The sequence below is a fragment of the Prunus avium genome, chromosome 4 (genome assembly GCF_965620075.1).
Source record: "Prunus avium chromosome 4, drPruAviu1.hap1.1, whole genome shotgun sequence".
NCBI lineage: Eukaryota > Viridiplantae > Streptophyta > Magnoliopsida > Rosales > Rosaceae > Prunus > Prunus avium.
This window is the reverse complement of record NC_142287.1, coordinates 22478849-22536833: the sequence shown is the minus strand read 5'-3', so window position 1 is coordinate 22536833 and position 57985 is coordinate 22478849. Positions and strand designations below refer to the sequence as shown.

At 37.3% G+C, this 57985-nt stretch overlaps 4 protein-coding genes and 1 non-coding gene across 8 annotated transcripts; 2 read left to right on the top strand and 3 right to left on the bottom strand.

Annotated features, from left to right (window-relative positions):
• Positions 1-3478: 3478 nt before the first annotated feature.
• Positions 3479-13361, top strand: LOC110754379 (amino-terminal region of chorein). The gene is made up of 20 exons (XM_021955436.2): positions 3479-3966; positions 4052-4140; positions 4443-4549; positions 4651-4705; positions 4968-5056; positions 5529-5595; positions 5685-5747; positions 6017-6187; positions 6323-6416; positions 6505-6584; positions 6700-6775; positions 6899-6942; positions 8164-8231; positions 8486-8571; positions 8695-8852; positions 8982-10311; positions 10459-10742; positions 12013-12219; positions 12295-12451; positions 12768-13361. Exons 1-20 carry the CDS (start codon positions 3855-3857, stop codon positions 13070-13072), a joined length of 3642 nt encoding a protein of 1213 aa, XP_021811128.1. The 5' UTR covers positions 3479-3854; the 3' UTR covers positions 13073-13361.
• Positions 13362-14122: 761 nt separating this feature from the next.
• Positions 14123-18498, bottom strand: FIE (Transducin/WD40 repeat-like superfamily protein). Its single transcript, XM_021955452.2, has 13 exons — positions 18250-18498; positions 17562-17627; positions 17293-17415; positions 16989-17069; positions 16814-16906; positions 16587-16662; positions 16091-16170; positions 15942-16013; positions 15451-15510; positions 14878-14974; positions 14696-14759; positions 14542-14601; positions 14123-14418 (listed from the first exon to the last, which is right to left on the bottom strand). Exons 1-13 carry the CDS (start codon positions 18427-18429, stop codon positions 14355-14357), a joined length of 1116 nt encoding a protein of 371 aa, XP_021811144.1. The 5' UTR covers positions 18430-18498; the 3' UTR covers positions 14123-14354.
• Positions 18499-25137: 6639 nt separating this feature from the next.
• Positions 25138-25244, bottom strand: LOC148295044 (small nucleolar RNA R71). Its single transcript, XR_015835540.1, has one exon. It is a non-coding gene; the product is annotated as a small nucleolar RNA R71 (small nucleolar RNA).
• Positions 25245-43391: 18147 nt separating this feature from the next.
• LOC110774104 (pentatricopeptide repeat-containing protein At4g04790, mitochondrial-like) lies at positions 43392-53948 on the top strand. Of its 4 annotated transcripts, none has more exons than XM_088251981.1 (16): positions 43392-43716; positions 44020-44064; positions 44787-45413; positions 46028-46207; positions 46411-46475; positions 48245-48352; positions 48517-48630; positions 49972-50067; positions 50239-50337; positions 50611-50730; positions 51196-51300; positions 52158-52322; positions 52395-52522; positions 52701-52779; positions 53039-53256; positions 53602-53948. In XM_088251981.1, exons 1-16 carry the CDS (start codon positions 43401-43403, stop codon positions 53723-53725), a joined length of 2589 nt encoding a protein of 862 aa, XP_088108107.1. In that variant the 5' UTR covers positions 43392-43400; the 3' UTR covers positions 53726-53948. The 4 variants fall into 4 exon arrangements, with proteins under 4 accessions (XP_088108107.1, XP_088108105.1, XP_088108106.1 ...); XM_088251979.1 differs by having other exon boundaries at positions 44763-45413; XM_088251980.1 differs by having other exon boundaries at positions 44017-44064.
• Positions 53949-54305: 357 nt separating this feature from the next.
• CRR41 (potassium/sodium hyperpolarization-activated cyclic nucleotide-gated channel protein) lies at positions 54306-55274 on the bottom strand. Its single transcript, XM_021948185.2, has one exon. It carries the CDS (start codon positions 55190-55192, stop codon positions 54539-54541), a length of 654 nt encoding a protein of 217 aa, XP_021803877.2. The 5' UTR covers positions 55193-55274; the 3' UTR covers positions 54306-54538.
• Between the last annotated feature and the right edge of the window lie 2711 nt (positions 55275-57985).

Genomic DNA, 57985 nt, shown 5'->3' with positions numbered 1-57985 from the left:
TTCATCATCTCTATGTGTAGAGTAAGTGTATTGTGAAGAGTAGTCATCAAATGATAAATCCCCAAAATAGTTTTGCATGTAATTATTAACATGCCACCTATATGGATCCGAGATTGGTTGACGTTGTCCATAAGGAAAATCATTTGAAGATTGGGTCTCAGATTCTTTCCATAAGCCGCTCGATTCTATCCCAAAAGGAAAAGTCAAAGACTCACATTCTCATGTGAAAATCTAATTCTTTTTTTGGTTGCAAGGAAACAAAACAATATAAATATACATATTTTAGCATATTATCACAAAAATATAAGCAACATAGTGGTTAAGGCGTTGGAGGAGTGAAATGGTAGGAGTTTGAATCCCCTTTGCGTGTGTGCTTTGTGTTTTTTTTTTCTTCATTTTTTCCATTACATCGATATTTTCGATATTATAGTGATATTTTGACAAAATATTGCTAAAGTGTGAGCGAAATTATCGACATTGATATTTTCCGATATTATCGATATTTATATGATATGTGTATGGATACATTTCAAAATACCCGTGACTCAAAAAAAATGATAATATCCTTGATATTTCGTCGATATTATCGATATTTTAGATTATGCCCCTTACCCAATATGTGGTGTTCACAAGTTGGGCTTGAATGTTTACCCTTACCCCTTACCTAATACATGGTGTTCACATATTGGGCTTGAATTTTTGACTCCGTTGTGGACTTGGCTTCATTTGTGGCTCACCATGTGGTGGTCTCACATAAGGGGCATGTTGAAGAATATAAATGTCACATAGGAAACTTGACTAAATTAGATACAATATATAATGAATGACACCACTCCTAATAACATCATGACCTTTTGTGATAAAACCCCACACCTACTGAGGTTTGTAGGTGGTTAAGTTGAAGACAATATTGGTGTTATAATGACCCATCTACCGTTCCAAACTGATCCATGCCAAGGCCTAGTAGCACTGTAAAATCGATCTATGCTCAGGCCTAATAGCTTCATCAAATAATATGAGGGGGAAGGTTTATAATGACTAATACGACATAGAAAACACATTTTTTTTTATAAAAAAAAAAAAAAACACTTTCTATGTCTTTAGCTTTTTTCGTCAACATGGAAAATAAGGAATAGTTTATTGAATATGTCATTAGATATTAACATCCAATAATTTTGTACGTAACGACCAAGCAAAGGCCTATAATTTTCATATAAAAATGATTGTATAAAATTGTCATTTGGGTAACTTTTTGCTTGTTATATTATATTATATTATATATTTATTAAGTAAAAATATATAATATATCATTTATTGGGCTGAGTTTGGGGATGAGGATAACAATACCATCCCTGGTCCGTTCTCAATCGGGGATTTTTAAAATTCGGGGATCCCATACCCGCCCTTGATTTTCTCCCAACATCTTCCCCCGTTAGGGCGAGTAATCGACAGGGACCCGACCAGGCGGGTATTTTTGCCATCCATCCCACTCACCTTATAAATTTGAAAAAAAATACAATCCTATCTTTCCACCCATCATTATTCCTAAAATACCCTTTAATTATTAATTCAAGCAAATTATCTTTGCTAATCATTACTAGTTTAGATATAAAGAGGATTATGTTGTGTTTGACGGACTGGATAAATGTTTTAGTATAATATTTTGATTTTCTAGATATTTTAGTTTTTTATTCTCTACCTTGTAGATTCTGAAAATATTTTTGATAAATGTTTTAAAGAGAGTTGAGGTTTTTTCCTTAAGGCTCATTTTACAAAGAGGTAAATTTGTCTTTAAAATTTTGAAGATAAGGTGGGTGAATAAAAAGGATAGGGGTTTAAAATAGCAACAATCTATCGGAAAAACTACTTCATTTTAAAGGAACAAATACGTAAACCAATTGTCTACTAAATTACAAATGACTATAAAAAAAAATGAAACAAGTTTCATGTTCAACAAAAAATTCTTTATAATAAGGATAAAAGTAATAGAAAAAAGAAGAAGCTTATTCACACTTACTTGAGGTTATAAAGAAAACTACAAGGAGATGGGGGGTTCGAACTTGAGACCCTTGATCTGCAAATCAATGTTCTTTTTCACCGAATTATACATCGTTGATGATATATTATATTATTAAATTGGAAATAAGCATCACCTGATTCTACTTAATCAATAGACAATAGTATATAGATTAACAATCTGTCTATATAGTATATATGTCAGACCAGCTCACAAGAATTATGAATTTATAGATGTTTATTTTTTTATCAAGCAAATGAGGTGTGTATAATGTTTGATTTAAGTTTGCCTCCAATACCAAAAAGATAATAAAGGAGAAAAATGAGAACCTATAAAGCAAGGGCACATAGAAAAAACATTATTTCTCTTCAATTCGTGGAGATCTGAACGTTTGTGTGTGCGGCTATTGCTTTGCAACCCATCCAAATCAAGCCCTACAATTAGGGCTTAATTATCTTGATCCAGCTAATCATATACCAGTCCACTTGCAAAGTATTATTAAATAATTACGTAAAGTAGTTTGCAAAGCAACGCAGGAAGCAAACAACCAACTCATCCTTCCTAGGCAAAGTCGAGGAAAGCAGCCAACCACAAGAATTTCCTCTCTCTCTCTCTCTCTCTCTCTCAAACAAAGCATATGGTATATTGTGGTGGGTCCAATTAATATATAAATTCTACTTTCTATATACCTATAGAATTAATCACAAGAAAGAGGTACTAACCATTACCAATTGGTATACTTCCATACTCCTTTTATTTTAGCTCTACTTCCATCTTCTTCTTTTACACGTTTTGAACTCAAAAATTCATATATATGCTAACTACATACTTAATCCTACCAAAGGGTGGAGCTATGAATGTTATAAAAGAGGTGCTATAGTTTCTTTACGGTTAAGGAGCTGCTTTGGTGGAGTGGACTAATTTCTACTAGATATGTTCAACTTCATAAAATTAGCACTAAATTCCTATTTTTGTAAATATTTACGCTCAGCTAAAGGTAAGTAGCATCGCATGCCTTCTCATTATTTTATATCTAGGGTTTTCCCTTAAAAAGAAAGTCTAGGTTTTTTTTCTTCCTTTCATCGAGTATTTCTTAGAAGTTGAGCTCATTATTTTTACATCTAAATCATCATATAATCATTGAAATATGACGTAAAATGCTTTACCAAAGATAAAATATGTCTTTTGTCGTAATATCTTTGTTTCTTTAATTTTTACTTATCCAAATTAGAAAGTAAGAAGAGAAAAAACTCACATACACGAAATTTTTATTTTTCTGATCCGAACACACACGGTACGGTACCTTAAACTAATCTAACACAAAAAAATACTGTAATAAATACAAACATATGCAACGCGTGACATGTAAATAGTTAGAAAAGGTAAATGAAAATCGCACCCAAACTCCCACTTGCCCCAAAGCTTGGAAATCGCTTTTTCCCAAGCACGAAAGCCACGCCGACAAATCCACTGTTCTCCATGCTCTTCTGAATTTCTGACACACCCAAACAACCCCCCCAGATCCAATGCACACCAATCCAACCCCTCACGTGCCACTCATACGGTCCCGTCCCCCTCGCACGTGCCGACCATCCCCGCCTTTTTCTCTCACCCCACTGTCCTCAGATTCCCACCTGCAACAAGACCACCCCAAAAGGGAAAGAAACCCCAAATGCATGCATGCTCACACCGCCAACCACAGCCCCCGATCCGAACCCGATTAGGGTTTTCTGCACTTCGCGTCGCGTAGATCCACAGAGCTCCGAAAGCTCCATTATCAACTGCTCCGAATTCTCGAGGAGGTTGTAGAAATTTCTGGAAGGTTTGCCTCTCAGCAATGGAGTCCATAATGGCTCTGGCTCTGGAGTACACTCTCAAGTACTGGTTGAAGTCCTTCTCCAGAGACCAGTTCAAGTTGCAGGGACGGACCGCGCAGCTTTCTAATTTGGGTAAATTCGGCGATTCGTTTGCTTGGTTTTGTGATCAATTCGATCTGATTAGGGTTCGTTTTGAGTTTGCTTCTGAATTTGACAGACATAAACGGCGATGCTGTGCATTCGAGCATGGGATTGCCTCCGGCACTGAATGTAGCCACGGCCAAAGTCGGAAAACTGGAGATAGTGGTTGGTGACTGTTAATTCTGCATTCATTTATCGTGTGTTCGATATACTTCAATTGGTTTTGATTGATGTAAAGTGTCCGGCTGAAAGTTTGAAGGAAAATGAATTAGAGGAAATGAGAAGTTACAAAAGTCCCAAAATTGGTTGAGTATATCATTACACAATATGTGATTCTCTAGTTAGAGCTTGGTAGATGTATATTCCAGATGGGTTCGTTTATATGCATTGAGTGGCTTTTGTTTTTTTCCCCAATTCATGTATGGATATATAATTAATTAAATGATTTTGCTTTGTGTGATTTATAGCTCCCATCTGTGAGTAATGTACAAATAGAGCCGATTGTTGTGCAAATTGATAGGCTTGATTTGGTTTTAGAAGAGAAATCAGATATGGATGCAAGCAGCCCAAGAAGGTAAAGCCTAATTACATATCTTTCTTGATCTAACATTTCCATATTGAAAAAAGTTTTGTACTGCAGTCATAGATTTATTGAGCACTAAGTTTCACATGCAGTTCACCGTCATCCTCTAGCTCTGCGAAGGGTAGCGGTTATGGATTTGCTGATAAGGTAAGGTTCAATCAACGCAGTGAATGTATGTGTTACAGTGCACATAATGATAATATTGTCATTCTTTCAAACTAATGGAACTGGGAATCTCAATAAGAATTAAAATATTAGGGAATGTCATGCTTCTTGTAATTCAGGCATGCAAAGTTTTATGCAAGCTTCCCTACTGACAACTGTTTTCTTAAATTTTTGTTTTGAAGCATGCACATAGATTTGAACATTTATTCTGAAAGTTGCATTATTGACCTTTGTAAATTCCCAGATTGCAGATGGTATGACTGTGGAGATTCTCACAGTTAATCTTCTACTTGAAACTCGTGGGGGTGGTCGATGCCAAGGAGGGGCGAGTTGGTAATTTCCAAAGGCCCAGTTTTGTAGTTATATATTTATTTATTTATTTATACAGATGTGCTCTTATCCTACATGAATTGACCTTTTAAGAATTTGTGAAGTCATATTTTACCTTAAGCAATAATGATTTTCTTATTTATGGATCCCTTTGTAGGAATGTAGATTGTGATTAAAAACTTTTGGGCTCCAAACAAGGAATTGATTTTTTATACCTCAGCTTGATCAACAAGAAGAAAATCTTTTACCCATGAAATTTTTGGGATGGCTCTATTTTAGGGGTTCAGGGCTGTTTGGATGATGGTTTTAGATAGAAAAAACTGTAGGATTGATGAGTTCAAGTTTTAGGGCAAAAACAGTATGGAGACGCACTGTAGGCTTTTTTTGACATTTGAAATATGAAGTTGTATGGGTTAGTGCTTATAAAGCTCATACTTCTCTCATTTTTTGTTTTATTTTTTTATGCTTAACCCAGGGCATCACCTCTGGCCTCTATCACTATACGCAACCTTTTGCTGTATACTACTAATGAAAATTGGCAGGTAATGTGTTGGTTAAGCTCATATGAAAATTTTCTTTGGACCACTTTCATCCGTTCACCGGCTTATTTGAATAACATGTCCTGTAACAGGTTGTAAATCTTAAGGAAGCACGAGAGTTCTCCAGTGACAAAAAGTTCATTTATTTGTTCAAAGTAATGTGCTAATCTTTGTGCATCAGATCCGTATTTCCTTCTATCTCTATTTTCCATTTGTGGGGGTGGGGTGAGGGGCTAAGCGGTGCCTACTTTCCTTTCTTGAACTGCTCTAAATTCTAATTATATTTTGCACATCTCTTGCTCTTACTTCAAGTGTGTATGCCGCCGTGTTTGCAAGTGTGTGTTCCAATATTCTCTGACTACAGGTGTTAGGCTTCCCAAGTTTAACTTAGTTATTAAACGATGATAAATTCTTTTCTTACCAGAAACTTGAGTGGGAGTCTTTGTCTATCGATCTCCTGCCTCACCCTGATATGTTCATGGATGCTAATATAGCACGTACTGAGGATGGAGGAAACCAGCGAGATGATGATGGTGCAAAGCGAGTTTTCTTTGGTGGGGAGCGTTTTATAGAAGGAATTTCAGGAGAAGCTTATGTAATGTTGATATACACTTTTTAGTTAATTCTTGATGGATTTGTTTTACTCCATATATCAGTGTGAATCTAGGGAGCTTCTAGAGTTTTATGGGCTGTGTTACTGCATCTTTCTTGACTTTGTGACTTTAACCAGATCACAGTGCAAAGGACTGAATTGAACAGTCCACTTGGGCTTGAGGTTCAGATCCATATCACAGAGGCCATTTGTCCTGCAATAAGTGAACCAGGTAACAAGTGAAATTATTTGTTTCACTGGTTTCTATAAATATATGGTATATGTATAGCTTGGTGCTAATATATAATCACATGGTGCAGGCCTACGTGCTCTTCTCCGCTTTATGACAGGATTGTATGTCTGCCTGAATAGGGGAGATGTAGATTCAAACACTCAGCAGGTTTGCTGTTACCTTTACTTCATTCTCATCCTATTTTCTAGCTAATCTATTATGATTCTCCTTTTCTTCTTCTGTCTCTCTCTCTCTCTCTACATCTCTCATGAAATTTTTGCAGCGATCCACAGAAGCAGCAGGACGTTCTATAGTCTCAATTGTTGTGGACCACATATTTCTCTGCATTAAAGATGCTGGTTTGTGATTTTCCTTTACAAGTGCTATAGGGATTCGATACTTTTGTACAGCAAGATAAAAAGATGTATGTTATTACAAATGTTAATTTTAAGCATTCTCAGAAGTCTTGGGTATACTTGCAGAGTTCCAGCTCGAACTTTTGATGCAATCACTCTTCTTCTCACGGGTACTGTTCTATGACTCTTACTTATTAAATTAAAATTTTCATTGCCATTGTCTTAGTATGCTATAACTCTTGGATTTACTATTTTTAAAAATAATATTCAGTCTATGGAATGCTTATACATCAAGGAGTGTCCTATGTATATTATACTTCACAATTTTGTAGAGAGCCTCAATTGAGTTATCCTCAAATAAAATTTGAGGGACACCTGATGTAGTACAGCCCATAGGTGTTAGATTAAGCACTTAAACAATAGAACACAGAAGAATATAAGAGACCGAGGAGACGAAAATATAGATTGAAAAGACGTAAGAAAGGGCAGAACAGTAGAACAAGAAGAATATCGGAGGTCGAGGAGACGAAAATATAGATCAAAGGGACGAAAGAAAGGAATGAAATCAGAGAACCGAGAAGGAAGGACAGAAATCACATAGTTTTAAGAGAAGGTTTACTCAATATCCAAATCTGAATTTTAAAGAACTACATGGGGTTATTTATAGCAAACTAAAACCTAGACATAATAGGATAAAAATCCCTTGCTTAAACAGAAATCCTAACCCAAATAAAATAGGAAACTTAAAATTAGAAATCTGGAAATCTGGAAACGTAGAAATCCTACTAGAATTTGAAAAACTAGAGAATCTAGGAAACTAACAAATATATTTAGGTCCTACGTGTCCTGCATCAATAGCCCTATAAGGCCCATTCCACTTTGTATTTCAATGATCTGAACAGTTTATTTTTCAAGTCATCATCCATAGATACTCTTTGCAAAAAATCGCTGAAATCGGAGAACATTTTACTGTAAATTTGAAGATAGTCAATGTAGTGTTTTCTTGGAAACACTGTTCATCATTTTTCATTTAGATGTCTTAAATGGTTTATGATTTGCCCAATATTTTTTATGGATGATCCATGGATGAAGACTTGAAAAATAGATAGTTTGGATCGTTGAAATAGAATGCGGAATGGGCCCCACAAGGTGTCCCTCAAATATCCATCAATAGGAGGGGACTCCACACATTTGTCCCACTTTATGATTAAAAATATTTGGCATTTGAAATCTGTGCAATATATTAACATAGAGCCATCAGACCCCTTCGATCTCATTGGTGAAAATACAAATTATAGGTTTTATGCATACACATGTACTGTTTTTGCAGTGCCATGTCTGTCTAACTCCTTTGGGAATCTAAGATCTTATATGGGGATCCACTTTTGCAGGCTAGTGTTTCAGATGGAGAAATTGACAACAACTTGTCAAGGGTTATGATTGGTGGACTGTTTTTAAGGTAAGCTTTGTTCATTTATAATGTTTCAAGAGTTTTAGTGCTAGTAAATATGTTTTGTCATCGACATTCTCCTGGAGCTCAGTTTGGAATTGAGTAAGGTCTAGTACATGTGACTGTAGTCCTAATGTGTTTCTATTTGTTGTTGAAGCCAATAAATTTTGGATGATATATGTGGCATATGACTTCACCTTTCAATTTGATATGTGCTCAGTCATATGACTAAATCATAATTTATGCTGGTGGCTGGAATGTAGGGATACCTATTCACGACCTCCATGCACCTTAGTTCAACCATCTATGCGAGCAGTTTCTGAAGAACCTTTGCATGTTCCTAATTTTGGTATGGGCTAAATTTATTATGTACAATGGAGAGAAGGGCATTTAATGCAGTGGCTGTGTTTAGGTTTTGGGTAGCTATAGTTTGAAGCTATTCTCTATCGTTTTTGTCTTTTTGTTTGGACAGGTAAAAACTTTTCCCCTCCCATATATCCTTTGGGAGATCAGGAGTGGCAGTTAATTAAGGGTGTTCCTTTTTTATGCCTCCATTCTCTTCAGATCAAGCCCTCCCCAGTCCCTCCATTTTTTGCTTCGCAAACTGTAATTAATTGTCAGCCCCTCATGGTATGTATTGGTTATTCCAAAGTATGAATGCTTATATCAATATTTTTTTTTTTTGTTTCCCTCTTCTTATTTTTTGTTCTTTTGTGAATCATCACGTATAATTTTTCATCTTTTTTGTTTTGATTCCAGATTGATCTCCAGGAAGGATCCTGTTTGAGGATCTGTTCCTTCCTGGCTGATGGAATTGTAGTCAATCCTGGTGCTGTTTTAGCAGATTTCTCCGTAAATTCCTTGATTTTCAACCTCAAGGAGTTAGATGTGGCTGTTCCTTTGGACATAGACAGTAACCCTGCTAACAAAAGGGGCAGTATCAACCAGAGTGCCTTTTCTGGGGCAAGGCTTCATATTGAGAACTTGTTCTTTTCGGAGTCACCGTCACTAAAACTAAGGTTATTGAATCTGGAGAAGGATCCTGCTTGCTTCTGTCTCTGGGAAGGTCAACCGTTTGATGCTAGCCAGAAGAAATGGACTACTAGAGCATCACACCTTAGTTTGTCACTAGAAACATGTACTAAGTCAGCTGGACTTCAGAGTTCTCTTGATCAGAATTCAGGCTTGTGGAGATGTGTTGAGCTGAAAGATGCTTGTGTTGAAGTAGCTATGGTAACTGCTGATGGGAGCCCTTTAACAAATGTTCCTCCCCCTGGTGGTATTGTCAGGGTTGGGGTAGTTTGTCAAAACTATCTCTCTAACACTTCTGTTGAACAGTTATTTTTTGTTTTGGATCTTTATGCTTACTTTGGCAGAGTTAGTGAAAAGATTGTCCTCGTTGGAAAAAATACTGGACAAAAGAAAAATAGGGATCATTCTAGTGACGGAAAGCTGATTGACAAGGTTCCCAATGATACAGCAGTAAGTTTAGCAGTGAAAGACCTTCAAATTAGATTTCTGGAATCATCTTCCATGAATAGCCAAGGAATGCCTCTAGTTCAGTTTATCGGGGATAATCTCTTCATAAAAGTTACTCACAGAACTCTTGGTGGTGCAATTGCTGTTTCATCCACTATACGTTGGGATAGTGTTGAGGTGGACTGTGTAGACACTGAGAGAAACTTGGTTGTTGAGAATGACACAGTTTTAACTTCTATTGAAAATGATCTTTCAACAAGTGGAAATGGGTACCCTGAACTAAGACCTGTATTTTGGATAGATAACCAAAGAAAACATCAATCAAATGGAAAAGTTTTTGTAGATCCGTTTCTGGACATAAGCATGGTACATGTAATTCCTTTAAATGAACGAGATGTAGAGTGTCATAGTTTGAATGTGTCAGCGTGTATCTCTGGTGTTCGCCTAGGTGGGGGAATGAACTATGCTGAATCCCTGCTGCATCGCTTTGGAATACTTGGCCCTGATGGTGGTCCTGGAAAGGGGCTTTCTAAAGAGTTAGAAAAATTACGAGCAGGACCACTGTCAAAACTTTTCAAACCATCGCCACTCATTGCTGATTTGAAAGAGGGTATGTGACAATATGATTTGGATAATCTTGTGTGTTTGATTACCTACAGTCTGTTGTGCTGTTTTTTCCCCTTTTTTTTAAATATATTTCTTACGTCTACTCATTTTATTGTTACTGTAATGGCTCTAATATTCCATTTTCTTCCAGATGGAAGTTCAGGAGATGGGAAAGAAAGTGGGGTTTTGCACTTGGGAAAACCAGATGATGTGGAAGTCTCCATAGAATTGAAAAATTGGTTATTTGCTCTTGAAGGTGAACAGGAGATGGCAGAAAGATGGTGGTTCAATCAGGAGGATGTGGGAAGAGAAGAGAGATGTTGGCACACAACATTTCATAATCTGCATGTGAAAGCGAAAAGCAGTCCCAAGCATATGTTGAATGGTAATGGAAAGTCATACAGGACAGAGAAATATCCTGTGGAATTGGTTACAGTAAGGATATCTCACCCTCATCATTGTCTCTCCCTCTCTTTTTAAGGTTTTAATGTGCTAGTTGAGCTTGAGCCTTTCAAAAGTATGTTTGACGAAACATGCATGCATATTGATTATTGATAGTGAACATTTGTTTTCAAAAGGATCAGCCACGAATAAGGCAGCACCATTGAAACATTTTGTCATTTTGTTTTTGGACATTTCTTGGACATAAAATAGTTTATGGTACCTGGGTGTTATGTTAGGGTATATTGTAAATTTGCAAGGTGCATGCTTTTCTGGGATTATGTCCCTATTATGAGGTTGGTTCACACTTCACACTATGTTACCTGGATCTGGGATCATAACAGAGTAACGCACGAAAGAAAATGAGCATGTGGTTTGCTACCACTTAAGCAATTTGCAGTTTACATTGGTTTAAGATTATCTACATTGCAGTCTACATTAATTTTAAATCTTTAAAACTGTCACCTGTTTTTATCGAGAGACTTCAGACTTCTATGTCACTGTGAGATTAGTATTGCAGTCTACATTGCTTTAAGAAGTCTAATAAGATAGAAAAGGGAGCCTTTGAATATACTTTCTGGAAAAGAAATGGACCATATTCTCTAATGTTTGTATTGTGTTGTTAGATTAGACTGTTTGGTCCACTGTTATTGTAATGTGGTAGTTATCCTAGTGGATTTCTCATCTGCGCAATGTATTAGTTTTTGGTTTAACAAATTTCTGTTTCCTTTTGGAAAAAAGATGTGTATCATATTCTTAAATCGCCTGTCATGATTTCTGTTTGGTAGAGTACTAATGAAGTATGATAGTTCTCGGCTTTACCTTAAGTGGGTCATTATATGAGGGTGAGAAGTTGTCTTGCTCATTCACTCAGAGTACTAAATGGTTGGGATGCAAATTGCAGATATGTAATATAGACCTAACATTTGGTTTTGGTTAGAGGATGATTGAGTCAGTTCTAGGTTGAGCAAGGATATTTTGAGATTTGGGCAAAATGTGCAAAGTACATTCATGTGAAAAGTTCTATGACCTGACAATACTAGAGCATATTCCTTGGTGGAACTTGGCTGGCTCGCGCTGCGCCTGTGCTGCCTTCAATATGTGTTCTGGCACCATAGATATAGTTTGCTTTGTTTATGAATATTATTCGATGAAAATATATGCAACTCATTATGATTCATTTCAATGTAGCGGTTCATGCTCCTTTATTTTAATCATAGAGATATCTAGTTCATGATCTCATACATCTTAATTATGGTTGCAGGTTGGTGTGGAAGGCTTGCAAACTTTAAAGCCCCATGCCCAGAATTGTATTGATGCTGCTGTCTTACCTGTGAATGGGATCAAGGAAACTGCTGACACATCTGCAGGTATAGATCTTGAAGTTCGCATGGTGATATCAGAGGACACGGTTGATCATGAAATGGTGGAATGGGCTGTGGAAAATGTGAAATTCTCTGTTAAGCAACCGGTAATGGGTTTTTTCAAGTTAATAACTGTATCTTCTAGAAAAATGTTCTGCATTATGACACTTTTGTCTCCATAGATTGAGGCGGTTGTGACAAAGGATGAGTTGCAACATCTTACTTTCCTGTGCAAGTCAGAAGTTGAATCAATGGGTCGAATCACTGCTGGAATTCTGCGGCTACTCAAGCTGGAGGGGTCCATTGGCCAGGCTGCAATGGAACAACTAAGCAACCTTGGTATGTTACTAAACTGTTTGTCAGTCGCTGAATACATCTCCTTTAATTCTGATCAGGGTTGTGCTCTTCTTGTTTTCTGAGTCCTGAGATTGCTATGTTAAAATCAAATGACATCTCTTGGCATTTGCACATTGCTTCTAAGCACTAAATGCCTCGAATTACCTGATTCATATGTGGAATTTAGCTGGATTTTCACAATTTTCTTTAGCCAACAAGTTTTATCTGGTATATGTGATTGGGATACTGCTGTAATAATTTTTTCTTCTCAGCCATTTGTGAATTTGGAAATATGGAAATTTATGAAAATGACTTGCAGGTGGAACTGAGGGCATTGACAGGATATTCTCCCCTGGAAAGCTAAGCAGGGGTAGCAGCTTTTGCAGTACTGGGCTCCCTCAATCAAATTTGATTGGTGAAACCCCATCTACAACCGCCACCTTGGAATCAACAGTGGCTTCACTTGAGGAGGCATTTACAGATTCACAGGCCAAGTGTGCCACTCTTCTTGCCGACCTAGGTAATTCAGAATCTTCCGTGCAGCATCTTGCAACTGTAAAACAGCTCACTCTGAAACTTCAGAGTATGCAGAGTTTATTGACGCAATTACGGTCTCACATATAGTTGGCCAATTTGTGCTATTCTTTCTCCCCTGTTATACTTTGGAATGAAAATAGTCCCAATCATATAGCTTACCCATTCTTTTTTGTATATACGGGAGACCAAATTGCTTGGTGAGTGTTTGTACTAATCAGGCAGAGAGAAAATCTATTCATTTGTCTGGTAAATCAATTTTGTATCTAAGGTCCTATGTATTGATCTAAATTTCTAAGGTATGCCGTGTCACATCTCCTGTTAGCTATGATGATGGCCAATTGGCAAATATGATGTGTACTTGATTTCACGTTTACAAGCTTATAGCAGATTAGCATGCAGTTGATAAAATAACTCATGCATATCCCCTAACTTATAAGCCAAGTTCGGCTATTATCTATAAGCTTCTTATAACCATCTGTAGGGGGGATAATTCAACATGACTCGAACTGAACACGAAATTATACTGGATTTGAGTTAATTATTACTTTGCCATTACCTATAATAGAATTGCAGCAAAGGGCTTGTAGCTTAAGTGTTAAGGGCGTTCACCCATGCATCTTTGGTCATCGGTTCGATTCTCCTCCCTAAATATTGCTTGTATTAAAAAATAAGTCTAAACATTGCTTGTATTAAAAAATAATAGACTTGCCCTGTTAGCTTAATTTTTATTTTATGAAGCATCTATAGATGAGAATGTTTGATTTACAAATAAGGCAAATTTGGTCCCAAGTTTCTAGTTCATAATGCGTGTTGCAATCTGGTCTTAATTTTGGTCTAGAAGTACATGTTTGTTGGCCGGGTGCCTGAATTTCTAAATAAGGAATGTAACTGGTTTGCTTTGTAGTTTGCATCATGTTCGTTTTTTCTGTTTTTTCTTTCCTTTTGTTTGAAATGTTACTTCGTAATTTTGTGTCAATACGCCCTTGGCACTAGCAGAATCTCCTCAATCAACGAAGGCTTCACTTCTTCCATAAGAGTACAAACCACGCGAGCCCTCAATGTGCACTGAGAGTTAAACATGACTGGGCTGATACTAAAGCCGAAGTGCGTCACATATTTTATAACATAAAAAGCCTGTAACCGAAAACGATAATATAAAAAGGCACGGCATAAAATGCAAGATTAAATAACATGGTCTAAAATTCTATTAAAGTAGACATGCGATCAACCTCACATAAGTTACACATAACAACTAGGCTGGAGTAAAAGGTTCACCAAAGTCTAGTCATCCGTCCTCTAAATTTCGATCATGAGCCAAGGCGATGAGCATTTTACAAAATTCATGCCAATGTACCCACTTGGATAGGCTTTAAGAATTTTCCATGGCATCCCAGCGCCAAATAGTCCCGTCCTCACAACAGCTGAGAATGGTGCTGCAATATATAATGATACAAAGAGGGTAAATTTTCACATTATCAAAGGTTATGGCATTTACAATGTCATATAAATATATATGTAACAAAAATAATGGCAAATAAACCATGTAGGAGAGTCACCTTCCATCAAAAGACGTGGCAGTTTGTCTAATTGGCGATTTTGATTGAGGATGTATCAACCTGAAAAAGGTGCAAGGCTATGATTACCGACCGGCATATAGACAAAATTTCTTCAGCATGAAGTTAGGGTAAAGAAAAATAAAACCAAACGGACTTTGCAATTAGAACAGGAGGGCTGGATTGTAGTTCCCAAACAAAAATCTTTCCTTCTCTATTCCCTGCTAGACAGAAAACAGTAGAGGCTAAGAAGTCGACATATAGTTGTGCAACAGTTGGAACATCTAAAGTTTACATTTGAAAGTATCAAGAATTATATCAACTGCAGTTTGCATTGACCTATAGCAGCTGCATTGTAGTGGAAATCACAGGAAAACTTGATGAACCAAATATCACACTCCGGAACTGGGTATTTTTGAAGGATGTCAACAGTACCCTAATCAGAAAGCATCCAATAACATTTTAGCCCACCAGAAAGTAGAATCACTGGACTTCTACACAGTCAACCAATATCAGCAGAAATTCATGGAATACACCGTAAAGGATAAGAAAATATAGGGCTTGCTGGTAACTGTTTCGTTTATAATTAGAAAGATAAAGGGAAAAAGAAAGGGACTAAGGACATTGAGTAGCCAGATAACAGAGGGTGAGGAAGAAAAGAGAGAAAATAAATAGAATAGTTTATAGAGTAAGATATAAACACTTTTTAGACTTGTCTTTAGTTTAAAGTATTAGTTTAATAATATTCCACTCATTTCTTCCTCACCTTTCTCACCTCCCTCTCTCTCTCTTACTCTTCTGCTATACATTCTCTCATCTCTTTAAATAAATTTTTTTTAAATGATAAAAACCAAAAAACAAAAAAGTTACCGGCCATTAACATCTAAAACAAGAGGAGCAAGGTATTCTAACCTCCCCAGGAGACTGTTCCTTCATTTTCGGTTCCCACAGCACAATTTCATTGTCAACACTCTGGAAATTCACAACATAATCCATTAATGTAATCATTAGAGAACATATGAAATCCAGCTACAACAGAAATCTAAAAGCAATTCAAGCTACCCATATTTGAAACTTATTTGTTATATGTGGAGAAATTTAGCACACCATGCAAAATAGCTATTAAACTTTATCTTGCTTTTAGATGATCTAATAAGCTATGCAGAGGTTGATACGACCACAAACAGATGAACCAACTTTTCAGGCATTGATATGTCATTCTCATGAACTCATTTGAACCAGCTGATTGTGCTGATTTAAGCTACATCAATTAGAAAAGGTGACATATGATTTGAGATATTAAGATTTTCCATCCTATACAATGTGGCTCTTTTCCATTCCCAAAGCACCTTTAGACTTTTACACTGACAAAAATGAAAATACAGGATGAAATTGTGATTCACCTTTGAGAGGAGAAAATCACCAAGCCACCTATTACAGTCAACGTAATTTGTATGAATGGAGGCTATGAATACCTGAAAGGTTAAAGTAATCTCAGATAAAATGAGAATGAAAACTCTAATCTGTAACACAGAGAACAACAGGTACTCACGGGAAATTGCACATATTTTGTTGGAAATTTTGATGGAAGATCTGTCCAAGTGAAAGATTTTTCTACATAGGTCCAGAACTCTGAAACAAAGCAATATATGAGAAAATAAAGTAAAAATAATATTTGATTACACCTAGTCAACACATGTACAAACTTTCAATCAAGCACTCTGACCCTGAGATGACATTACTTGAAAAGCGCAACATTAGAAGTCATGCATAACCCATTACTTTCTCAATACTAGTAAAACAATGAGGGCTTCTTCTATTTTCTATTATTAATATATATTCTACCTTTTTCAGAGGCATAAGTATACACATGATACTGATTGTCTCCACAACAACTCTGTGTAATCTCAAAGTCCAGTCTATCAGACAGGATATTGTGAATGGCTAAATTTGCGACTATTGTGATCCATGTCACATAGTTACATAACTATGGCGTACCAAACCAAATTATGTAAATTGTCATATGGAGCAGCACCATGAAGTCCTACCTTTCATTGACCAGATCTTAACAGTGTTGTCCATCCCACAACTTGCAATTCGATATATGTCAGAAGGATGAAAGTCCTATAATAATGAGAACAAGGTAAGTATAAACAGCCTATCAAATCATTTTCTTGCATCACAATCTTCACTACAAAACAACGAAACAGTAGATTTCTTTAAAAAAGATTAATTGAAGGGTGGCAGGACATAACTCCTCGTCTAATATGCTTACCACACTCAGGACTTCATTGCGGTGACCACCTGCGCCAGCAAATATCAAAATACATATTCCAGTATGAACATTCCATAGCCGAACTGACTCATCCTGGCAAGTTCTAAGATTACCAATAAAGCAAACAAAAAACAAGATCTTCAAAGAAAAAAAAGGAAAAGGTTATTGTGTTCACTTTGCTTGCTGACACTACAAGTGACGACTTCAATGGCTGAGTCCTGATTTCATTTATTGAATCCCCATGGCCAACAAAACTCTGCACATAGATTAGTATGTTAGGAGGGGAGGAAGAATGTAAAGAAGAAAAAAAAGTCCTCTAGTTTTGTTGCCACTCTGGCAATTTGAAAATTTTCAGAAATTTCAGCTGAAATAGATGTACACCTACATCCTTATTGTATGCTAAGTATAGTAAAAAGCACCCAAGCTACTACAACTGCACCACTATATAGAGTAGGAGCTCGGAACCAGTACTAAGATACCTTGTCTATCTTCTCACTACCACAATCAATGACCCGCATTATACCATTAATTCCTCCAGCCACAAGAAATGGGTTTCCATCAACATTGCATGCCCAGCTCGCAGTGTAAAAAGACTCATCCTTCTGATCTACAAAGCACATGTAAATCACATATCCGCAAAGAAAAGTTTTAAAAATCAGCAAATGAATGCTAAACCATATGATAAGTGACCGACAAGAGAACACTAATCCATTTGAAAAATGGCAGAATGATGGCTGTCTTTACTTACATCTTCATCAATGTAAGACTGCAACACAGCGATCACGCCCCCTTCTAGACATTGGTATACAGTCACCTGACAAAAGAATAAAATAAAAATAAGCAACAATTTACAACAAGTACAAGAAATAGAGGAAAGAGAACCAACCTTGTAATTTGTCTCTCTCAGATAAGATTTTTACGCAAATAATCACTTATGGGAACTAATTCATGTTGTTTATTTGCAAATGAAGCAGTGAACTATAACATTACCAGCTCAGAACAACTATAATTCACCCCTACCACAGCTGCATTGCAATCCAATATTGTAAATATCAAATGTGGTGCCTTTTGCGTTTTTTCCCCCAAACACTAACCTTAATAATCATTTCATTGTATTCCAAGGCCCTAATTTTCGTCTATGTAAACAAATTATTAGGCAAGGCCGAGACCAAAAACCCAGATAGAGCCGAAATCTCTAGTAATCCACTCTATCTAACAAAACCCATTAAAACAAAATATAATAAATAAATAAAAAATAATAACAATCAGCCAAAAAAGCATAAAATCTCTGTTTGGTTCCCGAGAAAAAGAAGGAAAGTCCAGCTTACAATCCCGGCATTGGAGTTCCATTGTAAATTTCTTTTACAAAAAAAGAGTTCTTTTTTGTTGCTTTTAGTTCCTTGTAGGATGAGTTATAGAGGGCAAGAGCAACAAACCCGATTGCCACCGACTGTGGCGAAGACGTTGAAGTAGCGAGAGTCGATGAAGTTGAAAACGATGGCGTATAAGGGCCTCTTGCCCTCTTGGAGCCTGTTAGTGACTCTGTACTCTCTCTTCTTTGAGGGTGCGAGTGAACCCGCCACTGGCTCCGACCCTAAAGCGAACTTCGCCGCCATCTCCACAGCGCAGGATGGCAACAGACCAACCCCTCTTCGCAAACAACGGAAATTAAAGTTTAAACAGGACAAAGACGACTTCTTGTAATAATTTTAGCTTAATTTACCAAAAAGATTTAGCTTAATATTAAGCAGTAAGTTTTATTATTGTGTAAAAAGACAAAAAAGGTCATCCAGCTTAATAATTAAGCTTGATACATCTATACACACACTCCACCACTCTTTATATTGAGTTTTAGAAAAATACAAACTCATCTACATCCTATTTAAATTGGATCATGACAGAGGTAAAGTATAAATTGGATCATATCAGGATAAACTTCTGTACTTGGAGAGAGGTAAAGTTATTCTCTTTCTCTATAAAGTATTAAATTTCGGGTTTGGGGTTCCATTTGTTTGTGTTTTTTTTTCTAGGAACAAAGAAAATTGTGGGGTTTAAATAGAAAATCTCTTTTATTTCTTATTTTTTCAGTTTGGGGTGTATTTAAGGGTAGTTTGGGAAGATAGTGAGGTTTTCTTAGAAATTGTGAAAATTTAAATTAAACGATGGGGTGAACTTAGAACATGGGGTGAACTAAAAGAAGTGTGGGGTTTAAATAGAAAATCTCTATTTTTTTTCTAACCCACCATTTTTATTAGAATGTAAGATTATTAGATGTGGGATATTATTAAGGGAGATTCACTATTATATCCAATATAGGAGTTCAAATTATTAACAAACCCTATATGAAATGGACTTTAAAAAAACACCAAAAGCCCATTTACAACAAAACAAAAAGGCTTTTAACTTCTTTTAAATAACAAAATTGCCATTGATTTCTTAAAACAAACCCAACCCCAAAATCTCATAAAAAAAATCCAAAACATTCAATAGGGTATTAAAGTAATTTAATAATTAAAATTAAATTCAATAGGGTAAGCTATCATTTTTTGGGTTTTTTTTTTAGTTTGTTTATAGAAATTAAATGGTGTAGAGTTTATTTATAGTTTTAGTGCTAAGAATGGGTATATGACTAAATATTTCTATTATTAATGTTGGAGTCTTTTTCCGTCGGAAGACTCGTTCGGGCTTGTTGATTCTAGGACCGCCATAGAGTGGTGGATCAAGCCTTCGTTTCCCCTTTTTCTGAGTTAGCGAGGACTAGGCCCAAAACATCCCGAGGGTGAAGCATGTCCCAGGGAGTACTCTGTTCTTCTTTCAGCGGCTGAGTGTTTGGTGCTGACATTTCTGGCAACTTGATGAAGAGTTGAAGATGACTTGTTGATGTTTCCGGCAGCTTGACGAAGAGTTAAAGATGACTTGCTGATGTTGATATGAAATTATATGCGCTTGGCATGAGAGCTTGGAGTATGGGAGCTAAAGATCCACAAGTTTAGCAAATGAGAATGCATGTGCTTGGCTTGGTGTTGGATATGCTTGAGTTTGGATGTTGATAATTTGTTGTTTGTGGCTATCGTGTTTATAGCTTAGAAGGAAGGGAAAGCTTGGAGTCATGCTTGGTGAGGCTTTATAGATTTAAGAGTTTCAAGAGAAGAATAATGGGAGGAAAAACTTGAGGCTTGAAGGCTATGGTATTTAAAGCTTGGAAGGGTATGAGGAGGAAGGAAAATCTCGGTTATGATGGTTGAAGAATGGTTGGGATGGCTAAGATGGCTAAGATGGCTGTGATGGCTGTGATGGCTGCTGGAATGCTTGCAGCAGCCAAAGGGAGGAAGGAAAGTGGTTCGACGGTTGCTGGGGTGCTTGAGCAACCAAGAGATGTTGATTGACAGCTACTGGGATGCTTGCAGCAGCCAAAAGATGGAGGTTGATGGCTAGGATGGCTGCTGGAATGCTTGCAGCAACCAAAAAGAGAAAAGAATATGAGTTCTCATGGTTGCTGGGAGGCTTGCAACAACTAAGAGATGGTTGGCAGCTGCTGGGATGCTTGCAGCAGCCAAAAAGAGGAAGGAAGATGAGTTCTCATGGTTGCTGGGAGGCTTGCAGCAACTAAGATATGGTTGACAGCTGTTGGGATGCTTGTAGCAGCCAAAAGATGGAGGTTGATGGCTGGGATGGTTGCTGGAATGCTTGCAGCAGCCAAAAAGAGGAAGGAAGATGAGTTCTTATGGTTGCTGGGAGGCTTGCAGCAACTAAGAGATGGTTGACAGTTGCTGGAATGCTTGCAGCAGCTAAATGATGGAGGTTGATGGCTGGGATGGTTGCTGGAATGCTTGCAACAGCCAAAAAGAGGAAGGAAGATGAGTTCTCATGGTTGCTGGGAGGCTTGCAACAACTAAGAGATGGTTGGTTTTGGCTGGGCAAAGGCCTCCCAATTTATAGAGGGTGAGGTTTTCCTTTATCTCCAATAGGTAAAAGGAAGTGTTGGAGCTAGTCTATTTCCTATGGGTAAAATGGAGCATTGGGACATTCTTATTTTCAACGAGTAAAGCTAAGCATTGGAAAATGACTATTTCCAACGGGTAAAGGGAAGTGTCGGAATTGGCTTGTTTCCAATGGGACAATGTTTGACACTATTCATGTGAATAGTGGCAGCCTCGCCTTTTTTGGTTCCACCCCAAAGGGCAAGGGCTAGGGCAAACACTATTCACTTTACTTTATTTTATATTTTTTTTATACTAAAACCATTAATTTTGATAAACTTTTCAAATAATATTTTCGGTTGTCACGTGTCACCATTTATTATAAAATTCCCACCTAAAATTTCAGATAACATTTTCGGATAAATTTTTCGAATTAAATTTTCGGATAAGATTTTTGGTTGCCACGTGTCCATCAAATTTCATATAAGAGTTTCGGAAGAGATTCTCGGTTGCCACGTGTCTTATTTCAGATCAGATTTTCGAATATTTATTAAAAAAAATTATAATCTCATATTTTAGATAAGATTTTCGGATATTAATTAAAAAAATTATAATCTCATATTTTAGATAAGATTTTCACCCTCTAAAATTGCGCCACGTGTCCCATGTCAAATAACATTTTCAGACATTTATTAAAAAATTATAATCTCATATTTAAGATAAGATTTTCACCCTCTAAAATTGCGCCACGTGTCATCTCTATCTTCTAAATCCCTCTATAAAACTACACCATCAACTCATACCTCTCACATCATATCTTCTCTATTATTTCAGTTCTCAGATTTTACAAAAAAAAATTTCTACTCTCAATGTCTAACCTAAGAGCGAGAAGAGGAAGAAATCAGGCGTAGACGTGCTGGAGAAGATCGTGAGGAGGATGAAAAGGAGGAAGAAATGGTTGTAGCGATGTGTATGCTCAATGAATCAAGGCAACACCACCGTTGTCGTAAACCGAACATGGACAAACATAGGCAGTCTCGGGGTAAGAATTTCTTGAAAGAGCCAAATGTGTAGAATTGCCCATTGTGTCTGAGTTCAACGATCAGACCCCAAGAATGCTTCGAAAGGGTAGCTGAGCCTTAGGAAGCACCTTGGTTACCTTCACCAGCAAAACTAACAGTTGCTTACAGATAAATTCTTGGCTTGGCTTGAGAAGTTTGTGGCATGGAAGTTAAGCATTCATGAGTTTAGTATGAGAGAGAGAGAGAGAGAGAGAGAGAGAGAGAGACTAGATTTTCTATGAGAAACAGAGGTTCAAAGCAAGGAATTTCGAGAGAATTTGTTAGGGAGAGACAGAGAGAGAGACAGAGATTAGGGTGAAAGAGTGGGTGGTTTGAGCAATTTCCGGCAACTAAATAAAAGCTTTGCCAAGCTCTGGAATAGCTTGCTATAAGAGAAAATGGGAAAGATGGGGAATGGAGCACGAAATTGCAAGGCTTCAGGGATGAGAGATAATGCTTGCTCTCTGGATGTGGGGTTGTAGCTAGTGGTGAAGTAGTGGGTGTGGTTGTGTTTAATTGGTAGGAGGTACCTTCTTTTATAGTCGCTGAAAGCTCCTCCTTCCCAAGAAACCCTAGTTGATTCTCTCCAATTTTGCTAAGTCTTCTGATCGGTTCATAATTGTATATCATTTTGTACCCTTCTAGCTTATGATTTGGTTATGTTTTTGAGTTAAACTTGTGCTTTTAATCCATTTTGTGTTTATCTTTCAGCTTTAGGTAACAATGATGGCTTTGGATATGAAATGATGTAATCCATGTGTGTTAAAGCCTGATTTGGATAAAGGGATGAAGAGCTTAAAAGACAAACTCATTTTGGCTACAGCCCCCTGCCAGTCCAGTTCCGTAGGTCATATTGCAAGCTTTGTTTCAGCAACCTACACAGCTCGGATGAGGCAGCATTCTTCATGAAAGTTGTTCCAATGGGTGTGTACTATTACATATCCAAAATTCAGCCCCATTGGATAAATATGGAGTCTGTTACCTAGCAAACACAGAGCCATGCTCAGGATGGATTTTATCAGCGCGCAAAATGAGTTAGCAATTTGTTTTGGCCTTAACTTCCTCCTCCGACCTTGGATTGGCCCAAATGATATATGGCTGGAAAGAAGACATTCTGAACTTCAAGTTTGAGTGCTTAAAGTCTTAATTTGCTTAAGGGAAGCCCAATTCGTAAGCCCTTGAAGTTGCTGGTCATGCTGACATCAGGATGAGCTATTGTTTCTGGTTGGAAGCTTGGTCATGGTGAGCTAGGCATGAGCTATTGAGCTGGTTGGAAGCTTGGTCATGGTGACATGAAGATGAGCTAGGGCTGCTGGTGGGATTTATTGGTGAAGTGCATCAACCAATTCAGATTTTATAATGCAAGTGTTGTATGCATTAGTGAAGTGCATCAACCAATTCATCTTTTATAATGCAAGTGTTGTATGCATTAGCCATATTGAATTCAGATTTATCACTCCCCTCTCCCTATAAATACCACATCCATTCCACATTCAAGACACAACAAATCCTGGGATTCACAACCCCACAATTCACTCCAACCATCCTCAAACACTCTCAAAATCCCAAACACTCCAACAATCACCAAAACAACTCCAGCAAACCTCTCTTCCATTTCCCTACGAATTTCATCTTCCTTAGCCATCACCACTCACTCAAACTCATCCCAAATCACCTCCATATCCTTCATACATCTTTCTAGAAGTGGGGAAGCTCTTGGAGAAGCATTAGAAGTGGAGAAGCACTTGGAAAAGCCTTGGACACCACAAGAACTTCAGAAAAAGGGTTTTTCTACTCTTATTGCATTCATTATGTTTTCTCATTTCTGTTCAAGTCTCTTTTCCATTATGAGTAGCTAAATCCATAACTAGGGCTTCGATGTAACCTAACATGAATATTCTGGGTTTATAAGTTTGGAGTTTCAAGTTTGATTCATGATTCATGTTCTTATTCATTATGCTTATAAGTTAACATGCTTGTTTGAATGATTGATCACCATTAGAACTTGTTTGTTAACTATCTTGGTTTGAATTAAGAGTATACACCATGCTTTAATTCGAATTGAACTATGAATAGGAAGAGTATGTATGGACATTCGACAACAGGGATTAGATACATACTTGGTTGTTTAAAATGTTCTTCTATGCTTAATGGGTTCCTAATGCTTAATTTTAGGTTAGACAACAAATGATCAAATTAGGGAATTAGGAACACAAGGTTAGGACCAAACACCATGGCCTAATCATACTTTAGCTAGAATCAATCCTTGAATCTGAATTAGACTTGTTACTTGAATCTTTATAACCCAGAATTGAATTTTTATGGTGATTCGAATGCCCTAGTCTCAAAATCTGTTTTCCAACTCTTAAAACCACTCTTTGTTACATTTGTTTACTTGTTTTTGTTTGCAATTTCATTTTGCTTCTTTTGTTCAACAATCACAACCACTCTTGTTTTAAATTCTGTTTTAGACATAACCTCCTACTTTCTTGAATTTGGTAATCTAAGTACATAACTAGTTTTAACTTCTCAGTCTTCATGGGTACGACCTCGTACTTGTCTTGCTATACTATTAATTGCCCCGTACAACTGCGAGTTAACATAATATTAACAACAAATTTTGGCGCCGTTGCCGGGGACTGAACGAAAGTTCTTCCCTGGTTATGTGCCCAAGGTTACCCTATTCTTTTTAGTGTTTCTAATTAATCTAATTTTCTGTTTCAGGTAGTTTATGTCTAAAAAGCCATTACTTGAACAAGTGAGGTCTTCGTTCCAACGTTCTAGATCTTTGAACGCAGGACCATCATTGCAACCCAGACGAGTGACCTCTGAAATTCAGAATCGTCTAGAAAGGGAGTTGTCAACTGCAAAAGAGCAAGCTCTTGCTACATTTACAAGTCTTGCTCTCCACACTGAACTTCCTGGTTCTTCACTTTCAAATTCGGAAGCAAGTTCAGACCAAGAAGAAGAAGAAATGATGGCTGCCATTGAGTTCATGGGAGAACTTGATATCCCAACAATTCCAGCATCTCCTTCAAGCATTTTGCTGCCCACTGTAGCTCGAAATTATAAGCTTAAATCTTCTCATCTTAATATGCTGCCTTCCTTTTATGGTTTACCTAATGAAGATCCATTAACCCATATAAAGGATATTTTTAATGTTGTGAGTTCTTTTCCCTTGACAGGTGTGACAGAAGATCAACTTCGAATGAGAGTGTTTCCATACACTTTAAAGGATAAGGCGAAGTATTGGTTGAATTCTTTGAAGCCTGGTTCACTCACTACATGGTCTGCCATTCAAAAGAAGTTCCTGGAAAAATACTTCTCCACGCAAAAGACCGACATGCTTAGGGACAAGATCTTGTTATTTGCACAGCAAGATGATGAATCGTTTTGTGAAGCATGAGAGAGATTCAATGGGTTGCTCAACCAATGTCCTTATCATGGGATTCCATTGAAGCTTCAAATGCGTATGTTTTATAAAGGACTAACCCCTTCTAGTCATAATATAGTCACCAATTTTGCTGGTGGTTCTTTTAAAACCAAAACTCCAGAAGAAACGTACGAACTCTTTGAGGAGATAGCAATGGAGACCCAACATACGGATACAAGAGGTAAACGTGTTATTAGTGGTTCTAATGATGCTTCTAATGTGCAGATTTCAAAACTGGAACAAAAGCTAGATGCTCTTCTTGCATTAAACTCAAGAAGCCCTCCGAAGGAAGTGTGTAGCATTTGTGAATCTCATGACCATGCTACCACAGCTTGTCCACTTGGGGCTGGATATCCAGAATTTGTGCAAGAACAAGCTAAGTTGGTAAATTCCTACAACCAAGGTCCAAGAAATGATCCATACTCTCAAAGTTATAATCCAGGTTGGAGAAATCATCCAAACTTTTCATGGAGAAATACCCAGAATCAAGCAAATCCCCCTTCATTCCAAAGGCCACAACAATCATCATCATCATTGGAAGATATAGTGAAGCAGATGGCAATCAACCAATCCAATTTTCAGCAAACTACACAAGCTGCCATCTCCAAATTTGAAGTCCAATTAGGCCAAATAGCTGCTGAAATAACTCAAAGAGTGCCTGGGAAATGGCCAAGCCAAACTGAGATCAATCCAAAGAACCCAGAAGCCAAGGCCATTCATGTGCTCAGATCAGGTAAGATCATTGATAATAAAGATAATTCTAATCTTTCAAATGATGTTGTGATTGTAGAAGATAAAGACGAGGAGACCATGGCCACGGAAGGAGAACAACTCAAAACTTCTCAATCTGCTCCTAAGGCCAAATCAGATTCTCAGAAATCCGATCAATTCCAATTGCATAAAAGGGATGACAAATTTGTGCCACCACATCTTCAAGAAGATAGATACGTGCCACCCGCTCCATATGTTCCACATATTCCATTTCCAGGCCGTCTTAAGAAAGCAAAGCAAGATAAGGCTTTTAAAGAGATTTATGATATTTTGAGTAAAGTTAATATCAATTTGCCTTTGCTTGATCTTATTGAACAGATTCCTGCATATAGAAAATTCATCAAGGACTTGAAAACTCACAAGCTCAATTTCGCTCCAAATGAAGGAGTAAAGCTCGACCAGAATGTAAGTGCTGTATTGCAAAGGAAGCTTCCACCAAAACTAGATGATCCTGGCAGCTTTGACATTCCCATTAACATTGGAGGCAAGAAGGTTGGAAGAGCCATGTTGGACTTGGGAGCAAGCATCAATGTTTTGCCATATTCAGTTTATCAAGAGCTTGGCTTAGAAGGGATGAAGAAGACTTCAATGCGACTTGAACTAGCTGATCATTCTATAAAATATCCAAAAGGTATTGTAGAAGATATTCTAGTTCAAGTTAATACACTAATTCTCCCTGCTGATTTTGTAGTGATGGACATGGAAGACAATCAAAATGGAGATCGTGTTGATCCCATTCTCCTAGGCAGGCCATTCATGGCCACTGCAGACACAATCATCAAAGTGAAAGATAGCACCCTCTCCATGACTGTTTTGGGTGAAACTATTGAATTTAAAATGCTTAATGCTCTATCTCACCCTTCTATCTCTCTTGATTCTTGCTTTTCAATTGATGTTGTGGATCATGAGGTTTCTTCCAAAATTTTGCAGAGAAAGTCTAATGATGCTCTAGAAGCTGTCTTAACACAAGAAGAGGAAGATCTTTGTGAACCGGAGTTCCAAGAAGTGGTGGCTGCCTTAGAAGTGTTTCCGCCATACCCACCATCCTTTAGGCCACCAATCGAGCCTCTTGGACCATCATCCACGAAATTGGAGCCATCCATTGTCATCCCACCAAAGCTAGAACTTAAACCTCTTCCCAATAATCTTAAATATACATATTTGGGTGCTAACGAAACTCTCCCTGTTATAATTGCTGCAGGTCTCTCCTCACATGAAGAAGAGAGCTTAATTAAAGTTCTAAAAGAGCATAAAACAGCCATTGGGTGGACCATAGCAGACATCAAAGGAATTAGTCCAAGCATGTGCATGCACCGGATTTTAATGGAAGAAGACAGCAAACCATCTCGTGATGCCCAAATGAGGCTAAATCCCAACATGAAAGAGGTGGTTAGAGCTGAAGTTTTAAAGCTGCTCGATGTAGGAATCATCTACCCAATTTCAGATTCTAAGTGGGTGAGCCCTGTGCAAGTTGTTCCAAAGAAGTCCGGAATCACCGTTGTGAAGAATGAGAAGAATGAGCTAGTTCCTACACGAACTGTCACTGGTTGGAGAGTTTGCATTGATTACAGGAAGTTGAACACATCCACTAGAAAAGATCATTTCCCCTTGCCTTTTATTGATCAAATGCTTGAACGTTTATCTGGCCATGCTTACTATTGTTTTCTTGATGGTTTTTCAGGTTATAATCAAATTCCCATTGCTCCGGAAGACCAAGAGAAAACCACATTCACATGCCCATTTGGTACGTTTGCTTATAGAAGGATGCCATTCGGTTTGTGCAATGCCCCAGCAACTTTCCAAAGATGCATGATGTCAATCTTTTCAGATATGGTGGAACGATTCATTGAGGTATTTATGGATGATTTTTCAGTTTTTGGTTCCTCTTTTGATAATTGTCTTCACCACTTGTCTCTAGTGCTTAAAAGATGCCAGGAAACAAATCTGATTTTGAATTGGGAGAAGTGTCACTTCATGGTGAGACAAGGCATTGTACTAGGCCATGTGATTTCAAGCAAGGGAATCGAAGTGGATAAAGCCAAGATCAATCTCATCTCAAATCTTCCACCCCCTACCTCTGTTAAAGGAATTAGAAGCTTTCTAGGTCATGCTGGATTCTATAGAAGGTTCATCAAAAATTTCTCAAGCATTACAAGGCCATTGTGTAATCTCCTTGCTAAGGATGCTGTTTTTGAGTTTAATGAAGCTTGCTGTTGCGTAGATTTAGCTCCACCAAAATGGATTAAGCTGCATCCTCAACTTGTGATACTCGCAAGTGCACGAACCGTTGGTAGTATAGCATATGTAAGTGCGAGGTCAATTCCACAGGGATTGGTGATTGAATGATCCAATTTAGTTTCCCTACACAAAATAGAAACAAAAACAAAGAACATAAAACAAGGAAGAAAGAAATAAGTAACTCAAGCAAATAAGTTCCCAAGTTCAACTTGAAAACTTAAGAAAAGAATTTACATAACAAAGAAAAATAAATTACAACTAAGAAAACATTAAGGAAACTAAGAGAACTTTGAGGAAGAAAGGAAGTGTTTGAGAACTTTGAGGAGGGAGAAGAAAGTGTTTGGGAACTTTAGAGAATTTTGGAAGAACATGTGTTTGAGAGCTTTGAGGATTTTGGAAGGGAATGTGTTTAAGACATGGGGAATTTGGAAGAGAACCAAAGTGGATTCAGTTGCATCCTCAACTTGTGATACTCGCAAGTGCACGAGCCGTTGGTAGTTTAGCATATGTAAGTGCGAGGTCGATTCCACAGGGATTGGTGATTGAATGATCCAACTCAGTTTTCCTACAAAACATAAATGAAAACAAAAGAAACAAAACAAGAAGAAAGAATGTACATTAAGAAAAATAAATTACAACTTGGAGAACATTAAAGAGAGCATTTGAGGAAGAAAGGAGAAGTGTTTGGGAAAAGTGGTTAAGGACATGGAGGCTTTTTGGAGAAGAAAGTAGAAGTAGAGAATTATTTGAGAAAGTGTTTGGAGAATTTGATGAAGAAAGTGTTTGGAAACTTGGAGGATTTTGGAAGAGAAAGTGTTTGGGACATGTTTGAGAGCATGGAGAACTTTGAAGGAGAATAGAGAAGTGTTTGGAGAATTTAGAAGAAGAGAAGGGAGAAGAAAGTGTTTGAGAGCTTTGAGGATTAGAAGAAGAGAAGAGAGATGTGTTTGAGAAATTTGGAGAATTTGATGAAGGAATGTGGAGAAGTGTTTGAAGAACATGGAGACTTGAAGAAGAGAATATTGGAAGAGTAAGGAAAGTGGTGTTTGGGAACTTTGTGGATTTTGGAAGAACATGTGTTTGAAAGCTTTAGAGAATTAGAAGAAGAGAAAGGAAAAGTGTTTGATATTTAGTACAAAGAAAATTTAATAGAATGATCTTATTACAACAATTGAGAACTACAAAGGGAAACTAAGAGAATTTGAGGGAGAGAAGGGAAGGGAGCTCTAGAGAAGTGTTTGAGAGCTCCCCCCCCTTGGGGTGTTATTACAAGCTTAGAGAACTTCCCTATTTATAGGCCTAGGGGAAGTGAAAATCAGAATTCAATAAGACTAATGCATACAACACTTGAATTATAAAATCTGAAATGGTTGATGCACTTGTATTAGAAAATCTGAAATGGGTGATGCACTTGTATTAGAAAATCTTGAATTGGTTGATGCACTTCACCACTAAATCCCACCAGCAGCCCTAGCTCATCTTCATGTCACCATGACCAAGCTTCCAACCAGAAATGATAGCTCATACCTAGCTCACCATGACCAAGCATCCAACCAGCACATGCTGAGGTCAGCATGACCAGAAACTTCAAGGGCTTACAACTTGGGCTTCTCTTAATCAAATTAGGACTTTAAGCACTCTAAATTGAAGTTCAGAATGTCTTCTTTCCAGCCATATGTTATTTGGGCCAATCCAAGGTCGGAGGAAGAAGTTAAGGCCGAAACAAATTGCTAACTCATTTTCCGCGCTGATAAGATCCATCCTGAGCATGGTTCTGTGTTTGCTAGGTAACGGACTCCAGATTTATCCAATGGGGCTGAAATTTGGATATATTATAGTACACACCAATTGGAGCAACTTTCATGAAGAATGTGGCCTCATCCGAGCTATGTAGGTTGCTGAAACAAAGCTTGCAATATGACCTACGGAACTGGACTGGCAGGGGGCTGTAGCCATAATGAATTTGTCTTTAAGCTCTTCATCAATTCATCCAAATTAGGCCTTAACATGCTTGAATTGCATGAATTATGTTCTCCAAAGCCATCATTGTTACCTAAAGCTCAATTAACTGAAAGATAAACACAAAAAGGATTAAAAGCACAAGTTTAACTCAAAAACATAACCAAATCATAAGCTAGAAGGGTAAGAAATAATATACAATTTTGAACCGATCACTTGCATGGAAGCTTTTTCTACCTTGAAGAGGGAGCAGATTCAGCCCCTATTATCATAGCTCCGGATTGGTCTTTACCATTTGAAATAATGTGTGATGCCTCTGACTTTGCTATTGGTGCAGTTTTAGGTCAAAAGAAGAACAAGCTGCCCCATGTGATTCATTATGCTAGCCGGACCTTGAATGATGCTCAAATCAACTACTCCACAACAGAGAAGGAGTTGCTTGCTGTGGTTTTTGCTTTAGAAAAATTTCGTTCTTACCTTGTTGGTTCTAAAGTAATTGTTTATTCTGACCATGTAGCTCTTAGATACTTGCTCACTAAGAAGGATGCCAAACCACGCTTGATTAGATGGATTCTCTTGCTGCAAGAATTCGATTTGGAGATTCGAGATAAGAAGGGATGTGAGAATGTGGTAGCTGATCATTTGAGCAGAATTGTGGTTGAAGAAAAAGGAGCAGCTATGCTACCCTTGAATGAGACTTTCCCTGATGAACAACTATATGCTGCCCAAGTCAAAGAGCCATGGTATGCTGATTTTGTTAATTATCTTGCTTGTGGTGTTCTTAGAAATGATCTAACTTCTCAGGACAAGAAGAAGTTCTTTTCCATGGTGAAACATTATGTCTGGGATGAACCTTTCTTATTCAAGCATTGCCCGGATCAACTTATCAGAAGATGTGTTCCAGAAGAAGAGCAAGAAAGCATTCTTAGGCATAGCCACGAATTGGCTTGTGGAGGTCACTTTGGAGCTAAGAAAACAGCACTTAAAATTCTGCAATCTGGTTTCTTTTGGCCCACTCTATTCAAAGATGCGTTTAATTTTTGTGTTAAGTGTGATAGGTGCCAAAGGATGGGGAACATAAGTCGCAGGAATGAAATGCCATTGAATAACATACTTGTTGTGGAGCTCTTCGATGTGTGGGGTATTGATTTCATGGGACCATTCCCATCTTCCTTTGGTTATACTTACATACTTGTTGCTGTTGATTATGTGTCTAAATTGGTGGAAGCCATAGCCACCAAAACCAATGATTATAAGGTGGTGCTGAAGTTCTTGAAGGATAATATTTTCACAAGGTTTGGTACTCCAAGGGCTGTCATTAGTGATGGAGGCAGCCACTTCTGTAACAAGCCATTCGAAGCACTCATGAAAAAGTACAACATCACCCATTGAGTCTCTACACCATATCATCCGCAAACTTCTGGTCAAGTGGAAATAAGCAATAGAGAAATTAAGCACATCCTGGAGAAGGTGGTGAACAATACAAGGAAAGATTGGGCAGCCAAGCTCAATGATGCATTATGGGCTTATAGGACTGCATATAAGACTCCCATTGGAATGAGCCCTTATCGTCTTGTGTTTGGGAAAACTTGTCACCTGCCAATGGAGCTTGAACACAATGCTTTTTGGGCCATCAAGAAGTTGAATTTTGATCTAGACAAGGCAGGCCATGCAAGAAAGTTTCAGCTCAATGAATTGGAAGAAATTAGACATGAGTCTTATGAGAATGCAAAGCTTTACAAAGAACGAACCAAGAGTTACCATGACAGAAACATTCAACGGAAAGAGTTCTCCAAAGGTATGTCAGTTCTTTTGTTTAACTCACGTTTGCGTCTCTTTCCAGGAAAATTGAAGTCTAGATGGCAAGGCCCATTCACCGTGGTCAATGTTTCTCCCTATGGAGCTGTGGAGATTCAAAACCCTAAAGATGGCTCGACTTTCAAAGTAAATGGACAACGTTTAAAGCCATTCTATGAGGGAGTTTCAGCTGGCATCCAAACTGGCCATGTGGTAGATCAACTTCCCTTCGTACCATCAACTTAGCTGATTGCACAATGTCTTGCCAAGACAGTAACTAAGGCGCTTCTTGGGAGGCAACCCATGTGTTCAAGAAGAAGGTGCTTGGTAGCAATCGACCTAATCGCATCAAGGGGAAGCATTTCAATCCTTTCTCTTTACTTGTTTTGTTTTTATTTTAGTCATTTTAAGTTTCTGTTCCTTTTTATAAATAAATAAATATAAAAAAAAAAAATATAAAAAAAAAAAAATTCTTATAAGCTAACTTTTGGTAACCCCAGTGAGCACCTCCGTCAATACAGTGTCTAGGAGTTTTTTAGGTGACACATTCGGTGTCTAAGAAGTTTGGGTTTTAAGCGGGACCATTGTGACCCCTCCAACCTTCCCAGATCCCCTGGTTGTGTTTTCTGAGGCCCTTAACTGGTCATCCATGAGTTGCTTATATATTCATTTTTTTATTTTTTTATTTTTCTCTAAACCTTTTTCTTAACTTTTCCCTTTATCATTTACTTGTTCTCAATCATCTTTACTTTGCTTTAACATTGAGGACAATGTTTAATTCAGGTCTGGGGGGAAGGTTTTCAAATTTCATTCATTTGTGTTTCAATTTTCGTTCATTTGTCACTAATTTTTTTTTTCTAAATGTCATACAATCGATGCTATGGAGCTGCCATTGAGGTTTTCATATCAGAATTTTGCACTTCACAAAGCTTTGGCTCTTAGAATTCTGGTGGCTAAAGTACCATGCTCAAATTCTTGAAGGAAAATAGTGAAGACTACCCTAGTGAGCTATATCGAGCCTAATTGCTTTCTTGAGAGGGTTTAAAGTGTTCTATTTCTCATCCATACTTATTTTCTTCAATTCACTCTAATTGATCTCATCATTTCATTTTGATCGAATACTAAGGATGATTCTCTTTTGCAGATATCATATGCTTGCTCTCATTCATGAATGAACTCATTGAAGTGATGCTAGGCTATGTGTGTATAACCATTCTATATGCTTTCTTTTCACCCTACCCATATGTGTGTTCCATTAGCCCTCTTGAAGCCAAACACTCAAAGCCTTTTCTTTTATCACCCTCATCATTTTCCCTACCTTTGTATCTCAATCTGAGATACTTAACCTCTTGTAGCCATACCCTATAACTTAGAAATATACCAAGGTGTGCCAAGATAAAGTTTGATGCAAGGAAGTTGCTGCCGTGTACCTAAATGAAATTTGGTGTGAGTCTGTGCAATAAAGTTAAAGAAGTTGCAAATCAAATCAGCAAAGATGAAAGTGTTTCAATATGATCTAAGTGTGAAAAATAAAGTCTATGCCAGGTGATACCATGAAGTTTGCTGCCATGCCAATCTAAATCAATGATGCCTTGCAGATTAATGAAGCATGCAACCTTGGTATGTTCTTAAGTTATTTGTTTTTCCTTCCAATTCTTCCATTTCCCCTAAACCTTAGCCTTTCATTACAACATTGTGAAAGACCTAGCTGATCTTTGAGGATGTATTCATGGGTGCTGGTAAGTATGTGTGTATCTCTATTCTTAGTATTTAATTCCTTTCATGAGAACTAACCAAATTTGTGCTTCTATTTCATACACTCACTTATGCTTTCTTGAGAGAATTAAAACATAGGTTCTGAGTGATTGAGTGTTATCTGTGAGAATTAGAGTCGAAGCATGTTCTCTATTCAAGGTTTGAGTATGCTTGCTTTGAAACTGTGTGCCTTTGAGCTATAACTTCCACTTGTACACACTGATTGATGACCTATCTTGGCAACTCTATGGTGTTGGAGGTATGACTAAAGTTTTCTTTCATTTTCATTAGTTGATTTCAAAGTTGTTTTTCTAACCATTTTGTTTTGTAGAGTTAGAAAAACGTTTGTGGGTATCGTATCTGTTAAACCCTCAGGAGACACAACTCCTCCTACTAGGGATGCCTAGAGGTTTAAAGGCTTGTTGCATACGCTCAATGCAATCGAGTTACCTACGAAAGTGGTCTAGTTAGTTTTGTTTTTAACTTTGTTTTGTGTTGTTTTGCTCGAGGACTAGCAAAATCTAGGTTTGGGGGTATTTGATCGGTTCATAATTGTATATCATTTTGTACCCTTCTAGCTTATGATTTGGTTATGTTTTTGAGTTAAACTTGTGCTTTTAATCCTTTTTGTGTTTATCTTTCAGCTTTAGGTAACAATGATGGCTCTGGAATAGCTTGCTATAAGAGAAAATGGGAAAGATGGGGAATGGAGCACGAAATTGCAAGGCTTCAGGGATGAGAGATAATGCTTGCTCTCTGGATGTGGGGTTGTAGCTAGTGGTGAAGTAGTGGGTGTGGTTGTGTTTAATTGGTAGGAGGTACCTTCTTTTATAGTCGCTGAAAGCTCCTCCTTCCCAAGAAACCCTAGTTGATTCTCTCCAATTTTGCTAAGTCTTCTGATCGGTTCATAATTGTATATCATTTTGTACCCTTCTAGCTTATGATTTGGTTATGTTTTTGAGTTAAACTTGTGCTTTTAATCCTTTTTGTGTTTATCTTTCAGCTTTAGGTAACAATGATGGCTTTGGATATGAAATGATGTAATCCATGTGTGTTAAAGCCTGATTTGGATAAAGGGATGAAGAGCTTAAAAGACAAACTCATTTTGGCTACAGCCCCCTGCCAGTCCAGTTCCGTAGGTCATATTGCAAGCTTTGTTTCAGCAACCTACACAGCTCGGATGAGGCAGCATTCTTCATGAAAGTTGTTCCAATGGGTGTGTACTATTACATATCCAAAATTCAGCCCCATTGGATAAATATGGAGTCTGTTACCTAGCAAACACAGAGCCATGCTCAGGATGGATTTTATCAGCGCGCAAAATGAGTTAGCAATTTGTTTTGGCCTTAACTTCCTCCTCCGACCTTGGATTGGCCCAAATGATATATGGCTGGAAAGAAGACATTCTGAACTTCAAGTTTGAGTGCTTAAAGTCTTAATTTGCTTAAGGGAAGCCCAATTCGTAAGCCCTTGAAGTTGCTGGTCATGCTGACCTCAGGATGAGCTATTGTTTCTGGTTGGAAGCTTGGTCATGGTGAGCTAGGCATGAGCTATTGAGCTGGTTGGAAGCTTGGTCATGGTGACATGAAGATGAGCTAGGGCTGCTGGTGGGATTTATTGGTGAAGTGCATCAACCAATTCAGATTTTATAATGCAAGTGTTGTATGCATTAGTGAAGTGCATCAACCAATTCATCTTTTATAATGCAAGTGTTGTATGCATTAGCCATATTGAATTCAGATTTATCACTCCCCTCTCCCTACAAATACCACATCCATTCCACATTCAAGACACAACAAATCCTGGGATTCACAACCCCACAATTCACTCCAACCATCCTCAAACACTCTCAAAATCCCAAACACTCCAACAATCACCAAAACAACTCCAGCAAACCTCTCTTCCATTTCCCTACGAATTTCATCTTCCTTAGCCATCACCACTCACTCAAACTCATCCCAAATCACCTCCATATCCTTCATACATCTTTCTAGAAGTGGGGAAGCTCTTGGAGAAGCATTAGAAGTGGAAAAGCACTTGGAGAAGCCTTGGACACCACAAGAACTTCAGAAAAAGGGTTTTTCTACTCTTATTGCATTCATTATGTTTTCTCATTTCTGTTCAAGTCTCTTTTCCATTATGAGTAGCTAAATCCATAACTAGGGCTTCGATGTAACCTAACATGAATATTCTGGGTTTATAAGTTTGGAGTTTCAAGTTTGATTCATGATTCATGTTCTTATTCATTATGCTTATAAGTTAACATGCTTGTTTGAATGATTGATCACCATTAGAACTTGTTTGTTAACTATCTTGGTTTGAATTAAGAGTATACACCATGCTTTAATTCGAATTGAACTATGAATAGGAAGAGTATGTATGGACATTCGACAACAGGGATTAGATACATACTTGGTTGTTTAAAATGTTCTTCTATGCTTAATGGGTTCCTAATGCTTAATTTTAGGTTAGACAACAAATGATCAAATTAGGGAATTAGGAACACAAGGTTAGGACCAAACACCATGGCCTAATCATACTTTAGCTAGAATCAATCCTTGAATCTGAATTAGACTTGTTACTTGAATCTTTATAACCCAGAATTGAATTTTTATGGTGATTCGAATGCCCTAGTCTCAAAATCTGTTTTCCAACTCTTAAAACCACTCTTTGTTACATTTGTTTACTTGTTTTTGTTTGCAATTTCATTTTGCTTCTTTTGTTCAACAATCACAACCACTCTTGTTTTAAATTCTGTTTTAGACATAACCTCATACTTTCTTGAATTTGGTAATCTAAGTACATAACTAGTTTTAACTTCTCAGTCTTCGTGGGTACGACCTCGTACTTGTCTTGCTATACTACTAATTGCCCCGTACAATTGCGAGTTAACATAATATTAACAACATCTTCTCCTCCATTTCTCTTTTCTTCCTTCGATTCAACCTCTTTTGTGAAATATTTCTCTGTCCAAACACACAAAGACATGATTTTTGGGAGCTCTAAGGCCTTCCCGCAGCTGCTTCAGTGTTAAACTCCTATTTTTGGCTACTACCTCACCTTCTTTCCTCCCATCTTTCATGGCAAGAGCTGGTAGGAGAAAGAAATAGGTAATGTCGTTGGTTTGAAGGGTGCCTTTTCTCCTAGCAACCTGCAAGCGCTAATACCCTTTGGTTTTTTGGATGATCTACTTTGAAGTTTGCTTTTGGCCACATACTGGAGCATCCCAGCAGTCTACCTTTGTGATTGGCTTTTGGCTTCTGTCGTGGTTTTGTCTCCAGCCATGTGCTGGAGACTTTTAGATATTTTCTTGGTCATTTGGGCCTTCCTAAAGTGATGGGTTAGTGTACTAAAGGAATGGGCCAACCTCCTAAAGTGATGGACCATTTTTATTAAGGTGATGGGCCAATTTTCTAAAGTAATGGGCTACCTATTTCTCTCCTTTATGCTTACCCATATATTTGGGGGGCTTGAGTTTTGCGGCTCCCAAGCAGCCCAAAACTTTTATTTCTCGGCTCATCAATGGGCCTCATGAATGCTCGTAACCATCCATGCCACAACCTACTCAGCAAGCCCCAGGCATTTGCATGGCTTGTATCTACTTAAGCTTGTAGCGTGGCTAGGTGCAAAATAATGGTTTTTCGCTTGGCATGGCATGTTGATTGGCGTGCTTGTGCTCGAAGGCTATGACGCTTGATGTGATAATTAAAATGGGGTTCATAGAGCCAGTGCATTTTATAGGCTCATTTCAACTCTCAGCGTGACAGATTACATATTTATTTGGCATGGCACGTGGATCATGACTCGTGCGAGCGTGTATTACGAATTTTCACATGCCCACATCGGGTTTCTTCTCAGTAAGGTATTGCACTGGGCTGAGAATTTATTTGGGCCTCAACAATCCCAAATTCGTTATTTCCTGTTTCTTATTTTCGAGAGAGATATAGAATGCAGCCTCATTTGAAGAGGCCATTTGTTTTTTGATACAAATGGAAAGTAGTAGAAAAATGTGAATGGAAAGTAAAAAATATTGGAAGGAGAAGAGTTTGTATGAAGATTTGGTGTGGAAAGTGAATAAATTTGTTAGGTATTTATAGGGAAAAGTCCAGAATTTTTTGGTTTGAATTTTTTTGCAATTTTTTTGGCCGTCAGATTTCTGGACAAAATTCCATCGGAGCTTCCAGGAAGCGCCATGTGGCGTATTCCTGTTGGGGCCTGTTAGCGCCTTCAAGCTACAACCCAGTTCAGATTTGCCCGTGGGCTTGCCCGAGTTGCTTTTGTAGCACTGGAGGCGAATTTGGGCTCTCAGGGGGCCTGTTGTCAGGGCAGGGCCCTAATGCTGCACATGTCTAAAGGAAGTGTGAGAACTTGCCAAAATATATATATATATATATATATATATATATATATATATAATTATTCATACTACCTATTAATAAATATTAATATGAATTTTTCTTATTTAAATATTTATTGTGAAGACTAGGGCTGGACAATTAAACTGCCAACCTGAAAAACCGGCTGAACCAAACCGATCGAGTTGGTTTGGTTCAGTTTTTTTAGACATTCAGGTTTATTTACGGTTTTAAATTGGACCAAACCGGTCAATTCGGTTCGGTTTGCTGTTTGAAGTTTTTACAATAATCGGTTTACCCGAACTGGACCGATCACCGTTCACCACCCAATATTCCAAAAATTATTGCGTAGGGTGGGATTCAAACCCCTTACCCTTTGTTGCTGGGTATTCCACCATCGACTAATTGGAGTAAGCAAGTATCTTTGTAAACATTGACATAATAAGTTTATTTAACCACTTTCTAGTAGAATAAATATTATAAAAAAATGTTAAGACCTCTCTTTTTTCGCACAACTTCTTCTCTCTCTCTTTTTGGACGACTTCTTCTTCTTTTCTCTTTTCTCTCTCTTCTTTCTTCTTCCTCCCTCTGTTTCTATTCTATCTTAGTTTTTTCATCATCTTCTCCCTCCCTCCCTCTCTCTTATTCATCTCTTTCTTATTGTATGGTAATCCAACAAGAACAAAACTGTACTAGCCATTTTTACAAAGGGAATAAATAAGCTGGAGTCGTGGAGGTGAAGGGGCAAGCTACGAAGTCGTCAAGCCCAGATCCCGCAGGCTCCATCTCAATTCTATAGCAACCTCCATCTTAGTCCCTTCACAGCCATCGGTTAATCACCAAACCAAGAAAACCAAACCGTTTGACCGATTAACCAAGACACCGGTTAACTGGAGTTCGTGGTTCGGCTCCAGTGCCAGAAATCTCTCCACCGAAACCTACAATTCGGCGTACGATTTTGGGTAAAACCCAAACCAAACCAAAACGTGCTCAGCCCTAGTGAAGACTTATATGTTATTAAATCTTAAGCCTAGTATGAGATTATCCCTCTAGTTGAAAGATGACACCATTCTTGTTTGCCACAAGTAGAGACTTAGAATTGGTTTTAATCGAATCATCATTGCCATACCACCTTACATGCTAGTAACAAGTGGTGTTGTGATATCATTGGCCAAAGGTGGATGACTCACATTATTCCCTTACTTTTCTATCTTATCTTTTGGTAGTGGTGTTGTGATATCATTGACCAAAGGGGGATGAGTCATATTATTCCCTTACTTTACTATATTATCTTTTGGTGGTTTAAAATATTGTATATATAAATATTATTTGGTTGCATCCGTATCCTCTCCTATAAGTATCATGCTTCCTTACTTCAATCATTCATTCCAATCCTTTAAGATAGATTTCTACCATGAAGTAGTGTTTGAGAGAGAGAGAGAGAGAGAGAGAGAGAGAGAGAGAGAGAGAGAGTTACAATATTTCATACTTATCATGGTGAGTGAGTTATGTAATATGTTCTAAAAGTTCTTATTTTGTGATAAATGTGAAAATCATGGGTTTATTCTATTTAAAAACCTCTCTTTATTTTCAAGTTATGCATGTCTAATTTGTGCCATATTTCACACAATATATATTATTTGGAGTTTTTGTGAAGTATGTATTATTCATCGAACATGAGAACTTCAGTGACGGGGTATCTGAACGATAAATGTACCAGACAGGGACATAGGGCAATGAGGCTAATAGGGGTCACTTACTGGGTACAATTTGTTAAGGATAACCAATATATGAAGTAATGATGTGATATGATTTGGATTGTGTATCTTTTTATTATATTCTTCTAGAGTGTGTAAAATGACATTGTTTGATGGCATATTACATAATCTACTCACTGAGCGGTGGTTTGCTCATCCCTCACCTATTTTGTTTTTTAGATCAATTAGTGGGCAAGATAAAGCCGAAACCAGAGAAGTTGGATTAGTTCAGAGTGATAAACTTTTATTTGGCCCATCTCGCTGCCACTTCATGGCCCCAATAATCAAGGGGGCTAATGTTAAGGCCCAAAAAAGTCACGAGAAGCCCAAAGACATTTAAAGCCCAATATAACATATAATGTTGGTCATGCATTAATCCAAGCTATATTTTGGGAATTAATTCATTAAATAAATAATAGTGTCCATGCCATGCGAAGCCAATAATACATTTTTCATATGTCAATCACATATCAAACTCACATGAACCCAAGTCATGTGGTTTATGGGGCTTGCACGAGGGATTGTGGTGTGGAAGGTTACAAAGGTCTACTAGGGCCACAGAAGCTCTTGGATAATGGAGACTTTGGGCTAGCTACTTGGGAGCACCAAAGTCCAAGCACATTACTTAGAGTTCTCCAATGTGGGTGAGCAAATGAGATATTTTTTAAGCACTTCCTTTTATCCATAGGACATAGTAATTTTTCAAATGCCTAGCTTTACTCGTTGAAAACAAGCCTTTTCCAGCACTCACTATTACTCGCTGGAAAGAAGCCATTTCCAGCGCTTCCTTTTACCCATAGGAAATAATCAGTTTATGGTACCTAACTTCACCTACTAAAAAATAGCATGCCCTAGTGCTCTCTTTTAACCATTGAAAATAGGTTGGTTCTTGCACCTCCCTTTACCTATTGAAAATAAAGGAAAACCCTCACCCTCTATAAATTGGGAGGCATTTTCTAAGCAAAATCAACCTCTCTTGGTTGTTGCAAGCCTCTCAACAATCTTGACAACTCATCTTCCTTCCTTCCTTCGGCTGCTACAAGCATCCCAACCATCAACCTCCATCCTTTGGCTGCTACAAGCATCCCAACAGCCATCGACCAACATCTCTTGGTTGCTCAAGCATCCTAGCAACCATCAAACCACTTTCCTTCCTCCATTCTGCTGCTGCAAACATTCCAGCGACCATCCCAGCCATTCCTCAACCATCACAACCATGTTTCCTACTTTCTTACCCTTGATATCCTCCATCTTTCCTATAAAGACTCACCAAGCATAACTCCAAGCTTTTCCTTCTTCATCATACCCTTCCAAGCCTTCAAGCCTCAAGCTTTTCCTTCCATCCTCTCACCTCTAGAACTTATAAATCTCTCTAGAATCATAGTCACAAACACCATAGCCTTCAAAGTCTTAAGCTTTTCTTTCCTCTGCTATGCTCTTTGAAACCCCATTTATTTTACTACTATAAGCATCCCAACAACCATCACAACCAAACAATCAAACCACCATAGCCATAGCTTCAAACAATAAGTTCTCAACACCCAAACTCAAGCATATCAAACACCAAGCCAAGCACAAGCATTCTTATTTGCTAAACTTGTGGGTCTTTAGCTCCCACACTCCAAGCTCTCATGCCAAGCTCATATAATCTCAGATCAACATCAGCAAGTCATCTTTAACTCTTCGTCAAGATGCCGAAAACATCAGCACAAAACACGTAGCCGCTAGAAGAAGAAAGAGTACTCCCCTGGGACTTGCTTCTCCCTCAGGATGCTTTAGGTCTAGTTCTCGCTAACTCAGAAAAATGGGCAATGAAGGCTTGATTCACCACTCTATGGCGGTCCAAGAATCAACAAGCCCAAACGAGCCTTCCGACGGAAAAAGATCCCAACAATAGCAAACGGATTTCAAATTACATTTAAAACAAATGTAATTTTAATATATTGAATTGTGATATATTGTATTCGGGTGTACCAGGGGTATTTTTGGCTGTTAAATAAGGTGTACTTAGTTAATTTTACAATTTAATTTAAATATTAAGGTGTACTTTGATCATATGGTGTACTCAGTTAATTTTAAGGTTCGTTTAGCAGCACTCTTTAATTAATGCTAACAATTTTTTTATATTATTTTTTATAGAGATGAACCAATCAAATTGAATTAAAAAATAACTATAGTATTTATGACTCCCTAAACTAGGGAGAGTTCAAATTTTATAGAGAGCTCCTATAATATTTTTTTGGTTTGTTTTTAGTTAAATTTTTAACTAAAAAATAGGGAGCATGATTGTAGATGCTTTAGGATATGCTATTTTTTCCAATGTGGGATCCTTGAGTCCTAACAACCCCTCACATATGGGGGTCGCATATAGAGTCTTTTAGGCTAATATGTGAACACTTCTTATTATATGACGTGATTTGCCACATGAATAGCATGCTCTCATACCATATTAGAATGTGATCATCTAACCTAAAACCAATTCTTATTAGATTATGTGTGAATATGTAGGTTTGCTACATGGATAACCTGCTCTCATATAATATTATAATGTGTGCATCCAACCTAAAATTAATTCATAATAAATAAAGAAGCCTTAATATTTCTAAGATAAAACTATTCAAATTAACACATTGTTGATCACGTCGTACTTCTCCCAATGTTGAAAGTGATGCGAAGCTCAAATCCCCACCCTTGTAATTAAAAAAAAAAACACTTCATGAAATGCTGTTCTAGATGTTAGCAATAATTATTCACACCAAAAAGGAAGAGTAAAGAAAATGAAAAAAAGAAGAAAAATATTTAATTTTAATTTACGAAGAAGACAAAAAGAAAGAAAATGAGAATGAGAGAGGGTTTCAATTTGGGGACCCCTATAAATGAGAGTATCTCTAGCAGAGTTGATATACTCTGATTCTTAGCCATTTTGGCTAAAATGAGGGCAAAACGCAGCTCCAACAGACTTGTTATATGGCTCTCTATTTTGGAGAATTCTCTTTTTAAGTTTGGTGGCTCTCTACATTTAGAGAGGAGGAGAGAGAAATTGAGGGTTCTCAATTTCTTCCTCTCTCCCCAGGCACACAACCTTCTTTCACCTCTTACTTTTAAATTTTTTTAATAAACTTTTAATATAAAGAGGATGAGAGAGAAATAACAAAATATTAGAGATTACCCAAAGTAGAGAATATCGTTGAGGAAACTACTTTTAAATAGTTTGCTACTAGCCACGCATGTGCCAATTGGTTTTCTTTTTATTTTTTATTTTATTTTTAGAATTAAGAAAAGATAACATGGGTAGTTATGTTTCATAAAAGTAGGACTTATCATTTGATTTTGTTTTTAATTTTAATTTTTTTAATATGAGAAAAAATATGAATTTACCATATTATCCAAATTTAATTAATAATTTCAATTCTTAATGTTTGAATTAACCAAGAGCATTTTCTGGTATTTTGAATATTTCATAATTCTTTGCCTTTTGCTTTATATATATAGATAATAACTTTATAGTTATTTTAGCTAAATTTGGAGACTCTCTTGGGAGATGCTCTTACAAAGGCTGAGAGGTAAAAGAACACACTCAACGCCCAAAGCCACAATCAGAAATCAGATGCCAGCCTCCTCCAAAGCCAAGAGCCTGAGCTCTCTGGTTCGCTCAGCCATCAAATCCAAAGCCTCCTCCATATCTCTAGCCTCACCCGCCGACGACGCAACTCTCAAGTATTTCGCCTCCTCCCTCGACTCCTCCCCTCCCTCCAAACCAAAGTCCAAGAAATCCATCAAGTCTAACAAGCCACTCTCCGAACCCACCGATCCTTCTGTGGTCACCAGCTTGAACTTGGACCCGGCCTGGGCTTCAGGTATGGCATTATCTCTTTGTTTGGTTCGTTAGAAAGAGTGGGAAAAGTAAAGAAATGGGAAATAAAGTTCGGGGTCTTATGCACTTTATTGTATGAAGAACTCACCCAAACAAAGTAAGAGTTAAGGTCAAGTTCGTTAGTCTCAGTTTGGAGTAAAGGGTCATCCTTTCTTTGTCTATTTGTTTTCAGAGGATAAATTAGATTACTTTTCCTTTGTTTTCAAAGAGAGTGGATTCAGCAGAATTTAAGTAATGCATCATTTGTTGATGTTTTTATTTTAGATTTCATGTTTGATTGCAGAAGATTTGACGAACGAGGTGCCTGGGGAGATATTTTCGATATTGTCTGGTATGTGTTTTTTACTTTTATTGTGAGAATCAAAATAGTGAATCATTTCATTTTGTTCTTGGTTGCTAAGGGGGGTGTATTCAATTAGGATTTTAGAGCGTTTAAAAAGATTTTGTTTAAGTTCCAGCTTTCATAGAACTTGATGGAACTTTAGAATTCGTATAGAACTTGATAGACTTTCAAAAGACTTCTCTATAATTTTTTAATAAACTCGTTGAATGGTAGGTACTCTTAGATAAAGGGACTCCAGATTCCAGAATAATTTCTTTTGTATGTCCAGACTTCTGTATAATTGATCAGCATATTCCCAATATTACACTAGCTTGCTGAGCTTAAGATTTTTGTAGCGTTGTTTTTTGCCCTTTAAGGAAGTGAGAAACTTTCTGAAGTCGGTACTTTGATTTATGTATTGATACAATACTGTAGTTGAATTTTAATACTGTGTAGAAAGTTTCCTGATAACTTGAACTTTGATAGTAAGAGGGAAATTCCAATTTATCAGATAATATTCTTTTGATTGGTTAGCATTTAATAATTTCCTTCAGGTTCTGTCACCTTCGTGTAATAACTAATCTCTACTCTATAATGGTGTGACCATTTTTGTGCATATACTGAGGAGTGCACATTAGCTTATGTGTCATGACCTTTTTATTTTTCTTCCTAAGTAGTTTGGTTTTCTTGTTGATGGATCGTTGTAGCTGTGTATTCTTTACTCTTTTCAGGTGGTAGTTCTAGTAATTCTCCTGATCTCCAGGGAACTGAAGATGAGAAATCTATGGAAAAGGCATTGGAATTACCATGGTTTCCTGACATGTCTCATAGTGTGCTATCAATGCGTCGCAAAGAAATAACTCGTGAAAGGAAGCAAAAGTGGATTTTCAAAAGCTCTCAGGTAAACCGTTTTGGTCGGTTAGTTAACATGTGTGCCGACAGGCTAGGGACACATACCACTATTCAGGTGTTTGATAAATTGGGACGAGAAAGTGGTGTGAAAGAATATAATGCATTGATAAAAATATGCATAGAGAGGGCTAGGAGTACTGCCGATGAAGATGTTGGATTAGAACAGATTCACATGGCTTTTCAAATTTTTATATCCATGAAGGAACAAGGTTTTCCGCTGGAAGAAGAAACATATGGTCAATTTCTTGCATATCTAGTTGACATGGGTATGACAGAAGAATTTCAATTTTTTTGTGGAGTTATCAAAGCTGAAAACCCTAGTTCAGTTGCAAGACTAGGATACTATGAGATGCTGTTATGGATCAGAGTCGATGATGAAGAAAAAATTCAAGAGCTCTGTAATTACATCATAAGTGATGATGGAGGAACGATGTCCATTTTACAAGGTAAGTTTCTCCACTTCCAGGCTAGCGATTATTTTGAGCTCAGTTCAATTATATTCTAATTGTCTGAATATCTTAACTTTTTCTGAGACATTATAGTTATTAGTGGGTCATGTATTGTTGCAGTTCTCTTTGTTGTCACATCTGTGAAAATTGGTCTGTGTTTTCAAACAACCTTGTGAAATAATATGGCTGCCTATGTGTTTGAGACTTAATGGTGCATGGTTAATTATAGGCGAGGAATTCACCTCTGGAGGACTTGGAATAAATATCTTTTGTAATTTTTGACCAGATTCTTGAATAAGAGGGTCGCTTACTGATTAAAGAGAATATAACATGAAATTAAAATTTCAGATGTAACATTCTTTAAAATTCCGAGGAAGGACTTTAAAAGCGTTAATTGGGGTGAATGATGTTATCGGTTTTGCAACTGATTAGTGGTAAATAATAAAAATATTAAAATGTGTCTAGCATGGATATTTAGTGCACATATTAATTAGGACATTATGAAATTGGATGCTGGGATATTTTTGCACACCAGGACATTTTTGTGACCAAGACACTGTCCTTGGACTTGGCATCAGTGAAAACCTTACTGGATTCAACTGATGTTGCAGAGAATTATCTGTTAGCACTTTGTGAAAGTGACCGGAAGGAGGAGATTTTGCAGCTGTTGGAAATTATGGACATAACCCAATTCTCATCATTGGATTGTGTGGCTAGTATCTTTAGATGCTTGGGAAGGCTACTACTGGAGTCCTATGCGGAGAAGCTCCTTCTGTCATTTAAAGCCTGTGGTATGTTCATGATAATTATAATTTCCTGACTGGTGGACACTGGTATTTGCATTGGAATTTAAAATCCTATCATAATTGAAATACAAGTAGTGACTGATTTTACTTTGGGAAAAAAAAAAAAGGGATAGTGTACCATTGGTTCCATAGTATTCATGCACTGAAATACTTAGAGACTTGATTTTATTTTTGTTGCTAAATTGCAGACCGTGCAGCAGAGAACATTACAAACTTCATCAGTAGTTATGTTGTCGGCATTCCAAATTTAGCGGTGAGGAACTTCTCATGAATACTGCTGGTAATTTCCTCAAGTCGACAATTGTAAGAAGCACTTTTGCTTCTATGTAACAGTTGTGCACATTTTTAAAAGAAAATATATGGTAGTTAATTTTTTCTTAAATTTTTTATATTGCCATTAGTTTTTGGGCTCTAGTGATCATGATGTCGATGCTAGAAGTTTTATTAGTTGCAAGTTGTTCAGGTCTAAGCCTTTTTGGACCCGAGAATTAAAATTACAATCATCCCAAGACATATAATATTCAATTGTGCACACAGTCAATCCCACAAAGGAACAATCTGCTGATGATACTTGTGAAAATAGAGGGGAAGGAGGCTTAGAGCTGCTGATGATGGAAGTGGTCTTTTGGGTTGGAACTGCTCCAGAAAGGAAAACGATTTCGGTTTTGGCTGGGTTTTTTTTTTATGGTTTTTCTTTCTCATGAGGGGAATCAGATTTCATTCTTTTATTGTAGGGCATCTGACATTCTTTTTCTTCAAAGAAACCCTGGTGGTTCTTTAGGAAATCAGATGGTAAATTATACCTGCAGCTGTTTTATTTTTCTTTCAAAAATTCCAGGCCAAACAAAGTGAGCCTGGGATTCTAAGAAATTTTCAAAAGCAATGGCCAAAATTCACCGTTTGGACGTAGGGCTTTTGAAAAATTTAGAAACCTGTTTACAAGTTACAATTGCTTATGGTGGTGGGCTATAGTGTTTAAAAGCTGGTGATTTGAAGGCTTTGGATTGTTCTGCAGATCGAGTTATGGTTTAAAAGACAAAGATAAAAAAAGGGTAAATAGAAAAATAAGATACAAGATGAAGTTCTGCGAAGAGGAGAAGAGAATAAGAAAACAGGTTGCTGGAAATTCTGGGTGGTAGCTTGTGTTAGGATTTGAGCTGTTTTGAAGATCTTTTTGGGGGCTAGAGTTGTAGGACAAGCTTGGGTTTAGGTTTTGATTGTCTACACCCCGAAAATGATTGGATCTGCAAAGAGGTAAGGTAAGATATCGAGAGAACTTGAGGTTGCTCTGTGCAATGAACAGTAGCCCCTGTACAGTTTACAGTAAAGAGAAGTGGAGAAAAAGAAACACAGTAGGCAACCATGCCTTCAATTATTAAGTGTCATAGTTGTATATAACAAATTCTAACAGTCAATAGGATTAGATAGGAATGTATGGACTTCTGAAGTTACCATTTTTGTAATTTCTCACAAACAAAAAGTTACTGTTTTTGTAGTAGGACTGGGGCAATGGACTGCTGAAGAAAAAGCCCACATAATATTTCATTACGCAAGCTAGACTTCTTAATTAAAAGACCTTTTGCTCTTAGTTACGACCCATACTGAACAGCGACAGATAGAAAAATACCAAATATAATGTAAGATAAATATCCATGTCCGAACAAATTATCACTGACACTTGTTTGTTGATTAAAATGTTGTCCTTGAAGTTGTAGCTCTTGTAGATCTAGCCTCTGGTTTTGGAAAAGCATATCATTTTTCTAACCGATCAAGGGCCATTGCTTTAGTGTGAACTCTTTTTTGGAGTACTGATTCTCAGTTATAATTAAATAAAAATCAGCTTCTGGCAGCTTCTATCTTGTCTTTTAATAACTGCTTTAGAAACTTCAACTGCGATAGAAAAAGTACAGAGTGATTAGATCCTTGTTTTGCACTATCTGTTTATTCATAAATAACTTTCTATTTAGTGCTCGATGCTTCTTATGACAGTGTTGTATTTACACTAATTATTGGGTGTTGAAGGTTGAGGATGTCATTTCAAACTTTAAAAACTGGCACACGAAACTGGAGGTGACCCCTTCATCTGCTGGCTATGAGAAGCTTATCATGTACTGTTGTGAATCACTTAAGGTATGCTTGATCTGCTGAACAATAGATTGAGCTCCAACATTGGTCTTTCCATATTTTCTTTATGCTAGTTTGCTTCATGAAGTTGTCTTGTATGTTTCTTAAAACCCCTTAATGGTTTGAAGATTGCTTCAAGATTGGTTATTTGTTCATCTATTTCTATACAGGTGCATGCGGCTCTTGAAATGGTTGAGGAGATGTGTGAACTGGGTTTGACCGTTTCGATAGGGGCACTACACTCCATTTTACGTGCTAGTGACGAGAGCTGTGATTTTAATCTGGTGTGCTGCACTATTCTATACATATATATATATATATATATATATATTTTTTTTTTCTCCACTTGTATTGTATGACTTTAATTGTTTCTCTTCATACCTTTTCGATAGAGGAACTACATTCCAGTTTACATTCTAGTGACGGGAGCTGTGATATTAATCTGTGTGTTGCGCTATTCTATATATATATATATATATATATATATATATATATCAGTTATTCTCTCATCCGGATGTCTGTATGTTATTATTGTGTGAATGCCATTTTTAACAGGGAGGAAAGCAGGGAGGGGTAGCAGAAAATACATGGTGTCCGCACGATAATAACGTCCGGATGTCCGCACAGGAGAATTTCTGTATATATATTTATTCTCCACTTATATTGTATAACTTTGGCTATTTCTCTTATGTTTTAATGTGACGAGACTTGCTACAAATCGTAACAGTTTTAAGTAGAAAAACTCAAGGTGGGTGCTGTAAATATTATGGTGGGCAGCAGATGTTAGAAAGTGTAATAGTTAGAAGAGCCTTAGAGAAAAACAGAAGAATATTTAGGGTTACTGTAGTTGTAGAGTGTGGACAGAATGTGGGCTAAAAATAGAGGTGTCGCTTTGTTATTGGGTTGGGATACTAGGTCAGAAAATTAACTTGTCAAAATGGCTAGAAAGGACCATTTACCCATGCACGGATGCTCATATGGGTCCAATTGGACGGAACTTAGATGGAAATCTCAATCTGCACTGAGATTGGTAACAGACTTGACGACAAGGGTATGATTAAAAAAATTGAAACCACAGTAGTAATTTTGAAATAGGACCCAAGACATAGGGACTAGTGTAGAAGGCTGAACAATTTTGTGTCCAGTCAAGCCTTTGAAACATTTTTGACATTTTTACGGAGGATAACCAGAATCAAAGTGGTTGACTAGGGGATTTGTTAAAGTCATAACATGGACTATTGCTAAATCACAATATGGCTAATCTCCGAGTGAGAATTTTGATTTTAACAGAAAGAAAATGGAATATCATATATACATATATCCCATCCCCCTAAACAAAAGAAAAAAAAAAAAAAAGAATAACAAAGAAGATTGAAAACATAATGTCAATGGTTGAATAACCCATCGAAACTGAAGAATTTCCATTTATGTTGCTTTTGTTTTCCCACTGCTTGTTTTTTCCTGTCTTTGGTGGTTTGCCATCTTTTTTTATCTCCAGGTTGAGTCCTGAGTGAAATTCGAATATTATCTTTTTTGTTCTGCATTACTAATCCTCAAGGTTTAAACTTCTTTTTCATTGATTGTGTATGAGTGTTCTGATATGGGTTTGACTACTGTACCTTCAGGTTCGCCAAATGTATTCAATGATTTGCCAGTACAAATTAAAGGCAAATGGTGAAACTTTCAGGAGTATGATAAGTTTGTGCGTGAAAATGAAAGATGTAAGTTTTTATTTGGTTCCTCGATGAGTTTCCGATTTTGCACACTTGCATTTTTTTTTTCGTTTTCTGTTGTTTTCTGCCAAATATTTATATTTTGACAAACATGGAAGTTGAACCACAACTATCAGCCATACCACAATTTGATCTCATTATGTTTCTTTTCTATTGCAGTATGGAGGTGCGTATGACATGCTGAGTGATTTGGAGAAAATGAATTTAACTCCTACTGCTAGCATGTACAATGCTATAATGGTGGGATTTTTCCGAGAGGTAACCTTCTTTGATCTATGAGATCCTTTTTATGTCCCTTTGTGTGGACTCTTGCTTTCTTCCAGCTTTGTAAAACTAAGTGGGCTTCTCATGCCCATATATTGTTCCTTGTCTGCAGTATATGATGTTTCCTAGTTGTCTATGGTGTTGGACAATGACTATGATTTTTAACATGAATTAGTGATTGTTTAAGCTTTCATTAGTGGTTGAGTTCTGTTTCTAGTTTTCCATCAATTTGTGGCCGACACTTTTTCTTTTTCTTGTACTCTGCAGAAGAACATTTATGGTGGGTTGAGGGTTCTCAAACAAATGAAAGAAGCAGATGTACAACCAGATTCCCAGACTTTCAGCTATCTAATTAGTAACTGCGAATCTGAAGAGGATATTAACAAGGTAACCTGAAGTTTTTTGTTCTGGCCAAGGTTCCATGTCTTACTTTCTGTTGTCATATGATATTCAATCTGGGTATTTGTGAGGCCTTGTTTGTTTGAGCAGAATGCTTGTACATAAATAGGAATCACTCCTTTTCCTGATTGTCCCAGACATACAGCGAGAAATAGAGAGATAATTTAAGTCTCTTTTTTATAGACACCTCTAAATTTGCATTCCGTGGAATAGGAATATCATCATCGTCCCTGTAATTCCATTCCACCTGTTTAAAGGAATTGATTCCAGTCAACGACGGTCAATTCTTTAGTTTTGTTTCCTCTGCTTGCCAGCCAAACATCACATCGTGATGGCATGGGAAACCCATTCCTGATTTGAATTCTGGCCAAACAAGTGAGGCCTGATTGTCCAATTTACTAATATTTTATGAGTGTTATTTCAAAAGATGCTGATCTGGTTATCTACTTGTAGTATTATGAAGAACTGAAGCATTCTGGAATTCAAGTTACCAAGCAAATTTTCATGGCACTTGTAAATGCATACGCAACTTGTGGACAGTTTGAAAAGGCAAAACAGGTATCTATGCATGTGGCAACTTCTTTGTACCGAGTCTCTTATGATCCAAGGAGAAGAGTTTATGTTATCTTTAATGTAGCTTTAGAAATGGGACAATGACAGAATATGATTGCAGAACTTGTGTTCTAGTTTATCATTGAATATAACTTCAGTTTGTTTTAATCTTTTATGTGGGGTAGTTGTCTACTATCATATTGATACTTTCCTCACGTAGTGATGTGATTACTATTTAAATAAGAAGGGACTGTCTTTTTGTTTTTTTGGGAAAATATGAATAACCATAAACATTGGGAGTTTGCAGCCAGTTCCTAAACGTTTTAAAAAACTGTTGTCATTATTGTTTTTTCTTGCGAGAGTAGAGCAAAACAAAATGGCCTGCCTCCTAGAATTCTTTTGAATAACATTCAATATGGAATTTTTATTTAAATGTGGAGGAAAGTAAATATTTTTATTTTAAATTTTTATTTCTACATAGTCCGTTTTCCCCCTATCTTCTATTTTTTTAATACTGTAAATGTCCTCTATCTGTGTTTCCTATTAGTGCCTTATTCATTTTCCTGCAATATTGTGATCATATGGACAACATTTGCCTGGTATTCTAGTTTTTAGCATTCTTCTTACTAATAATTAACTGTTTACTATTTAGGAGCTGTTTTTGGCGCTTCAACTCCCTCTACTTTTTTATTTATTAGGAAGGAGTGTGTGATGACTTTTCGGAATGCTAATAACAATTCCCTTATATTTTCTGTTGTACCAGAATTATGACTCTATGAGTCTACAGTAGAAGTTCTAGGTTTCTATATACTTATGAATATGAATGGTTTCTAGTGATCTTACTGATACTCGTTGAATGGTAGGTACTCTTAGATAAAGGGATTCCAGTAAAGTGCTTGAATGAAATTAAAAGCATGCTTGTCCAATCCCTTGCATCACATGGGCAATTGTGTGATGCGTTCAGTATATATGAAGAGATGAAGCAAGCTGGATGCAGTTTAGAGCCGAAAGCTGTTATAAGTCTTATTGTGAGTTCTTAAATTAATGCTTGGATTCTTTGTCTTGTCTGAACTTCTAACATTTTCTTAATTACCTCTTAGGAGCACCTCCAATCTGATGAAGAATTAAGCAGATTACTCCCTCTTCTTGATGAATTAGATGATCCAGACTATTGGTTTGAGGGTTGCCTGAGAACAATCTTACATTGTGTTCGGTACAAGCACTTAAGGTCTGTTCATATAACAGTTATGTTGAGAATACCTTGGGTATTCTAAGCCTTGCATTCAATTTTTAATCTTGGGCCATTACCAATTGCTTTTGGTTTGGATGCTCCAACTTTAATAATTTCCTTCATCTGATTATTTTGACAACTCCTAGTTGCTCATGTCTCTCTCCTTTTGATTTAGACCTGCGCTCAATTTACTCAAGCAACTCAGGGATAAATTCTGTACTGACGAATTAGCTCTAGAAGTAATTTTTAATCAGGTTTGTTCTTGTTCTCTCACAATAGATGTGTGAATGAACATCTTATTTTGGTAGCAGCAATTCATTGTTATTTGGTTAAATGGTATCTTCCTGGTAATTTGGTTTAACTCTTTCAGAATCTGTTTTCCTTTCTGATCTATGAATATATTGCCTGTTTTCCTTTCTGTAATTTGTATATTCACATGTCTCGTACAAGACTCCCTTGCGGTATGTTGTATCAACTGACTGTATTTTGTTGCTTTGCTGTGACAAATTGTAGGTGTTTGCCCTAATTGCAGAATCAGAGTCTACACATTTGCAGTTGGGCTTGGACTTGCTTCATGCTATCAAGAATGAGCTTGGCCTCACCCCTTCACGGAAATGTCTTGATTTTCTTCTCAATGCTTGTGCTAATGCCAAAGATCTGAGAAATTCCCTACTGATTTGGAAAGAATATGAAACTGCTGGCCTGCCTTACAACACTTTAAGTTTCATAAGGTGAATAATCCTGCTGCTAGTAGAAATGTTTCAATTTTTGGTGTTCGCTTTTTACAAATAAGCCTATTCTAACATGTCATTTTATAAAAAAACCATTCAAGTCCAATACTTTAGAAAAACCTCATGTTGTACTTTCAAATGAAAAAATTGTATCAACTAAGAACCAATTACAAAATGACAAGTGGCTAATTGAGGCCTTTTTTCTCCAAATAGGCTCTCTAAGGGTTTTTGTATAAAATGTCATGTTATAATGGGCCTATTTGTCTCTCTTGCTTGAAAACCTTGTTTCCTTGGATTGGAAATGATTTTGTTGACCTCTGGGTTTCAATATCGGAATTCTTGCAGGATGTATCAAGCCCTTTTGGCTGCAGGGGACCGCAAGGCTTCGAAAATTTTGCTTAGTAAAATTCCTAAAGATGATCCCCATGTTCGAACTATTATTAAAGCATGTAAAACCATTTACTCATAGGGTAAGAAGTACAAGAAATAAACAAGATGAATGCATCCTTTAAATTAATGCATTGAATTTGATAAGTAACTTTTTTTTATTTTGCTCCTTGAGAAATGAAACCACGAGCCTTGTACTGGGATAAGTCCCATATATCCAATTTGTACGGAATGCTGGTTCTATATGCTCAATTCACATCGTTTGGAGCAAGTTGTACTGTCTGGGTTTCTTTTTTTCTTTTTTTTTGGTCGTTGCATTGTCTGCGATACGGATGGTTACATCTATTGTGGTTCCTTAAACATGAAAGACATTGCGGTTTTATTTTTGGTTTGCAAGACAGGTTCTAAGATACGATACTGAGGTTTGAATGGGAGGCTGGACCTGTGGAACTGATGAGTTTAACTATCAAAGTGTGTGCCTTCTTTAAAGAATGGCGGATGCATACATCTCCCAGGTTAACTTTGTTAAAGTGGATAGGAGAATGTTTTGTATGGAATTTCACCTTTATGAATAAGTAAATTTGCACTATAACTACCCAAGGTTATAACAGATTCGTTTTCTTTGGAATTACAGGAAGATCTGAACCTATAATCACTAGATGTCAAGCTCACAGGCAAATTGATTGAATATATTTCGTCGTTCAATAATACTAGACACACCAACTCGTCTCTTTTCCGCACTCTTAAAATGAGTTGGAAGAGAACCATTTTCCAAAACCAAATGTACATTTAGAAGCTTGTTCTTTTTTCATGGCGCACTCTCCATTAGAACGAAAGACCATCATGAAAAGCAAAATATCCTATCCTCCATTGTCACATTGCTAAATTAGCTTTTTCAAAAAGACAAAGCAACAAGTATAGCTTGCCTGCAGCGTGCCTTGGCCTGCTCAAGCCTCTCATTCAAAGTCTCTTCCTTCACTGCAGCCTTTATCATAACCATGTCCATTTCTATCAACTTCAACACCCTGAACAACTCGGTCACCATTCTGTCTTCCACTTTGCCTTCATCTCTCAACACCTCTGCTTCCTCTCTTGCTCTCTCGGCCACAATCTCTGCAACTTTCACCAACAAGTCAGCGGAACCAAATTCTTTTCCCATTAAGCTCTCCAACTTCTCCAAGAAGTCAGCTATCACATACCCTATTGGCTTCTCTAGCTTTATCTCTTTGGTTCTCTTCCAACCAATCTCAAAGTTGGGTGGCTCAGGCTTTACAAGGCCAGTTTCTGACCTCCTCCTGTCCCGGGTGATTTCCGATTTTCTGCGCTTTTCGATCGGAAATGTCTCTGCACTGGTGGTGGTTTCAGAGTCTGGACTTGGAAAATCTGGTTGAGTAGAGTTTGGAGGAGTGCATGTGGTGAGGGACAAGTGTTTTCTGCATGATCTGTGGGTGGAAAGCTGAGGTGGGTTTGTGGTGGTTTGGGTTGGGAGGAGATGGTTTAGTGGGTGAGGATTTGGAGTTGAGAGGAATTGTGGGAATATGGAAGCCATGCCTGCAGCTGGGAAGTGGAAGCCAAACTGAGAGAAAGAAGATAAGGCTATTCTCCCTGTTAGGATGCGAGTCAGGCGTTTTGCTGAGCATTAAACCGATTAATCACGGGTCCCACTTTATTATATAGCATTTCATCAGATTTTTATTTTTAATTGACAATGTGCATTGAAAACTTTCCCTTTTTGTAAACTCTCAAATTCCTCTCTCTGTGAAAGTTGCAGACCAAATGCAGAGCAAAAATCGAGCTCTCAAAACCTTCTCTCTTACTCCATAGAAGTCTCAGACCTCACTCAAGATATGAAAAATGCAGAGAAAAACCTCTCAAAATTTTCCCTAAAATCGGCCAAGTGAAGTGACGGCTGCTGGGGAAACAAGTCTGCTCTAAATTCCCCCAGCTGGCAGCCACTCATTGGCTTCTTAATAAGACAAAAAAACTCATCAGGACAGAAAACCTACAGCCGATAATACGTGACCAAATAATGAGCTAGCATATATGTTGACTAGCCATAACCTAATGCGCTCGAATGTATGCAATGCATTACCTTTGAAGATCTTGATTGCATCGTGCCACTGTTGGTGTCTTCCACATTAATCATCTTCAACTAGACTAACCTAGTCTAATTAACCTTGAGCTTGATGAATTTACATATGCAATTACAAGGTTGTCAAGGGAAGCTAAAAAACCTTAGCTAAACATAACCTAACAAAAACACAGCTTAAAATTGTTTTTAGCTTTTAGTTTGCACCACCCTCCTATTAAGAGTGTTTATCTACATTGAAAAGTTAAGGGACTCAAATCGGGTTTATAAGAAGTTGGGCTACTCCCTTCATTGCCAATTGATTTGCGGTGGAACTTCAACTCCGCTACCCTTTATCCCTCATCTTCTCATATATTTTTCCGCTATCTCTAACAAAAATGAAAACAAGGATCTATAAATGAAATGGTTATCAACGTACTTAAATTTGAATTTGGTTAATCCATTTTATCATCAATTTCATACCAAATTAACTGAGCAAGTCTTGCTTAAAGACTTAAAAAGACAATTCTTTCACCACTCAATAATGTATTTTGTTTATGTTTTTGGAGAGTGATGCATAACAGTTCAAATTTTGAAAGAGTCAAACAAAGTAGGGCAAATATTCAAATATGCTCATATATGCTCATATTCTTATTCTTCTCCAATATTGAGGTATTTATACAAGTACAAAGATGTGGTAACCCTAAATAAAATAGGAAATTTATCTAAATTACAATAGGAAATAAATCTCTATTACAATAGGACTAAATAATAATTGATAAGTAATCAAAATTCTAACTAAATAGGGAACCAAAATCCTAACTAAGTAAGGACTTGCCAACACTCCCCCTCAAGTTGGGGCAAAGATATTTCGCACGCCCAACTTGACAAGCGAGTCATGGAACACCATACTCGACATTGACCAATCGAACAATTGTAGAGAAGACCTTGTCATAAACCACAAGTGAAACAACCGACAAACCATAACAAATAAGGCACATAGAAGAACACATAAAAACAAAACACAGAAACCTTGTGAGCATGATAGTAGATAAGTCAGAACACAAACCCTGTGAGCAACAGTGGATAAGGCAGAACATAGAAACCCTATGAGCACGGCAATAGGTAAGGCAGAACACAGAAACCCTGTGAGCACGACAGTAGATAAGGCAGAACATAGAAACCCTGTGAGCACGACAATAGGTGAAGTAGAACCAGAAGCAAATGAAGAAATAAAGGCATCAACATTGGGCATGGTGATGAATGATGGGGTGGCGGTAGCGGTAGCAATAGCAAGGTAGGCAGCAGGGACGATAGCAAGGTAAACAACAGTGGCGGGCTAGGATTTTAGGCTAGGTGTATAGTGCAGCGAAAATAGGTAGTGTTTAGGGTTAGGCTTTTTTTATGTTGTAGAGATATATCAAAACACACCAACATGGCATCGGCAATGACCATAGCAACGTAAAGCGAAGCAAACAAAAGCAACATCAATAGCAACAATAGCGGCAACGGTAACATCAATTGTGGTAGTAGAGGCAACAACAACAACAATAAAAAACGGACAAAGCAAGGCAAGGCAAGGCAAAAGCAACGTCAATGATCATAGAAACGGTAGCAGAAAATGATGACAAATTCTTCCGTATCAACTTTAGCTAATTCATGCAGACACAACTTCTCTTCAATCCTACTCTCCTCCTAAAGAGAATGGGTCGTCGGAGTCAAGAAATAAGTAACATCTTCATGGGGATACGTCAAGGTAATGGGTATACGTCAATAAACATATCATTTTCACTCCCCCTCCCCAACATATCCTTTTCACTCCCCCTCCCCCCCTTGAAGAGGAGGGGAGGAGAGTACTTTAATTTCAAGGAGAACACAAGCACATGTCACAACAAAACCTGGCTCTGATACCAAGTCAAACAAAGTAGGGCAAATATTCATATATGCTCATATATGCTCATATTCTTATTCTTCTCCAATATAGAGGTATTTATAGAAGTACAAAGATGTGTTAACCTTAAATAAAATAGGAAATATATCTAAATTACAATAGGAAATAAATCTCTATTACAATATAACTAAATAATAATTGGTAAGTAACCAAAATTCTAACTAAATAAGGAACCAAAATTCTAACTAGGTAAGGACTCGCCAACAGGAAGTACAGACTTGGTTACCTTCAAATAACCATTCATTTTATGGTCAAGCCATTTCATTTAGGCACCAAGGTTATTCAAGGCCACCGCATGCCTGCAAGGCCTGCAGGGTGTGTCT

What these genes read in the sequence shown, in the direction of transcription:
- FIE (XM_021955452.2), bottom strand. Translation starts at nt 18,429, where the DNA reads ATGGCGGCGAAGTTCGCTTTAGGGTCGGAGCCAGTGGCGGGTTCACTC. An exon ending in CAAAATATGTGCAATTTCCC is followed by an intron (nt 16,014 to 16,090) that starts GTGAGTACCTGT and finishes TTAACCTTTCAG; the next exon opens with GTATTCATAGCCTCCATTCA. An exon ending in CTACAATGCAGCTGCTATAG is followed by an intron (nt 14,760 to 14,877) that starts GTCAATGCAAAC and finishes TCTGTCTAGCAG; the next exon opens with GGAATAGAGAAGGAAAGATT.
- LOC110754379 (XM_021955436.2), top strand. Translation starts at nt 3,855, where the DNA reads ATGGAGTCCATAATGGCTCTGGCTCTGGAGTACACTCTCAAGTACTGG. An exon ending in TAGATTCAAACACTCAGCAG is followed by an intron (nt 6,585 to 6,699) that starts GTTTGCTGTTAC and finishes AAATTTTTGCAG; the next exon opens with CGATCCACAGAAGCAGCAGG. An exon ending in GGAACAACTAAGCAACCTTG is followed by an intron (nt 12,452 to 12,767) that starts GTATGTTACTAA and finishes AATGACTTGCAG; the next exon opens with GTGGAACTGAGGGCATTGAC.
- LOC110774104 (XM_088251978.1), top strand. Translation starts at nt 43,401, where the DNA reads ATGCTCTTACAAAGGCTGAGAGGTAAAAGAACACACTCAACGCCCAAA. An exon ending in AGTTTGAAAAGGCAAAACAG is followed by an intron (nt 51,301 to 52,157) that starts GTATCTATGCAT and finishes GTTGAATGGTAG; the next exon opens with GTACTCTTAGATAAAGGGAT. An exon ending in AAGCTGTTATAAGTCTTATT is followed by an intron (nt 52,323 to 52,394) that starts GTGAGTTCTTAA and finishes ATTACCTCTTAG; the next exon opens with GAGCACCTCCAATCTGATGA.
- CRR41 (XM_021948185.2), bottom strand. Translation starts at nt 55,192, where the DNA reads ATGGCTTCCATATTCCCACAATTCCTCTCAACTCCAAATCCTCACCCA.